At 36.2% G+C, this 66,338-nt stretch overlaps 4 protein-coding genes and 1 pseudogene across 9 annotated transcripts in view; 2 read left to right on the top strand and 3 right to left on the bottom strand.

Annotated features, from left to right (window-relative positions):
- Positions 1-432, bottom strand: part of LOC139954678 (zonadhesin-like) — a 7,489-nt gene extending 7,057 nt beyond the window's left edge. For 2 of the 3 annotated variants that reach the window (XM_071954596.1, XM_071954598.1), the window contains exon 1: positions 312-432. In XM_071954596.1, the coding sequence (XP_071810697.1) occupies positions 312-381 (70 nt within the window). In that variant the 5' untranslated portion in view covers positions 382-432. The remainder of the gene's footprint in view (positions 1-311) is intronic. The other variant, XM_071954597.1, reaches the window with a different exon arrangement.
- Positions 433-13,629: 13,197 nt separating this feature from the next.
- LOC139954643 (solute carrier organic anion transporter family member 4C1-like) lies at positions 13,630-32,603 on the top strand. Its single transcript, XM_071954533.1, has 8 exons — positions 13,630-13,812; positions 20,944-21,165; positions 23,676-24,369; positions 26,853-27,116; positions 28,933-29,134; positions 29,661-29,790; positions 31,210-31,370; positions 32,113-32,603. The coding sequence occupies exons 2-8, from the start codon at positions 20,980-20,982 to the stop codon at positions 32,399-32,401; spliced, it is 1,926 nt and encodes a 641-aa protein (XP_071810634.1). The 5' UTR covers positions 13,630-13,812; positions 20,944-20,979; the 3' UTR covers positions 32,402-32,603.
- Positions 32,604-36,107: 3,504 nt separating this feature from the next.
- LOC139984365 (uncharacterized) lies at positions 36,108-50,707 on the bottom strand. Of its 2 annotated transcripts, XM_071998253.1 has the most exons (17): positions 50,300-50,707; positions 48,911-49,216; positions 47,600-47,632; positions 46,772-46,801; positions 46,236-46,331; positions 45,524-45,548; positions 44,950-45,017; positions 44,807-44,849; positions 44,250-44,314; positions 43,501-43,668; positions 43,003-43,113; positions 42,203-42,360; positions 41,597-41,716; positions 41,027-41,141; positions 40,380-40,473; positions 39,305-39,386; positions 36,108-38,912 (listed from the first exon to the last, which is right to left on the bottom strand). In XM_071998253.1, exons 1-17 carry the CDS (start codon positions 50,598-50,600, stop codon positions 38,829-38,831), a joined length of 1,899 nt encoding a protein of 632 aa, XP_071854354.1. In that variant the 5' UTR covers positions 50,601-50,707; the 3' UTR covers positions 36,108-38,828. The 2 variants fall into 2 exon arrangements, with proteins under 2 accessions (XP_071854354.1, XP_071854355.1); XM_071998254.1 differs by lacking the exon at positions 46,772-46,801.
- Positions 43,939-44,015, bottom strand: LOC139957853 (U2 spliceosomal RNA; annotated as a pseudogene).
- Positions 50,708-62,355: 11,648 nt separating the features above from the next.
- The window catches only part of LOC139984364 (solute carrier organic anion transporter family member 4A1-like), a 22,909-nt gene continuing 18,926 nt past the window's right edge, over positions 62,356-66,338 (top strand). The window contains exon 1 of one of the 3 annotated variants that reach the window (XR_011799061.1): positions 62,356-63,308. The gene's annotated coding sequence lies outside the window, so the exon portion shown is untranslated. The remainder of the gene's footprint in view (positions 63,309-66,338) is intronic. The other 2 variants (XR_011799060.1, XM_071998252.1) reach the window with 2 other exon arrangements.

Genomic DNA, 66,338 nt, shown 5'->3' with positions numbered 1-66,338 from the left:
ATTGTTCGAATTATTCGTGCAGAATCCTCTCTCGACATTTGTGAAATTTGGTGAAAATTACCTTGCTCACGTTGCTCTTATTTCACAAGATTGCTTAAAATGGGCCATTAGAAAATCTTGTCTAAGATGGATGCGACATAGAAGAAGTAGTAGTCTACATAGAACAGAAACACAATTTCAAGGGGACAGGATGTAGTATACGTATGACCAAACCCCTCGACCCAGACAAACTGACCACTCCACTGGAGACTTTAAAGGACTAGAAATATTGTTATTTTGTTAATGGTAAATCGAACAAAAAAGATACTTACTTCCGGCTTCCGTCGTATCGATGATGATTAGGACCAACCGGAAAAGCTGAAACAATTTCTTTCTCTTCATGGTGTTTTTAGTTGACCGTTCTACTTGTCATTGATGTTCTCCGTTAGGCTTTGATTGACTGAGTTGGATCATTTGATGTCTTTATATATATACTACGTAATAGAGTCTCAACATATATGTATATGCATTAGTTTAAAGCTGATTGGACGAAATGAATAAGTATCAATATCAGAGCACGAATCGTACAGCGACATTGCGACGACGTCATTTATTTGACGGAATACCACCTTTGTCACATAGGTTTATATTTAGGTATCTCGTTATATGATAGAAGTGCGTAGAGTTGCAGTACATTATCATATGTAAGCAATAAAATGACTCTCAATAGAGTGACTGGTTCATGCAGATATATTAAAATAATAATAAAACAGATTGAAGCAAATCTTTAAAGAGAACTGACTTGGAAGTTTAATGAAAGTTTTTTTTTAATGTGCAGCCAAGTTTTGCTTACACTTTCAAATTCATTCTTTTTACACAAATATCACTATACCAAAATAATGTAGATAAAAAGTGGTCCTTATAGTGGTTATAAAAAGAAACATTTGGAAGAAATTCAATTCAATGTTGGAAAGGTCAATATGTCAAAAGTTGATACTTGTTCCTAAAATAGTGCAATGAGTATTTCACCAAACACCTTAACAGTAGATATATATCTCTATCTTAAGATTTCTCTATATTTTCTGTATTCAGAAGTTTCATTTGATTAAGCCAAAGCTTGTGCTATTTCCATTTTTTATGCCTACGTCTTTCTTGACGGTGGGGTATATTGTGGGTTTCCTGCTAGGAGCAACTTTCAGTTAATTGGTTAAATTATGACGATATGATTACCCTTTCATGTAGGAATTGTAGTAAACAAAAATTACCTTCTTTAACGTCCAAGTTACAATTTTGTTTTTATCAAAATATCTCTAAATAAATTAAGTAAATTTTTAAACCAACCAAACCGTATTCATGAATATAACCTACATTTTGTCAACGTAGGTAATTGCCAAATTTTTTAGAGATCTCGTTTTGCTCAGATTGCTGCATTAAGTTAGTCATATTTGGTATACCTCAATGGGGATATCTAAACTTGACGCTTTTACACAACAGTGTAATATTTTTTATCGCAATGTATAACCTATACTGTCACACACAATTTGCTGTACCTTGTAACTAGTCTTATTATATAAAATACATATTTCGAGTTGCGAGTTCTGGAACTATACCACTGTTGATTAGGAATATATTTAGTGTCTGGAAAGAATCATCGTTTAATTATCTTTAACCCAATGGAGTTTAATTAATGTACATCTCATAGCACATGTATAAGTTTTCTTTAATTAAAGGGAATATAAAATACGTACCATTTTACACGAATTCATATCGTAAAGTAAATGTTGAAAACTTAATGTTGCGTGGAATGTATCGAACACAGCTAGTCCTGTTTTGGTGACATATTTTTACCTTACTCTAGAGATCAATCATGATGCTCACTGAATCTCACCAAATCATTTGTGAATCCTAACGACGGATCTCGAAAGAGATGCTTTGAACAAACTCTGTTACAAAAATGGAAATAAACGACTAAGGCAAATGAATATAAATACATTTGAATTGCAATGAGTTGGAAAAACCAGAACAGTGAAAAATTTTCCAACCTGCACGGAGATTCGAACCCGGGCCTCCTACTTTATTTACAATTTACAATTTACTTTTATAATGAAGAATATGTACAAAAGTAATATATATATATATATATATATATAATTGAAAAAATTGAAGTATAATTGAAAACGTAATGAGTTGGAAAATCCAGAACAGGGAAAAACCTCCAGATTCGAACCCGGGCCTCCCGTTTTATATGTTGACACCCCAACCACTAAGCTATTGACGCTGATGGTATGAGAACAAAGCACTCAGGATTATCTGCTCAGAATACAGTGACTTTCTCTACAAAGTGCCAAGTTCATATTTTTAGTTGGATGATCACTTCAACAAGTAAGCGGATGGGACTCAGAAAGAAACTTTTGGGAATGGGGCATAATTGCAAAGGTACATAGCTGACGGAACTGCGTGCGCGAAGCTACCCATTTGAACTCTTTGGCCCCCAGACCCCCCCCCCCCATCCCTCCCGGCCTCCACTGAACAATTCTGGTTTCGCCACTGATTGCGATCAATAAAATTAATAAAGTGCGTTTTTTCTTAGCACAATGTACCATGTATCCATTGGCAACTGCAGCAAAGAGATATTTAAGAACCATTCTTTTAGTATTATATTGGCTATATGCCTTAGTCGCTCGATAGTAATACCTGTTCACGATAACTAAAATCGAACGGAAAATATTGTCTTTCATAAAGCTTCTTTTGTATTTTAAATATACCATTTAGTTTCTTCATTAATGGCGGTGAGAACTAACAAATCGTTTTAATCAAAGTTGGATTGTATGCATAATTTGAAAATGAACTCTTCTTTGATGAGAACAAAAACTTATAGAAGAGCATCATGCATGATTTTAATAAACCAGCTACACTGTGCACGCAAAGAAGGGAGATGTTCTTTTAAATTGATGGTGAAAAAGGCCGGAAAGGTTAACTGTTATAAAACAAATGCATGCGTGGTCATATAATTTGATGTTATAGTTGTCTCTTTCCCACAGGCACTAGTCAAGGAGGTGTTACCCCATGAAGAGTCTCATGGGCTCCCTACCAATTACCAGAACTACCAACATAGTCCTGTTTCAAACATTTTATTTGTAATGATGGTACAGGTACAGTACCGTAGCGATATCTGTTCAATTTGGGTGAAAAAAACATAATAGTACCGTTTTCATGGTTACTAATATTTTGAGAATGAGGCATATTGCAAAGGCATCTAGTAGGACCGAAGTTTCGTGCGCGAAGCTCCCCCACTTGAAATCTTTGGCCCCCAGACCCCCCCCCCCACACCCCACCCCGCCTCAACTGAAAATATTTGGTTCGCCACTGATTGCGATCATTAAAATTAATAAAGTTCGTTTTTTCTTAGCACAATGTACCATGTATCCATTGGCAACTGCAGCAAAGAGATATTTAAGAACCATTCTTTTACTAGTATATTAAGTATAGGCCTAAAGTCGCTCGATAGTAATACCTGTTCACGATAACTAAAATCGAAGGGAAAATATCGTCATTATTAAAACTTCTGTTGTGTTTTATATATACCATTTAGTTTCTTTATTAATGGATGTAAGAACTAACTAATCGTTTTAATCAAAGTTGGATTGTATGCATTATTAGAAAAAGAACTGTTCTTTGATGAGAACAAAAACTTAATGAAGAGCATCATGCATGATTTCAATAAATCAACTGCAAGGTGCACGCGAAGAAGAGAGATGTACTTTTACTTTGAGGTTAAAAAAGGTCGGAAAGGTTAACTGTTATAAACAAATGCATGCGTGGTCATATAATTTGATGTTATAGTTGTTTCTGTCCTATATGCACTAGTCAAGGAGGTGTTACTCCATATAGTCACCCTGGGGCTTCCTACCATTGTCATGTTTCAAACAATTTATTTGTAATGATGGTACAGGTACAGTACCGTAGCGATATCGATTGCACTGATCTTACAAACCAGAATCAAGCCATAGTATCTGCTGGATTGTATGCTTTATAATTCATCATTTTCTTGCTTGTCGAATAGTGACACTGTTTACCATTAGTTCACTGAAGTTCAACAATGTAGTTCTGTATCAGATATAACTTTACAAGGTACAGCACACAACTATTTGTGGTCATGTCAGAATTCTTGACCACGGACTCGCTAGCATATACGTTATATGACGTATGATGTAGCAGACGTTACAAACTGTTATGTCATTTATCAGTCAAGTACTGGGTGCTACCTGAAGAAAATCGTATCACGAATACGAAACTTCCAAAGGCTTGATTTCGGATCACCTAAACACGGCCACATGTATTTCACTGTATATACAACAATTTTTGTTAAGTTACAGAGGAAGGGTTTAGTCTGTAAAGAGAAGAGAAAGAACTTAGAATAAGATCTCTGAGTATAGTCCAAATTTTCAAAACGGAAACTATGGATTTACTCTGAAAACATGTCTTCGAATGGAGGATGAAGAAATTAATATTGAATGTAAAGGAACATTTTGGATTTTCTTTAGCTTTTAATTTCCTTTGATCGTATGCGAAACTTACTAGATAACATTGAACTCTAACGACAAAGATTTCATAACATGTAGATTGATACAGATGTATTAACTATGTGTATAGAACATTCCATTTGATATTACTTGGTTGAGTTGATACAAGGCTACAACCTTACCCAAACTTCAGCTACATAGCGAGTACTGGCCGGGTCTGAAACAGGTAGAAGCTAACATTCGAAAAATTACATTCAATACAATGTCATAATATAGACTGCTGAGCTACACAATTCTTTTTTCGTGTTTTTGTTCTGTTTCGTAATCAATCTATTCAGAGCAGCTTGAAAATAGGTAATATACAATGGGTGTGATGAGCACCTCCCGGACAGAAAATATAATTGTCAATTGGTGACCGAGTGCGAAATCCTGATTTCAACTAGAACCGGAATATTTCAGCAACTTTTAGTTGATTTATTAATTTGTGTTTATTTTTGACAGTCTGCCAAAAATAGATGTTGTGACACAGCTCGCATGTACACAAATATGAAATATATTAAAATATGTTATGCTAAGAATCCAGCTTTCCTGGAAATAAGATTTTATTTATTAAGACAAATTGTATTTGTGTTAGGCGTGAATTTGTATCAAATGAATCTAATTTTAACGTTAAAACCAGAAAGCATTTTGCCTAACATAACGACTTATCACTGCAATGTTTAAATGTGTTCTGTCTCTTTCCTCTGACGCCCTCTATTGTACTTTTCAGTGATGTGTTTATAGATTCATTCTCTTAATTTATCATGAAGATATTTCCTTATGAACACGTACTAGTTGATGCATGAATGTTTACATTTAATATCAGTGCTCGCTTATTTTTGACAATAATTGAGTACAATCTAAGTTATGCCCAATATGTATGTTTATAACATTATACCATCGTTATATCGATCTGCAGAAGTTAATCCGATATTGTTACTTGGAAGCTGCAGTATGATTTTATTACACAATTTTAACATCGCACGTGTGAACTGACTCAGACTGATCAGTCCTTACAAAAGACCACACAGAAATATTGTTTCCGACGACTTAAACACAATTATTGTTAGGAACCCGGTGGACTTTTGCGCTGGACAAACAGTTTTCTTGTGGCTAAATGGATGAAGCTTCATATACAGTTTCATTTAAATCATAATTATAGTAAATCATAGACAATGGGATAACTGAACTGTACTGTTGAACGAATAGTCCAGACCAAACTGAAAACTTCAGACAAAACAATTAACAGAACGAAAGATTTAACGCAATTGTCAAGATGACATCGCTATAGCATTTTCGATTTTTTAAGTTTATCCAAATTCGAAATTTGATTCGGCAAATAAAAAATTCTACTGGGAAAGTTAATCATCCAATTTTTATTGCAATTCATACGCTTTTGTAGACAACGTCTGAGCGATACATTTATTTACTGAAAAGAGTATGAGAACAGAGCACACAGGGTTATCAGCTAAACATATATAGTGACTTTCTCTACAAAATACCAAGTTCAGATTTAAGATGGACTATCCCTTAAACAAGTAAGCGGATGGAACTCAGGAATAAACTGTTCAATTTGGGTGAAAAAAACACAACAGTGCCGTTTTCATGGTTACAAATATTTTGAGAATGAGGCATATTGCAATGGTACCTAGCAGGACCGAAGTTTCGTGCGCGAAGCTCCCCCACCTGAAATCTTTGGCGCCCACACCCCCCCCCACACACCCCACCCGCCTCAACTGAAAATGTTTGGTTCGCCACTGATTGCGATCAATAAAATTAATAAAGTGCGTTTTTTCTTAACACAATGTACCATGTATTCATTGGCAACTGCAGCAAAGAGATATTTAAGAACCATTCTTTTAGTAGTATATTAAGTATAGGCCTAAGTCGCTCGATAGTAATACCTGTTCACGATAACTAAAATCGAAGGGAAAATATCGTCATTAATAAAGCTTCTTTTGTGTTCAATATACCATTTAGTTTCTTCATTAATGGCGATGAGAACTAATAAATCGTTTTAATCAAAGTTGGATTTTATTCATAATTAGAAAAGAACTGTTCTTTGATGAGAACAAAAACTTAAAGAAGAGCATCATGCATGATTTCAATAAACCAACTACAAGGTGCACGCGAAGAAGAGAGATGTTCTTTTACTTTGAGGTTAAAAAAAGGTCGGAAAGGTTAACTGTTATAAACAAATGCATGCGTGGTCATATAATTTGATGTTATAGTTGTTTCTGTCCTACATGCACTAGTCAAGGAGGTGTTACTCCATGTAGTCATCCTGGGGCTTCCTACCATTGTCATGTTTCAAACAATTTATTTGTAATGATGGTACAGGTACAGTACCGTAGCGATATCGATTGCACTGATCTTACAAACCAGAATCAAGCCATAGTATCTGCTGGATTGTATGCTTTATAATTCATCATTTTATTGCTTGTCGAATAGTGACACTGTTTACCATTAGTTCACCTCAAGTACAATGATGTAGTTCTGTATCAGATATAACGTCACAAGTTACAGCACACAAATATTGTGTCTCCATGACGGAATTCTTGGCTACGTGCTTGATAGCAGATGTTGTATGACTAGAACCGGCTTATTTACAGTAACTTGTAATTTAAATTCGTATCTTAATTTATTTATTTGTTTTGGCATGTTTGAAGTTGTCGTGACACAGCTCGCATGTACACAAATATGCAATACATTCAAATATGAATAAGAATCTAGCTTTCCCAGAAATAACATTTATTTGTTAAGACAAATTATATTTGTGTCGTGCGTGAATTTGTATCAAAGGAATGCAATTTTAACGTTAAAACAAGAAAGTATTTTCTTAAGTTAAACAATTTATCACAGCAATGATTATATGTATTCTGTCTCTTTTCTCTGAAGCCCTCTTTTGTACCTTTTTTTGCGTTGTATTATAGGTTTATGCTCTTTATTTATCATGAAAATTGTTCTTATTAATCTCAGTAAATGCATGAATTTTACATTTGATATCAGTCCGCGCTTATTTTGACAATAATTGAGCACATATGTAAAATATGCGAATTGAATATGTTTATAACTTTATAGAAACGTTATATAGATTGTCAGAAGCTAAATTCGATATTGTTACTTGGAAGCTGCAATATGATATATTACATAATTTCAGCATCATACGTGTGAACTCACTCAGACTAATCAGTCGTTAGAAAAGGCCACACAGAAATATTGTTTCCGACGACTTGAACCGATTAAATTAATAAACCCGATGGACTTAGGTCCTGGACAAACAGTTTTCTTGTGGCTAAATGGATGAAGCTTCATATACAGTTTAATTTAAATCATAATTATAGTAAATCATTGACAATGAGATAACTAAACTGTACTTTTGAACGAATAGTTTGTATTTATGTATGTATGTATGTACGTATGTATGTATATATGTATGTATTTGAGATCCTCCTGCAAGCAGGGACTCGTGAAGAAGCCATCATTGGCTTATCAACGCCGCAAGCTGACCGAAGTCAGTCTCTTAGATTCATATTTAACGTCCATGATTATGAATTGTCAATTGTCAACAACTATGTAACTGGACGATATACATTAATCTTGGAGCGACTCGAACCCGGAACCTTATGATTAAAAGGCACCGGCGTTAACCACTGAGCTAACACTGAGCTTGCACTCCATAACTGAGCTAACACTCCAGATGAGACCAAACTGAAAACTTCAGACAAAACAGTTAAAAGGAAGAAAATTGAACGCAATTTTAAAGTCCCATCGCTATAGTAAGTTTGATTTTTTTAATTTGATCCAAATTCGAAATTTGATTCGGCGAATCAGAAATTTAACTGGAAAAATTAATCATCCAATTATAAAGAAATTCATAGGCTTTTGTAATCAAAGTCTGAGCGATACATTTATTTATTGTAAAGAGTATGAGAACAGAGCACACGGGGTTATCAGCTAAGAATATAGTAACTTTCCCAACAATATACCGAGTATCAAATGTTTAGCTAGACTATACCTTCAACAACTAAGCGGATGGAACTCAGGAATGAACTGTTCAATTTGGGTGAAAAAAACATTCATAACAGTACCGTTTTCATGGTTACTAGTATTTTGGGAATGAGGCATATTGCAATGGTACCTAGCAGGACCGAAGTTTCGTGTGCGAAGCTCCCTCATTTGAACTCTTTGGCCCCCAGACTCCCCCCCCCCCCCATCCCCCACCCCGCCTCAACTGAAAAATTCTGGTTTCGCCACTGATTGCGATCAATAAAATTAATAAAGCGCGATTTCTCGTAGTTCAATGTATCACATATTCATTAGCAACTGCAACAAAGAGGTTACGAACCATGCTGTTAGTATTATATTAACTATAGGCCTTAGTCGCTCGGTATTAATACCTGTTCACGATAACTAAAATCGAAGGGAAAATATCGTCTTTAGTAAAGCTTCTTTTGTGTTCAATATACCATTTAGTTTCTTCATTAATGGCGATGAGAACTACTTAATCGTTTTAATCAAAGTTGGATTTTATTCATAATTTGAAAAGAACTGTTCTTTGATGAGAACAAAAACATATAGAAGAGCATCATGCATGATTTCAATAAACCAGCTACAAGGTGCACGCGAAGAAGGCAGAAGTTCTTTTACATTGAGGGTAAAAAAGGACGTAAAGGTTATTTTTGGTTATATTTTTCGGGCAACTCGTTACAGCCCTCCTAAATCAATTGGGCTCCTACGCATATGAGTATAGTTATCTGCTTGAAGGCTACATAGACTACTGACTACAAAAGCTATGTTAATGTAACAAGGGGGAAAACTTTTTTTTTTTCAACAAATTATATTCGACGACATAGTGAATTACCAAAAAATAAAGTGCTTTTTCCCATCGCGCTTAATATTATTTTCTTTAGGGGGGGGGGGGGCTGTTCATCTCTCATCATGAAAAACAAATCAATTGTTCACTTCATTCTAACTGAGCATTTGGAATGAAGTGAACAATTAAACATTTTGCAGAAAAATGTTGAGTTGACGAGATACGATAAGTTGTCAATTCAACATTTTGCAGAAAATTTTTCAATTGCTCAGATGGAATGAAGTGAACATTTGAACAATTTGCAGCAAAATGTCCAATTGACGAGATATGATAAGTTGTCAATTAAACATTTTTCAGAAAATTGTTCAATTGCTCAGTTATAGCAACTGAGCAATCCAACATTTTTCTGATTTTTGATAAGGTTTTATCTTGTTATCTAAACAATTTACTGAAAAATGTCAACTTATGGGGCAAAGGTTTTCTTATGTTGATGGCACTAGTAAGCTTCCGTAGATTAGCATTGAGTGTTTTAATTGTATGCCATAGAGAAAATGTATATCCTGAACTTACTTGAAGCTAGCGAACAGGGTCAACCCACCAATACATAAATTATCCAAATTGAAGATGGCGAACGTTGTACAGTAGACGTATTGGGTTTTTTTTTTTAGAGTATTCAAAATCATACGAAGTTTTGTATGGTGGAGTATAAGGATCGCGAGATACAATTTCTCAATATGACAAGGAAAACGTGGTAAATATGACTGATTTCTATGAAAGTTTTAGGTCACTCACAAATTACAAGAATATATGAAAATTAAAGTGCGACAGTCGGAATTTCCGACTGTCGCACTCAAATTTCCAACTATCGTCAGTTTTACCAAGATTGGGGGGGGGGGTGAGACACCCCCTAGCGACGTCCCTGCCCCCAGCCCGTCTGAACTGACAATTTTTGGTTCGCCACTGATTGCGATCATTAAAATTAATAAAGTGCGTTTTTTCTTAGCACAATGTACCATGTATCCATTGGCAACTGCAGCAAAGAGATATTAAAGAACCATTCTTTTAGTAGTCTATTAAGTATAGGCCTAAGTCGCTCGATAGTAATACCTGTTCACGATAACTAAAATCGAAGGGAAAATATCGTCATTAATAAAGTTTCTGTTGTGTTTTAAATATTCCATTTAGTTTCTTTATTAATGGCTGTAAGAACTAACTAATTGTTTTAATCAAAGTTGGATTGAATGCATTATTAGAAAAAGAACTGTTCTTTGATGAGAACAAAAACTTAAAGAAGAGCATCATGCATGATTTCAATAAACCAGCTACAAGGTGCACGCGAAGAAGAGAGATGTACTTTTACTTTGAGGTTAAAAAAGGTCGGAAAGGTTAACTGTTATAAACAAATGCATGGTAGGTCATATAATTTGATGTTATAGTTGTTCCTGTCCTACATGCACTAGTCAAGGAGGTGTTACTCCATGTAGTCATCCTGGGGCTTCCTACCATTGTCATGTTTCAAACAATTTATTTGTAATGATGGTACAGGTACAGTACCGTAGCGATATCGATTGCACTGATCTTAAAAACCAGAATCAAGCCATAGTATCTGCTGGATTGTATGCTTTATAATTCATCATTTTCTTGCTTGTCGAATAGTGACACTGTTTACCATTAGTTCACCACAAGTACAATGATGTAGTTCTGTATCAGATATAACGTCACAAGTTACAGCACACAAATATTGTGTCTCCATGACGGAATTCTTGGCTACGGGCTTGATAGCAGATGTTGTATGATTAGAACCGGCTTATTTACAGTAACTTGTGATTTAAATTCGTATCTTAATTTATTTATTTGTTTTGGCATGTTTGAAGTTGTCGTGACACAGCTCGCATGTACACAAATATGCAATACATTCAAATATGAATAAGAATCTAGCTTTCCCAGAAATAACATTTATTTGTTAAGACAAATTATATTTGTGTCGTGCGTGAATTTGTATCAAAGGAATGCAATTTTAACGTTAAAACAAGAAAGTATTTTCTTAAGTTAAGCAATTGATCACTGCAATGATTATATGTATTCTGTCTCTTTTCTCTGAAGCCCTCTTTTGTACCTTTTTTTGCGTTGTATTATAGGTTTATGCTCTTTATTTATCATGAAAATTGTTCTTATTAATCTCAGTAAATGCATGAATTTTACATTTGATATCAGTCCGCGCTTATTTTGACAATAATTGAGCACATATGTAAAATATGCGAATTGAGTATGTTTATAAATTTATAGAAACGTTATGTCGATTGTCAGAAGCTAAATTCGATATTGTTACTTGGAAGCTGCAGTATGATATATTACATAATTTCAACATCATAAGTGTGAACTCACTCAGACTAATCAGTCGTTAGAAAAGGCCACACAGAAATATTGTTTCCGACGACTTGAACCGATTAATGTAATAAACCCGATGGACTTTGGTCCTGGACAAACAGTTTTCTTGTGGCTGAATCGATAAAGCTTCATATACAGTTTAATTTAAATCATAATTATAGTAAATCATTGACAATGAGATAACTAAAATGAACTGTTGAACGAATAGTTTGTATGTATGTATGTGCGTATGTATGTGCGTATGCGTGATTCTTACTTAAGAGGTTAAAGTTATATCCGAGCTGCGTGCTCTTAGACATTGCTGAAGTAATTAATTGACGATATTGATTGCGGCACCGATGACTTAGTGTATACCTATCCTATATGAACACGTTTGTTCAGGCTCCTGTAGAAACATTTCAGAAAACTTATCCAAAAGGATAGAGGTTGATATACCAATAACAAAACATAACTATACGTCACGGGGCATTGTCAACATTACCAGACCAGTGTTTTTCCCCTTCGTATACAAAATACAACTTAACCATCTACCATTGGATTTGTTGGAGCGACATTTTGTTTGGAGCGATGTGTTTTGTTCTTTCTAATTCCAAATGCATTTACATCGGTGACCCTGGAAGCATGGGCGGCGATCATGGGGGGGGGGGGGGGGGGGACGGGGGGGGGGGACATGTCCCCCCCCCCCCCAATATTTTAGGTGGGGGGGATATAGTATCTAATATCCCCCCAATATTTGGTGGCATAGTTTTTTTATAAGCAAATGTTTTGTATTTTTTTATGATATCGCTAGTAATTTCAAAATAGAAAATGCTTAGATGCAACTGACAAGGCCTGGGAAGTGCCATTTCCATCGATCTGGGAGGCATTTTCGGCGAAAATTTTCCTTTGCGCTTCGCGCCAACTTATGGTGGCGCTACGCTTAGAATGTCTGGGTACAAGCTTTGCCCCTCCCTTGGCAAATTCCTCGCAAGGCGCCTGTCTAACCGTGTCATAATTTGTTACTATATATGACCGAAAGTAGTTTTTCCTTTTTTTCGAAATGAATAGCTAGACGGACCGCATCCGTAATGAAATAAGTACGTACAATATATGATCCACATCGATATGGGTTCACTGGGTTTCCATTTGGCCTGTTTCCTACATGACTTCTAACCGCAGGTGCGTAGCCAAGGGAGGGGGGGGGGCGAAGGGTGGAGACCGCCCCTCCCCTTCAAGCATATTTTTTTTATGTATTTTCTATGATATCGAAGTTTTATAGCAGCCGTTATAAGAGGTTTTAATATTTGTACACCAATAATTTAACTGTGTCTGAATTTTCGAAAATTCCTTGACCAACATTCTTCATCATACTTCCCTCTACTCGTTCAATTTTGACCGGTCTGTTAGGGGTTGAGGTTTTTTTCTATATTGGTTGTTCATAGATGAACTTTTGTGCAACATTATGGGTATGTTTTGAAGTGAATTTATTATTCAAATTCTGAACAAATAATGGGCTTAAAACCTTGAAAAGTGGGGCTGACGGGTATCGTGGGGCGTTACGTAGAATAACCTACAAAAGCAATGATCCACAGGAGATGCAATGAGGTCGAACATGATGTGTGAATGGTGACAATCTTGAAAAAAGGTTATGAATGAAGAAAAAAAAAACTATTAGGAAAAAGTTGGTTCTCAGGCAAAAGTGTACATCTGGTTGGTCATTTTCAAGCCCGAAAAGTGCCATTTCCGGTGATCTGGGGGGCTATCAAAACCAGAAATTTTCTTGTACGCTGCGCGCCAACCAATGGTGGCGCTCCGCTTTGATAGTAATTCGCCTGCACCCAAGCAAATGTCCCCCCCAATATTTGAAACAGATCGCCGCCCCTGCCTGGAAGTTTGTCGAACAAACTCTAATAGTGTAAGAACCTTTAGGCCACTCTATGCTCCAATGAATGACATAGAAGAGTGGTCAACAGTTAGAAGACATCATTACAAAGTGGATGTGCTTACGAAGGTTGTTTGAATAAATCAAGGATTGCTATTCTTGTATCTCAAAGGACCTTGCACTTAGGCTATAGGAACCTATACACAGTAAGTCTACACGACTCGTTCGTATATATTCAGCACATTGTTCGACTGAACTGTATAAGAAGTATAAACAACAAGGAGCCGAAATATTAGGTTATATTTTTGAATAAATTTATATATCTAACTTGTTATTATCCATTTTGACAAGCTTGTAAGTTCATTCACTCAGTCACTGTTAAAAGGTCCTATTGTTAATCAAAGAAAGTTTTTCTATTTTAGGAAGTCACGTATATGTGCGCGTGTGTGTGTATGTATATGAACAAATGTAGTGGTAACGTAGGGCTCTAGCGCCTTTACCAATCTATGAATGAGATGTAACACTATTAAGCAATACACATAGCTTCCCTTGCATATTTACCAAATAGATCAGATACCATAGCCGTAAAAGTCAAATGTTGGAAGTATTGACACGAGGAATAACCAATACAATGACATAACCATACATTGTGTAAAACATGAACGGGACCTGGTTCTCTCATTCAAGCTTCTTTCACGTCTAGTGGAGTGGGTGGAGGGGCGGGGGGTTGGGGTGGGGGGGGGGGGTGGTCGGCACATTGGTATACGGTACTATAGTGTATGCCTTCGATATAAATGGAATGCAACAATCTGTTCGGGGGTGGGGGAGGGGTGAGAGGGTAGGGGATTGAGAGGATAGGAGGTGGGGAATTTGGTGGTCACAAAAATTCCCATGTACCTCAGAAATGTAACTGAATATATAGCAACAATACGTATAGAATACGTACTCGGCATTAAGAGCGTATATAGGTTATATATCCGACCAACGTTGAGTCAAGATTTGACCCAAGTTGAACTAATTTAATTGCTAAGAAATAATAGGTTGGTCAAGATTGCCTGCGTTTTAGAGCAAAACTTTACCCAACATTTGATTAGATACATAGCATATATAGGTACTCAGTACGTGTTGGGTAAACTATTTGGCCAACTGTTTTAGAGGTGTACAGATCTACATAATTTCTAAAACTGTAAAGAAAAAAACATTTTGGTTTTCACGCAATCAAACCATATATTACCGGTATAATGTCATCCACCTATCGCTTACATGTATCACCCGTATAACTGCACTCTTTTCTACCTAGCTCACATAACATTGGTATAAGGCTCAATATGGCAATGCTTCCGTTTCAATGTTAATTTTCAAGATTCTTAAAGACATTAAAACAAATGACCAGCTTTGTCATCATCAGTCGTAAAGCAGTCATTTTTCGTCTGTACAAATATGCTGTAACTCTTGCCTTAAAATGCAATTTGTTCTGTGGACATATCCAGTGTATTTCAATGAGGACTGGTAGGGGTGTAGCCTGCACTAGGGCTGGAGCCATCTAGATCAAGGTTGGCCTTACTTTGGAGGGGTGTTTCCTCCCTACCCCCAAACCCCTATTTTGTTCAAATTAGAATTTAGACGTAAAATACTGTTATAATACTACCAATCTCTTTAGTCCCTAATGTAACCCAAATTTCCACTTCCTTGGGGAGATGCCTTCGATTTCAAGTGATCGATTTTGAAGAAGAAAAAAATGTAACAGTCTTCACATATCGTATGTTTCTCAGAAAAACCACCAGTGGCTATATAGCCAGTTAAGTGTCAAAAAATGAAGTTTGCCAATAGTTGTGTGGGAGAAGGGAGGGAGGGGGTGGGGGGGGGGTCAGGCGTGTGGGTTGCCTCGCCCTTGGACTGTTTGATCACACACACAAAATGCACGAGATTACCTTCTTTTCATTGTTTGCGCTAAATCAAGTCTATAGTGTAATATATAGCTCACTATTATGCAATCAAACAAGTTTAAAATAGGGAAGGTTTAGGTCAATGACATATTAATATCATGGCATATTATTTATTTATTCGCATTTTTATCCAGGGTTGCTTATTCAGCAAAGGCTGGAAGGCTGGTTTCCAATAAGGCCCTGCTTTTTACATTAAACGTTATACATAAAATTAAAGTAAAACATAGCAATACAAAAACAACTAAATGTACAGATACAAAACCATTCAAGCTGTAAAGTGGAGACAACTACAAAATAGATAAAAATGGAAATAAAAGAATTATCAAAAATATAAGAATAATCTAAAATATAAGAATTATAAAAATATAGAAATTATTTAAAAAAAATAAGAATTAGCAAAAGGTGTCAAATATTAAAAAGATTATGGAAATTATTATATTATGGAAAGTCAACGATTCAGTGATCAATTTGGTTAATGACAGTTATATTTTTTTGAAGTTTACCTCTTAGCCTCTGCCCTGGAAAAAGTTTTCAGTATACAAAAAAAAAGAAAAAAAAAGAGAAGATGCATATGGATAGTGTGCTTTCGTGTAGTATCAATATTGCAAACGGTATTTAAATTTATGCAAAATTTTCTCAAATGTCTGTTTCATAAATTGATGAAAGTTTGTTAAAGATACTGCTGCATAGGAATATACGCAACAATTTTATTTTTAATTGAAAACGGTTTTTTTTGTGAAATTTAACATTTCATAGTTTCATTGTTTTTCCCCGGCCCACACAAAAGCTCGTACCTTTGATAGCATCTCAAGCGATGAACTTTGGACGGCTCGTTTGAATTCGTTCGAGCCGATAACAATTTGAAATTAAGTAATATAGTTTTCTATGTGATACGGTATGTGTTTAGTAGTCTCCTCGTAGGAATTGAACAATATTCATGTTTAAAGAGGAAACATACACAGGATGCTCGTTGACTCTGTATAATGCAAGTTTTTGCTGTTGAAAAACACATAGGTTTGAACTTTTGACCCGATAGTGTTCAAGCTTCGACAAATACGTATTACAGACGTTGTGCTATACGTGCCTAAAGTAGCTTTGCCATACAGATGTTCATAACCATGTGTTCACCGATTTAAGTCAACACCATGTTATTGTTATCGTATATCACAACATGCTGAGATGGATGTCGCCTCATTTATAACGTACTACAACAAATAATGGTGTAACAATATATTATAATGAAACAGATGCCAACACATTCCGATACAATGTTGGGATTGATATTGACATCGTCAAATTGTTATCCTACTGCACAACATGCTGAGATATAAGTCAACATAGTGACTGATAATGTACAACTATAAAATAATCAGTAGTTCAGTAATCAGTAGTATAAAAGATCAGTAGTTCGGTTGGTTGGTTTTTCGTGCCCAGGTTATTTCCTGGTTGACTTTTATTAAACAGTATACCCCTGTATAAAAAATCAGAAGGTTTTTTAATTTTTTTTATAGCCAATAACGATATCAGTCACGTGAAGATTTTTACAGAAGTTTAACATTATATATCATAGGAGAGCAACGATATGAGATATTCACTACAGCTAACTCAGCTAACTACAGCTAATTCTAGTTATTTTGGATTTTCAAGATGGAATGCTCTTTAAAATGATTGTTTTTTGGACATATAGTACGAGGGCAAATGTTAATTCCAACGCGGAAGTGATAGTTCCACAACTATTCCGGTTTAGATATTTGTGCGTTCGTTCGATTTTAAAATAGAATGTCTCTTCCATAGATGACTTCTTGGCATTCCTATAATCTTAGAACAATGCATTGTAGTAATCAATGCAATCTGTTTAATGAATTAACTCCAATAGCCTATATGCAAACATGTTGTTTTAATGTAACAAACTAGAACCCCTTTCATGACGACTTCTGGATTCGAACTCGCTTGGTCTCGAGTCCGGCCAGCCCTAGTCTGCTAGGCGATTCCATCAATATTTTAATATTTCAAGTTGAGATAAATTGTTCAGTTCTTTATCAATCAAGTTAAATATTACTTCCTGCTAAAAGATATACGATATAGGTTCATAATCATAACCTAGAATAACTGGATGAATAATGCATATTTGCCGTTACTGTATAGCATGGTAAAAGTGGCCTTATTGATTATTCAATTGAGTAATACTTTGACATGTGTATAATGTAATTTTCAATGTCATTTTAAATTTCTTAGTCAAAATTTGATATTGTTTGCGTCAATTTTTTTTGTAAACGAAAAGTCAAAATATTCTGCATTCAAAATCAACGGGACCGACATAACTCGATCCTTTTTTTTAACCGTTTTAAAACCGACAAAGTATATTTGAAAAAGAAGTGAAAACGAATTTTGAGCAAGTTGTCTTGTCATGCATGGGAGCTTTGATAACCAAACAAAAAACTGCTCATCCATCGCAGTAGGTTTCTTTTACTGTAACACTTTTACTGTAGTTTTTTTTTTGTGTCTTCATTTCGAGAAAGTCTTTGTAGCCTTTGTTAACCCTTATCCCTTTGTTAACCCTTTAGTAACCCTTTGTTAACCCTTATCGGCAACGATTATACTCTGAAAGGAGTAACAAATCCATCAACAGTATAGCATAACGCTGTAGTGTTTCGCTTGATCGGGTATTCATTTGAAAGTGTTTGTATATAGGCTTTGCGTTCCTTTTTCTTGCCTCTTCTTTTCCCTTCGTGAGGAGAATCTGACAATATCTTTTGAAGCCCTGGTTTAGGACAGTGACGAACAGAGAATTTTCAAAGGTATCAGGATGGGCTACAAATTCTAAATCCCCCCCCCCCCCTCCCCGACTGAACCTTTTATTGAAGTGGGTATCCTGGGGCCCGAAGAAGTGGTCTGATGCTTGACCGACCGAATGAAAAACGAAATGTATTTATATATCTCCACCCCAGACCCCACTTAACGCTCTTACTCCCGATTGGCGAGTGAAATGGGTTGGGTGACAGGCCCCTCATCATTAACTCCTTTCCTCTCACCACCCCTCCCCGTCCCCTGCCCCCACCCCTTCCCACGTCACTATTCCCGAGGGTTAAGTTTTACCTCTGTTTCATTATTTAGTTAGTAAAACGGTGTCCGTCTTCCAAAACTAGATGTATATTTTGAGGATTTGAAAACGGTTCTAGTCACCCTAGTAATTAGTTTGTTTACATATGAACGATTGTATAAATCAGACTTGTAAACTATACATTTTTCAAAATCCCGATACATTATTATTTGACAAGTATGGGTGACAGGAGGACACGTGTGGGTCAGTTTTGGTAAGTGAGAGGTAAGGATATGCTCCCTAAAAGAAAGCCGGTGTAAAAACGTCGGAATCGCACAATATATTCCAGGGGGGGGGGGGTGATATAATTCAAACTCCAATTGATTTAACATATGCTTTACAGTAATGCATGGTAAAAATGGTAAAAAGAAAACAAGTTATTATAATATATAGTTTACACATCATGATGGGCAATAGAAGAAAAAAAAACAAGAATATTTATCAAAACTATAGTGACCAATTGAAAAAGAGAAAGGCTAAACAAACAATAATAAGGAAGAAAACGATAAAACAAATAAAAATACAACCATGTAGGACAAGGAGAAAATATGGAAGTTTATTTCAAGTTTCTTTGTACCATCATCATTAATTTATATTTTATAATATGATTATTATTAAATTAATATACTTATATATAATAAATGATATGCAATAATCAGAATATATAAACATATGATGGATAGAGGAGTCAGAATAAGAAAGGTTAAGTCACTGCGGAAGGGGTAACCTCGCTAGAACACATTACGGGGAATACTGATTTATTAACTGTCGTTTTAAGGTTTTTGTAGAAAATAACATGATTTAATTAGACTTGGGATGTCTTACAAAATTTAAAAAAAAAAGTATTTAGAAGTAGTATTCCATGTTTGGGTGTTATGTCGGGTCATCGAAATAAATTAAAATTACTTGTATTTATATCATAATTTATATTGTTACGCACTCTATGTACAAATGGATATAACAGGCGGAAGCATACCCTTACAATACTTGCAAATCATGCTACAAACACAGCACGTATATGAATATACCACTAACTTGTAACAAATTATATTTCATGTAAAGTAAATTTGTGGGAAAGTGCCGGTGGTTGCCAGTAAATAGTTAAATTTAACAACTTTTGCATAACTGAAAAGGGCCTCATACTTTTATTAGCAATATCAAAGACTTCAATAACATTTGATATTTTAGAATATGCTGTAAAAGAGTAGTAAACTTGAATTGCCGTTTTAATTAGGAAGGATATCATTAATGCGATAAAAATGAATACCAGTGTTTTTAACCAGAGAGTAATTACAAAGGTTACACACATGATGCTGCCAGGATAGGCGATCATCAATAATTAAACCTAAATATTTGATATATATATATACATAGGAATAACGGAAGAACTTTAATACAACTATGCTGCATGTATAGAGAAAGGCTGGATCTCGAGTGAGATACACTAATTAAATTAGGTAAGTGATTGGAAGTAAAACAGCGAATGTTTGTTTTTTGCAGAGCTTTCGAGCAAAACTAGCTCTTCTTCAGTGCATGATCACCGAAAGTGACAAGGAGTAGCAGGAATAGAAACTATTTTATAGAGAAGATGTCGGCATGGTTGTAAAGCCTAAGCGACTTACTGATTTCTGCTGAATTGAGCAGAAGTTTTTATATAATATATGTATGTATATATATATATATATATACATATATATATATATATTTATATAATATATATGATATATATATATATATATATATATATATATATTTATATATATATATATATATATTTATATATATATATATATATATATATATATATATATATATATATATATATATATATATATATATATATTTATATATACTTATATAGTTATCAATGCAGGCATATGTTTACATTCGTGCATGGTAGCTGTGGCCTATGCTTGGGTATATGTTTACCAACTTCTTGGTGCACATAAGTCGGATATATTACCAAACAAATTTCACTTCAAATGTAGCCAACATGATGGTATTTATCAGAATTTAACTTAGAATTGTTTGTATGTTCTAGCTATATGGAGCATTTTCAGTGCAAATCTGAGCCTCACTCAACAGTGTATATAACGCTTTTTTCCGCATACGGTGTAGGCACTATAGGCAGGGTATATGTTAAACCCAACTACTATATATATATATATATATATAAATTATGTCGAGATTGTTATATATATAACGACATCACACATGTCAGCTTTTAATTCGTTATTTTTTATTAAAAACGTATCAACTTCGGATTATTACAATTCTTTTTTTGTTGGTAGGTTAAGGCCTGAAGCTTCTTGTTTCTCGATATAAGTATGAGTAAAACAGACATCAGCTTTACGCTGGTCCCGCCGCCCGGAGATAGCGACATCGACGCCACCACGTCCGAAGAAATCAAGAAGCGATCTTTGAAGACATCATGTAGCGAGGGTGGTTGCTTCAAAGCATTGCACAAACCTCGCTGGGTTTTACTCGCTGTCTCGTTAGCGAGTTTTGCTCAGGTTAGTCCTTTAAATTTAAATTAATTAATGTTGTTGCGTTTTTCATTTGATTGTTTGTCTGTTTATTGTTTTGTTTTCTACACACAAAAAACCTATAGATGATGTAAAAGGGGAGGCTATATTTTAATGAAATTAATATCATAATATGAATAAATCTAAGAAAAACAATTAATATATATATATATATATATATATATATATATATACATATATATATATACATATACATATATATATATATATATATAAATATATATATATATATATATAAAGTAAGATATAAAAAAATCTTAGCAGAACTGCGTGGTAGCTCAGTTCACAAAAGGAAATCAGATTTTTCTGTTACTTTCAAGTAACCTAAGTGGCTTGTCCGCGTTGGATCAGGAATACGAATGTAGTGAAAACTTTTGTTTTGATGTTAATATGATTTTCTGGTGACAAACAATGGTGACACTTATATGGAAGAGAATAATATTTCATATTTTCACGTAGTTAAAACACAATATATATTGTTATTTGAAAATGATAGTATGTTATAAGTTTAATTTTAAATTTCTAAACCTAAAAACATTGGATCACGGTAAAAGGTCTGTGACGTCATCTAGGCAAATGCTCCCCAAAAGCTTTACTAAGGCTATTATATAATCCTTTTGTTAATTTATCCTTGAAACCTGATACATTTGGAATTTCTGTACTTAAAATTTCATCAAAATGTATCTTTTTTTGTAGAATTTTTTTCCCTCTGTGCATACATGATTGACAATATGAGGGAAAACAAAGACATTTTCAGCCTAATTAGTGCCCTAATTACATCATCAATTCTCCTCTTGCCTTAGGCCTATAGGCTACATTTACAAAATATCACAAAACTTGAAAAGGATTAGAAATGGAACATTTTCCGGATACAAAATATTATAAGGAATGTTGTTTTTTCGTCTGAAGATGTAAAATTTGTTTTGCAATTTTGCTAAGAAAAAATAATCTTCATCCACCGTAAAATCCTTCAAACTCTAAATAGGACTCAAAGCAAGTTAAATTTAACACACAATTCCTTATCTCGATCGTCTGTTTCACTAAGATTAGTTACAATATAGGTTTAGAAGACACAAACAGAAATTATACTGCAGTGCCAAGCTTTTAGTTATTTTAAGCAAAACTTTAAACATATTCGACAAACGAGGTTGTGATGTGTGAATTTGTAAGCGCCACACATGAAATAAAAATGGAACCCCATCATTAGCATGCTAAATTGGCGACATTGTTATATAAATTTGAAAACACCTGCGTTATGACGTAATTTAACAGTGGCTTGTGAAAAACTGTTGCTGTTTGTGCTAAACTTAAAATGATGGTTTTCACAATTGTCGCAATGAAGCCGTGAACTCACGTCTTTTTTTCTTGGTTAAATAATAAATTCCTCTTACGCAAAGTTTTCGCCTTTCATCGGTATGGAGTTTTGTGTTTACTTTTATATTCATAAGTCGGTAATACCACAGGCCAGTGGATACCGCAAATGGTTAATCTGTGACTTCTTAATTGAAGGAGATTTACACCTTGATGAGATGTAATTATCTATAGTCTACGGTAAGTTAAGTATATATACCAACTGTGTGTATTTGCGACTATTGTGAAAACTCTCACTTTTAATTTTAGCACAAACAGCGACAGTTTTACGCAATAAAATACATTCATTCATATGAAACATTTCTAACAACTTACATAATTTATTAGACACATTATGTGCATACGTAGGCACCTCAAACAAGAATGTAACCCACAAACTTTTGGATAACATCTTCACAATGAATATGCAAATTGACAGTGTCCCTATGTGTGGTAAATGATACAAAACGGTAATAAGGATGTAACAGTGCATTCACACAAACGTTACATAATGCATGTTAAGTCATTATTACCCACAGTTAAATACAGTTTATGCATAATAAACGTTATACAATTAAAAGTGCGTTCAACTGTTATTCTACAACAAATAGCGAATGTTGGTTTACGGTATTACGGTACTTTTACGTTCTTGACGTGCTGTTATATTTACAGAACATGCAGTGAACGTATACTATAACGATGAATACACATGCTAGATAACGCTAGATAACGTCAGTTTAGCCTTACAAAACCGTGATAATTTGTACAAACGGCGTGCCAAAGTAATATTACGTCAACATTTCACCTTTAATTTACGGCTTATTTTAACAGTGTTTAGACGTTTTTGAAAGCATAGTCTCCTATAGAGGATGTAACTTGTCGAATTACCCCCTCACATTGAGGAGGGCTCAGATAGACTATCATATGACTAACGGAGGAACATGACTGACCATAGGGCAATATTGTTGAGATGAAAGGTATAGATAGGACTATGAGCGTCAGTGCTTCCAATCCTTTCGGTGTTCTATATTGTGATATTTTCTTTCTTCTTTTCGCAAAAATTTGATCTCGATTATACGGGATATATTATAATAAAGCTTCTTCTTTCTGTTCACATATCGATATAGGGTGTTATAACTGACGGAATAGTTAATACCAGTGTGACATCTATTGAACGCCGTTTTAAACTGAGCAGTACACAGTCTGGTGTGATAGTCAGTACCTACTTCTTCACCGGCATCTTCGTGAATCTCTTTGTAGCGTACATCGGTGGGCGTGGTCACAAGGCGAGATGGCTAGCCGGTGGAATGCTTATATACGCTTTCGGTGCCTTAATATATTCTTTGCCGCATTTCATATCCGGAATCTATCAATATAGCCTTAGCGACGAATATTCATCACTATGTAAATCAGGTGATGGCGTCATAGATGGTGACGTCATGGATCCTTCCGAGGACACACCGACGCAGAACGACTCTCAATACCTGTATTTCTTCATAGCTGCGCAAATCGCTCTCGGTCTCGGATCAGCACCCTTGTACACCCTTGGTATCGCCTACCTGGACGAAAACGTTAGCGTTCACAAATCTGGACTTTATCTAGGTATCTTCTATGCATTTGCAACACTTGGCCCAGCCGTGGGTTACATCACTGGTGGCGTACTTTTACAATTCTACACGGACTTTTTAGCGGTCAAAACGGTAATCCTGAAACCAGGGGATCCTGGATGGGTTGGTGCCTGGTGGCTCGGGATGGTGTTAGCTGCCCCTGTTGCATTAGCAGTGGCCTGTTTCTTGTCAATCTTTCCTAAGGAATTACCCGGTAAGTTGTTATATTATTTATTATTTATGACGATTTATGCAGATTAAGGTAGATGTTGCCTTTGTTATAATTGGCCGGAAGGGGATTTATTTACAAGATGCATAAAAGATGTCTTAAAATTCTAAGTAACATAGCTCTTGTATTACAATACTGAAACAAACTTCAACGTGCACGTGAACCGAATTGACATCGAATATTAGTTAATCCCCTTGCGTATAGATTTAATCTTTCAAAGCAATACATGATTTTTCCGAATACAGAATGCAGTCCACCATTTGTGTCCCCCTTTAATGTCCTTACTTTATCCATTTATCTGACGGCTACCCTGATACGATAATGGTTTAGTGCTGCCAGATTCTATCGTTGTCTGATTGATTGGTTTGCTGTTCGTGGCAGGCTCAAACTGTTTTAACTTTAAACCAATGTTTCTCTTTCTGTTCTGTTTCATCCTCCACGGACATTAAATGTTACCTGTTTTGCATATTGACTGCACCCTTCTCTTTCCCGTCTCCGGGGGACGGGGGGGGTTGTCGGTTTGGTAGGGGAGATTCGGTTAGAATATGTGAAGGGGGAGAGGGGCGGTTAAGTAGGGGAGGGAGACTCGGTTAGGTAGGTGAAGGGTGGGGGGTCGGTTAGATAGGGGAAGGGGAAAGTCGGTTAGGTAGGGGAGGGGAGAGTTAGTCAGGTAGGGGGAAGGGGGAGTCGGTTGAGTAGGGGAGGTGGAGAGTCGGTTCGGTAGGGGCAGGGGACAGTCGGTTGGGTAAAGGAAGGGGAGAGTCGGTTCGGTAGGGGGAGGGGAGACTTGGTTGGGTAGTGTGACTTAATAAGATATTGAATCAAGTCGTGATGAATAAGAGTTTGACATAATTTAAGAAACAGTTCATTGAAGGTTATATTTTATCAATTTGTTCACCTAAAATAAGAATGAAGACATCTTTGTTCCTGCAAAACGCGAAATAAGAGAGAAAATATATGCAAAAGGAAGCGTGTCCCGCTGTATTGTCCGAGCTGCTGGCCGCCTGCTATTCACTGGCGCAATCCCATTACTGTTCCACACGGGGACTTTTGCCTGCTGCGTTCCCGCCCTGGGCCGATCCGCCCCTCCTTAGACAACCTGGAACGCCATACCTCCGTACGGAATTCCATGTTGATGCGGAACTTAACGTGGACGCCTGATCGCCATAGCATCGACGACCTTCAGTGGTCTCGAACTCAAACAATCCAGCACTTCCGACCTCCAAGTAGCTGGATTACAAGCGCACGCCACAACGCTCAGTCGGAATATAAGCCATAGAAATAAAGTAATAACAACCACATACATTCAATTCTACATGAATATTCATCACGTAACTTAAATTTGAACCAATGAAGAAAAGGAAAGAGTTAATTTTTGAGCGGGTACGTTTTAACAAACGTCAGGATAGACACACAAGCACTGGTAGCAGAATGTCTGGAATCTTGCAGGTACAGACGAAAAACCACTGAAGGGGAAAGTCCATTGGATAGAGGCAGGAACGAGTCGATTGGATAGGGGTAGGAAAGAGTCGATTGGATATGGGAAGGGGGAAATCGGATGGGAAGGGGAAGAGGAGAGTCGATTCGATATGGGAAGGGGAGAATCGGTTTGGAAGGGGAAAAGGAGAGTCGGTTGGGTGCCAGAAACTTCGTTGATTCAATGAACTGTTATTGCTGTTATTTCACCGATGATTATTTCTGATGTTTGTGGAATAGGACTAATTGCTGTCAGATTCCTTCTTCCTTTAAGCCAATACGTCTCCATATTTCCCATTCCCTTTGAATTAAAGAAGAAAGAGAATATACAATTATTTGATTTACATCATTATATAGTTTATCAACAAATGTCACACTTAATAATTCTCAACGAAATCGTCTTAAGCGTCATAACAGTGATCGACGAATCATGTAGATTCGCGGGGTCGTGATAACGTTTTCTTACCAAATTGAACTTCCTAACAACAGCAATAAAATATTGACGACCCCGCTTCCCCCCCCCCCCAAATAAAAGAAAATATACCCCTTAAATTGAATTTAGAATAAATAGACGAAAAAGACCAGTGTCGCATAATTAAAGAAAAAGATCAACTATGATTTACTTTCCTCCGTGATTTGACATCTTTGGTATCGGTTTGTTTGTGATGTAACTGTGATTACTTGGGTACTGGTTCATTTGAGGTATGTGTCGTGTGGTTATGTGTGTAACATATACTGTGGGTATATTGTGAATACTGCAATGAGGACATGCTGGTTTTAGTGAAACTTTTCATCATAGATTGTGGGTAGTACAAGACTTAGGTTCTGTGTGTAAAGTATGTGCCCTTATATATATATATATATATATATATATATATATATATATATATATATATATATATATATATATATGTATATATATATATTTAAGTCAATCACAGCCAAACGACAAACAACTTCTTTAATTATTGTATTACGTTGATTATTTTCAGGTACTGCCGAAATACGGGAAAGGAAAGTATCCGTAGCACACAAAAATGGAGGCGATGATATTTTATCGACAAGAGCAGATTTTGGTAAAAAACCGATGGATTTCTTTATTGCCTTAAAATTGCTGCTCCGTAATCCGACGATGATGTTCCTTAATGTGGTGTCCATTTTCGAGGCTATGATCATAATTGGGTTTGCCGCCTATTTACCAAAACTCGTCGAAACTCTATTTGGACAGACGTCTTCGTTTGCAGCTACGGTGGTTGGTAAGTGCCATGATGCTGTCGTTCCTTTTAAAACCGTAATACTGGCAGCATACCTCCATTCCATAATTAGCTAATTTTTGTACAGGGGGTGAGAGCCATCAGGTGGGTTGAAGTTTGAAAAGTACCCCAAGTTTTACGAGAAAAAAATCAAAGTGCTCCATTTTATAAGCTAAAAGTGCAAGTTTTTGTAAATTAAAAGGACCATTAATCTTTATATTTTTGTAACATAACAGTGCATGGTTGTCATTTAAAATGATGTGAAGTTTTGCTGAGAAATTGAATAACAGCAGTTTTAATTACGAATGTGCTCTTTTGGTTAAAAGATTCAAACAAAGAGCAAATAAAAAAATGCTCTTTTGTTGAAAAAACATTCAAATTCTGACATTTGTGCAACAGAATGAAGAGAGTTTCTATTTTGTCGAGACATTTTGTCCAATTGCCCTACGAAGTTCAACCTACTCTCCATACCCCTCCCTGAGATGGAACCCTTTTGGGCCGCCGTCTCTGATGTCGGGTATGAGCGGGGTGGGGAGGACGTGTTTTCATGATATGTTTTCTGCAGTTTGAGTAGATCATTGCACAAATGTGGCGCCGTGGTATGTTATGAATGTTACAGATGCTTTGCACAGATTTTTCCGTCGACGTTGCGAAATACAACCTGTATCAGTACATGACTTAATCTTTAGTGAAAATATTTAAAAAAAGTATTATGTCAAAATTATGGGCCAAATGCCCTTCTAGGACGGGACTATATGTAATATGAAAGTGCCGAATGATTTAGGTAGGGCAATTAATTCTCCGTTATGGATGGAAGGGCCAGAGGTGGGTCCAGGATTTTGTACTTGAGTGGTGTAGCTTGGGTCTTTGAAGGCAAGCTGCATGTAAGGGGGCTCAAATGGTACCATTTTTTATGAGGTTGAAGAGGAGATGTATAAGCCCCCCCCCTCCCCTACCCCATACACACATGTTACGTTTGGGTGCTCCGGCTCAATTACTTCAGGGCTCAATCATGAAATAGGTAGGACAGCAGATAAATAGAAACTCGAGACATAGATATAATTGTAGAATATAAAATTTATTTCTTCTGAAGTAATATTGTTGCTGGAGTGCAAATCCAGAATAGTGTATCTGAACTATATACACATTCTGAATTTTGTATCCGCGCACAAGGGCGTCCTGGGCGCGTTGGGGTTGTCGAAATCTTCCTCGACTGAACGCAAGTGATTCCCCGACTGAACGCTTTCCCCCAAAGGAGGTGTGCCAACCCCCCCCCCACCCCAAACACACAATTGGTCAGTTTTACGTTGTTGAGTTACGTATACGATTTGTGCGTGGAGTGGGCATGCCAGTAGTAGTTGCTGAACTTATTATATTTGTAGTAACAGAGGAATATCTGTTAAAATAGTTCCAGCCAATTTTAGTCTTAGTTTTGTATCTATTCATATATTCAAAGCAATTCAAGATTAACATTTTCCCGTCCGCAAATCTTAGAGCATGTAGTATACTTCGTGTGAATATACATACACTAAACATATACAGCGTGCACCAAACTAATCGAAAAGAACAACTACGAGTTATATACATCAAACCAATACAATATAGTTCACTTCCCCCCCCCCCCAAAAAAAAAAATTAGGTTTATTTCACAAGTTATTTGTAATTTCTTGTGATTCTAAAGACATCGTGTAGTCCATATACTCATATGGTAAAATTCATAAGCAGTAATTTAATAAAAAAAAGTAAAAAAAAACAAAAAACCGCTAGAATCACCAATCACGCATGCGTATTTTGGCTTTGTTTTATTTATCTTTCATAGGAGCGACCATTATCTTAGGGGGTTGCAGTGGTAACATCTTCGGCGGATGGCTTGTCAAGAAATTCCGATGGGATATACGATCCAACCTATTATATTGTATCGCGGTATCGATATTTTCAATGTTGGTACTTTTGTCACTATTGCTACGATGCCCCAATGAGAATCTTGTCGATATATCGACACCGTCAATGATGAATGATAGGTCAGTAGACATTGCGATTTACTTAACAAAATTATATTCAGGGTCAACGGTTTCTAATTACCTACTTGAAAAATGAAAATAAATAGTTTGATGTTCTTATCTGCGATGGGATGAGAACAATAAGAATAGTGGGTAGGGTGACATGAGAAGAAAATGTCATCTGGAAAAGAACTTGGGCACGAAAACCAAACTACCGAACGACTGATCCGCTCTCAACCCCAGTCCCCTTGCATCGAGACTGTGACTGTGTGATCATCGTCGGGTGTGCGTCACCATTCCCCTCGAAAGGGAACAGATACTACACATGATCTTAGCCAAAAGGCAGGAAAGCACCTTTAACATCTTTGCTACACTAAACTTGATGTCATATATGTGGTCAATAAAATGTGCAGTTTTCTTATTTTATGTCGCGTTGAATATGTTGATATAGTTATCACGATAATTTCAAATTAAACGGAAGTTTTCAGGTATTATTTTCTTTAATAGCCCCATCACAACAAGCAAAATGTTTTTTTTTCTTCCTCAGTTTCTCTTCTGGATGTTTTAGTAGCTGTGGCTGCGACACACAAAAGCATTATCCTGTATGTTATCTGGACGGCCAGTTGGAATATTTCAGCCCTTGTCATGCAGGTTGCACCGTAGATTTGAAGAATGATGTGAGATATTACTCGAATATTAACACTTTTTCTTTTAAAATTTTATAGTGGATATTTTTTAAATTAGAGTGTTTATTAAATATAACTAACTATGCATTTTTAATTGGGGTACATTGGCGGCGTATTGTTATAGCCAAGATTTCTTCCTTAAATCGGAGTTCCCGCATGCGTAATTAATTTCGTCATGTCATAAATACCGCTTCATACTCGACGAAAAAGAAAACGTTAAAAATGTTGACAGTTGAACGCATAAAACAAAAAAGGCCAATCAGCCCCAAGAAACACTTAATTTTATGAATATGCATTTATTTCCTTAAGACTTTTGACACAAAAATTAACAGGTCTTCCCACGATTATATATATTCCAAGTCCTCGGATGTCATTTGAAAAAGGATCACCACGTCCTCAGAAGATATGTTTTCGAGAAAAAACGGGATCTTCAGTCTGGAAGTAAAGCACACTTGGGTGTATTTGAGTGCGTTTGTTTTGTATTCTGACTGAGGACTTGAACAAAAGACTTCCGGGTCCTCGGATGTGATTTCTAAGAATCACCACGTCCTCTCAAGAATTCTATCGTTATGGGGTATTGTTAAGGTTATGTGGATTTTAACAATTGAAAAACGGGATCCTCAGTCTAAATGTAAAGCACACTTGCGTGTATTTGAGTGCGTTTGTTTTGTAGTCACTAAGGATTTGAACAAAAGAAAACAGGTCCAAGAATTCTGTTGTTAAGGGGTAATTTTAAGGTAAGGGTAAGTGGATTTGAACAATGAAAAAAAGGTGGTCCTCGGTCTGAATGTAAAAAACAGCTGCGCGTGCGTGTGTTTGTTTGTTTGTGTTAGGGCTCTCTTTTTGCCTTTGTTCTCCAACTAAACTTACCAAACCATATATATACTTATGATTATTTAAGTAAATATTGCAAACAATGGCAAGAATTTTTAAATATCCTCATTAACAGTAATTTAATAATATATTCCACTTTTCCACATTTCGTCGCCCCGACATTTCTTTAGTAATATCCACATGCTCACATTAAAAACTTTTTTCAATATTGCTTCCATCTTACTTAACTTTACGACGTGAGTACCGAAATAGTGACGTTTGATTTTCTCCTCTACCGTTTATCCTACAGTTTTTAATGTTATACATGACGCGATTGTTCATATTATATCCATCAACAATGTTTTTCATTTTTTTTTCAAATTGACTTCATACCGTTTTGAAACTTTCCTTCACGCGTATACATTAAATCATCGCCCCCACCCCATCCCACCCCGACTCCTATGCTGTCATTCTCGCCTCAATCATGGTTTTCCATCGACCTTACTCGTATAACCACTATACCGTTCTCTGTGGATTATGAAATTGACAGATTATTAGTAACTGCGTTCTTAACTTTGGCTCTTCTCCATATTTCAGACGTATGGCGGATGTCTGTGTGTTCCAGATACTACTGTTGTACTGAAGGGCTCGTGTGAAGCCAAGACCTGTCCTCAGCTTTATATGTTTATTGTCGGTCTGTTTCTCATTATAATGAGTGGATTCCTCCCAACGATCCCCGGATTACATGCCTCCCTCAGGTTGGTTTGCCCCTAACCGGGCTGTATATATTCCTTTTTTTTCTTTTAAAAGGAATATTTAAATGAAGTCTTTAGGCGCAAAATTAGTTATTGTTGTATGCCATTAAAAAGTCTTGCATCAGTCTATGTGGTATTCCTTATAGCACATTTAATTATTGAGAAATCACCCTTTAAACAGCTGAGATTTATCAGTTAAAGTGACTGGACTATGTAGACTAATACATTTAGTACATTTTGGGATGTTGCCGGCCCACATCATAAAATAAACAGACTTGAGAGAAACTCATTCTGAGGCATATCTAAGCTATAAATTGGATTTAAATTTAGATCAATACGCAAGGCTGTGCTAATACTTTTAAATTTGGGAAGGGCGAGAAGTGGGGGAGGCAAAAATTCCTGGAAATTTTTCTGCATCTTTAGGTCAAAACTGCATCTTCATAGCATTTTGTATAGCAAAGATATTATTTTTTTTTCTTCAAATTTTGAGATCTTTTATGCAAGTAATGCATCTTGCAACAGCAGAGTAAATGTTGTGATAATGGCATTATAATTGAAAACGTCTTTGTTTGTCTAAGTATGAGTTAAATCAGTTGTCCGCAGAAAAAAAAACATATATAGAGAGAGAGAGAGGAGGAGGGGGATGAGGAGCCGTAAACAATAGGGTATCAACTCTCACCCGAACTATGACGTTATAAGACCTATAAACTTTAATATCTTTAAAATGTGTTTTCTTCTTTTACAGGTGTGTACCAGAAAGTCAACGTTCCTTCTCGCTGGGTCTAACAAATGTAATCGCCAAGATATTTGGTTCTTTCCCTGCGCCTATCATTTTTGGCGCCATCTTTGACAGTACCTGCGTCGTTTGGCAGACGGACGAGGAGGGAACTAGAAATGGATCTTGTTGGATTTACGATGCTGACAAACTGTCATGGCGGATGCTAATACTCAGTGAATTTTTAATGATTGGAACTATGGTTGCCCTTATGTGTTCTCTCTACCTTTATAAGCCAGTAGAACCAGACCGGAAGTGACGAAAGAACAAACCGGAAGTGACGTTAAGAATCAGAACACTCCACAAATACAACACAGATTGATATAAGTGTGTACTATATATCGATGTCAATAAAATATGATTTATGGACGTGACCACCCTGTTTACAAAATTGTTACATGAAAACAAATTTGGTATCAAATTAAAGCTTAAGTGTGAAGTTATCAGATATAATATTTGTTGTGTAATTTTTTTTTTTTATGTTTACAAAACATTTTCAAAACTAATTTGCATAAATTACTATCACTAAACTCGACAAGAAATCACTCCAAATATGAAGCTGTTTTAACAAACTGTCATCAAACAATTTTTAAGCTCTCTGAAATATATGTTTAGTTAAATACTTGCATTTGACGAACATGTGGAGAAACTAACAATAAGACCACCTATAATAAACGCTGACTCTAAAATGCACGCTGTTACCCAAACAAGATATATTCTAAATATTTTGAGAAATATACAAATAGGAATGAACTAATACTGGTTATGCAGATCATACTCCCACAGACCTGTAACATGAACACCCCAACAAGGAAAATTTTATAGTTAAGTATACCAAATATATATTCATTTATACACTTCTTATTTCATAAAGTATGTCTACTACTTTTGTCATTCCTGAGTCACATTGATCAACAATGTGACATATTTTAAACTACACCCGATCTACCTAGTCAGGTACAGTAGAAACTATTCATACTGTTAATTAATTTGCCAGTAGAAATTGTAGTGTATTTCGAATATGTCATATGTATTATAGGCACGTACAGTATCTACTGGAATGGATTGACGCAGTGCCGACGCCATGGGTTTGAATGTCAACATCGAACAATTGGACTACATAGGCTAGGCTAACTAGCGATCGCATGACTGACACCCTGCGCATGTGAAATGTACAGAGACACAGAGGCCAGTTCTTTGGCCGAATGGATACAGGCGGTGACAGCATTTGAAGCAATGATGATTAGTATTCTGGTGGTTCTTGGTTCGATACCCAGCCTGGTCATGCATAAGGTGGGATTTTCATTCAAGAGTAATCAACGGTTTTCCCATCTGAAATGACTTTGACAAATTTGAGTTAAACTCTTGAATTGGAAGCCACCCGACGTGTAAATTATAATCCATAAGCCCTTGCGGGCTTCTCCCACAATGGTGGTCGCTTAAGCGTCTTAACAATAACTGATGATGATTATAATTATTATTATAACATGTGACAGAGAACTTTGCTTTCCCGTTTTTATTCACTCGATACTGACAGAGGAGCTAGCATCATGTGTAGCATTGTGTTCCCTTTCCAGGGGAATCGTGATACACATCTGACGACGATCACACAGTCACAATCTCGATGTAAGGTGTCTGGGGTTGACAGCGGATCAGTCAGTTCGTTGTTTGGGTATTCGTGTCCAGGTTCTCTCCTAGTTGATTTTTTCTTCAAAAATATCTTTTCAAGTTTAGTACCATAGTTAAATGTACATAGATGATATGTGTATTCCCAACAAATGCACTATATCAGTTAGCATAGGCCTTCAAAACTTCCAGAACCTAAGTGAGGCCTGAGCTATACTGTAGCCTGGTATGATGTGCACGAATGACTGACGGCTAGGCCTGTGGCATGGTGTCTGCTGTGTGTACAATATAGCCTAGTTCTGTAGAAGTGTGGAAATTGGAAGATCTAAGTATATCTAAGCCTTTTGCCCCCCCCCCCCCCACACACACACTTTTGAAATGCAATCGTCGCCGGTAGCCTACACATTCAAAATATTGAATCAATTTCTTCTGGGCAAAGCTAAGGCAGGATGTAACACAATTTTGTAACACCTGTCATATTTGCCTTGTGGTAGGCAAGCCTAACTGCAAGATCCCACCTGCTCAATTGAAGCCTATCCCTGTTTGGAAGATTCCTTTATCAGGATAGTGATTGATTGTGTATAGGCCCATTGCCAAGAACAAGTACATCTACTATGTGTGCCTACACACGATTTTCTGAGGTTATTCCACTCAGATATAGTACAGCTCCTGTGATAGTTAAAGCATCGATAAGTGATAATGCCGAGTCCCTTTAAAGGGAATACATACTTAACCATGACCAGGTTCAAGGTTGGTCAGTGATCTACCCTCTACTGTTTGACTTGAGTAAATACATGATACATTACGTCAGAGAAATTCGCGCATACGGTTATGGCAAGCCATATGTGCAATAATTCCATAAACCGAGTTGATCGCCGTTGCACTCTGTTTTTCGATCGATAATCTGAGTTTATCGATAAACTGAGTTTATCGCTCGATAAACCTAGTTTATCGAATTGGATATGGCACGCCACATGTGCAATAATTGGATAAACCGAGTTTATCGCCGTCAACTCTGCTTTCGCTCGATAAACTGAGATTATCGCGAAATACACGGTTATCCAGTCGATAAACTCAGTTTATCGATCGAAAAACAGAGTTTAACGGCGATCAACTCGGTTTATGGAATTATTGCACATGTGGCTTGCCGCTTGCCAAATACGGTTGTATACTATAACTCACTTTCACTACAGTACCATAGCAAAGGTCACAGCCAGGACACGGCATGACATTTAGTTGCACTTTCGCAGGCTCCCTGTAAAGCAGAACAACGCCCTCTTATTCAACATTCGTTTCTGATAATGTATCTATATTTTCAGTTGCGTAGTGTTGTTTTCAATCGTAGGGTGATCCCTGTGATGTTCGTCACCCTGTTGTAATCGACATAGCTACAAGAAATTATTACTTTTACAATAATTACAGAGATAATTTGGAACCATTGTTGCGAATTATTAAGTTGAGTGATTCAGCTTCAACGTTACATTATTTTTGAATTTATATCGCCATGATTTTTGACATTCTTAAGAGAAACAGTATTCCCGCTATAAGTCCTATAGCTATCTGTGTATACGTTCTTACCCTCTGTAAGCGATGAAGAAGCGAAACCTTTTCGAATAATGGAAGACTAGTTGAAGTTTTGCTTGAAATTTAAAAAGAATGTTTACATTTTCAAGTTTGTTATATATATGGTATCAGTTAACAGTAAGTTCAACTACTCATCGTTAATTTTACAGCCAAGTCGCAGTATGACCTATTTGGTGGAATTTACTCACGAAAGCGCAAAACAGATTCTCTCTCTCCCTGCACCTTCTTTGATATTGAGGTGAGTATTTGAAGCATAATTTATGCAGGTTTATTGATTATGCTGCAATTTGAGCTAATTCTCATCTGCATCTAAGAAAATAATATCCTCATAATAATTATTGTAGCCTATCCAGTAGTATTTTCTTTCAATCAGTCACAGCTATTAATAATCAAAGTTTCGAGAAGCAAAAATGCCTCATAATGTTTATGTAGCATGTTATTAGTGTTATCAACCAAAAGTAAAGCTATACGCATTCGAATGCTATGCACTTAGATATCTCGTTTGTTATAAGGTATTATGTCATATGTAGCAACCTTTAAGTAAACATTATTTCTGTAGGATTATCATGTTTTAGGTGATGCTTTCAGAATTAATTCATAAAACTCAATCTGAACATTTGAATTCGTAAGCATTGACTGAACACTAAATATTTCTCTACTTATTGTTCATCAAAACGCCATTAAGTTGTATAACTTTCGTCTCAGAGAGTAACAAATGATTATCATATATCCATATTTTGCCTATATACGTTTGGTTTTAGTGGATTCTTTTAGACACCAATTCTTTATTCCTTTCCGTAGATACATCTGTCAACTATAATAAACAAGATATGCTTGTTTCTCAAGACTCGTGCATTACACAACATTCGCCAAGACGACATACATGTCAAATGCAAGAACCTACTTGCGCTTTCAATCTTAAATTGAGGCACCCTGTAAAATTCAATGTTATCAGATAATACTCTTTTAATTGGAATTGTTGTTAATGTTACACATTATCGTGCAAGGTATTGCAAGTGTAATTTTCGTCATGAAAATATCTTTTGTATTCGTTTATTTCTCTCTCGTTAGCAGAACAAACTACAAATGGCGGGGGAGGGGCCAGGGGGGGGGGGTTGGGAAGCACAATACTTGGTTAACTGTCAAAAGAATCACATGTGAACCGGTTAATAGGGAAGTGGCGTAGAACGGAGCTGTACAGAAATGAAAATGGCCCCAAAAGGAGAGTCAACATTTATTTATTGGGCGCCTCTAGACTTACAGACATGGCACTCAGTTTTTCCATGTTGAAGACAAGGTTCTTTTTCATTTCTCATTTCAGTGAGTATCGGGAGAGACATTTAGTGAGCCAGCTCCAGCGCTTGTGTTCTTTTTATTTTTCGGTACTTGGTCACCTGGCCGCGGCGGCCGCAGCGTATGCATTGACCTACTTACACCGCTGTCCAGGGACACAGCACACCCCTCCCTTGTGGCGGATGCCCATGCTCGAGGAAAGTCAACCCGATTTTTTTACTTATTTTTATATGAGCAGAAACGTAAAATACTTAATATTTACCAATATTTTTGTCTTTTTAATTGAATAAAAGCCAAACTGATATTGTCCATTTAACTTTGTAAACTTAACAGTAGGCTCAAAATTGCTCAACATTCAAAATAGAGATTGGAAAAAAAAAGTTGTTCATCACCTAGTTAGATTTAAGTTCATCGCCTTCTAAGCTTTTGACGGTATTTCATATAAAAGGTTCGCTGTCCCTTTTTGATACCCACAGTTTTGGCATGCGAATAAAATAGACTAGTTAGAAGCAACTCGTTTCTCTTTTCAAGATCATATTTCCTATCCATTTACTTATTAATTTATATGTTGTATACATGCATATGGCTAAGGCAACATCTTTGTTTTATGTAATGTCCCATACGTATAATTCACGCTACATCACAGTAATAATTGTAACCTGCTTGTAAGCTCAATAGCATCTTAGCAGCATAGCAGCTGTACGTGCCGAACGCAACCAGGCTTATGCACTACACAGTGCATTGGTATTAAAATGTTAACTTCGTTCGCCGAAGTAGTCTGTTGTTAACGCTGTCGTATGCACGGTGCCATTACAATGCATCATAAGTGTTTAGTGCTTTCATTTTCGTTTCGCTCTATATTGACAGAGAAATTCATTCAACTCGAGATGTTTAAGGTTACTACTGATTAGAGTTTCATTTCCTTGTTTTGTCCAAGCCTGTGTGTGTAACTATACCTAACAGTAGGCTATATGATGGAATATACACACTTGCTGTAATAATGACTGTACTATACTATAGCTTACCTAACAGTAGTAGGCCTATGTGATGTATATACAAACTTGTTGTAATAATGACCGTACTAAATCCTACATTTATGATTCGAGCAATGAATAAACAGAACTAAAACTCGGAAATTTGATCTGCTTCAAACCCATACAACTTGTTCAATAGTAGTACTAATATGGTTGTATGCAAAAAAGATTTCTTAATGACAATTTAAAAACTGCCATGGGGTTAACAGGTTTCAGTCCATTATAACACAGTTTATTTAATCAATATTTAGTCATTTTTAATATACAAACATGAAATAAGCCTTGTGACATTGACTAGACCACATCATAGTAAAAGTTAAAATGTATTGCCCGCGATAATCAGTTTAATTAATTCATGGATATTTTAGGTTAACCATCTCTTTAATATAGCTATCTAATCTACAAACCAAACATAAACATAAACATAAACACCCAAAATGATATCGATTCGCACTGTTCAAGCCAAACGAACATACGCATTCCTCTGCTGTGACTTTCGCCTCCAGTTGCAAAGACATTTCTCTATACAGTCAAAGATTGTGTTAACATCAGGCTATCAATTGCAAGGAATTTGGTGCAATGATCATCAATTTTTTCCTTTCTCTTTTTAAGGAGAAATTGAAGTTTGTTTTTTAACTGCATGTAGTGACTAACATTTTAATATATATATATTTTTTTATATTTAGGTTTACAGTCTTGTTCGGGGCCAAGGCCCTCTCACACTACTTTACAACTTAACCCTGGTCATTGGTAACTTGTCACACCTACACACCAAAGTGTGCACAATTCAATCAGTCTCTCCTGGGGCACCACAGTGCAACACAACCACGTGTCCCCCGGGGAACTTCCCATAGGGTGCAGCCACAAACCGGCGCACGCAACTATATTTACAAGTTACCTCGCAAGTCCCCATTGATACACCTGGGTGAAGAGAGGCAATGGAGATAAAGCGCCTTGCCTAAGGACACAACGCAATGATCTGGCCAGGACTCGCACCTGTAATGTTAGATCCCTAGTCCACTGCCTTAACCACTTGACCACAACGCCCTCACATGCATACAGAGTTTTGTCGGTATTTGTCTAAATCGTTCCGCTATCATCTGGAATTGTCCTTCTATCTTCGTCCTGCCTCTAATTAATTAATTAATGTTAATTAGTAGTTCCACTCATTGGTATGTATAATTCGGAAAGTGGTATCTCGTAGAAACTGTTTTCTACTAAAGTTTCGAAGATCTGCGAACACAAAAAGATATGACATGTATTGGTGGCCATTGGTTATAACAAAAGCTTTTTTTCTCTTAGTTCTGAAAATCTTTAAGTAATTAAGAATATTGATCGGCTCGTGGTAAGTGTCATTTTCGACCCCCCCCCCTTCCCCCGCCCCACGATACAAAGTATTAGCATGCAGAGTTTACTGTTCGAGAAAATAATTCACACGTTTATTAAAACTGGTTGTCGTAAACATTGGCTTGGATGGTATAAAAATTGCAAGTTATATATTTTCTTTAGGACGTAATATTTTCTTTAGGACGTTAAAAAAATGAAACTGTATTTTGTGTGTGTATTCCACAAGTCTTTATATACCTCTGAAATAAATACATAACTTTGTTAACAGTTTTACTTACCGCTTTGAATGATTCTCTGAGATGATGAATTGTAGGTCTGAGAGAACATGTTTGACTCCAACAATCAAATAGTATCAAGTTTCTGCCGTAAGAAAATACACAATGATAAATACCTTGGTTCATCTTTGTACGTACTATTTACTATGCATATACTTTTACTATGTTTATACCTTGTACGTACTATTTACTATGCATATACCTTTTATTATATAAATAACTTTTGGTTCACCTTTGTGCATAATATTTACTATGCATATACCTTTACTATGTGTATACCTTGTTTCACCTTTGTTCATAGTTTTTACTATGATATATATCTTGGTTCACCTTTGTACGTACTATTTACTATGCATATACCTTGATTCACCTTTGTTCATATTTGTTACTATGATAAATACCTTAGTTTACCTTTGTACGTACTATTTACTATGCAGATACCTTTACTATGTATATAACTTTTGGTTTACCTTTGTACGTACTATTTACTATGGCATATACCTTTACTACGCTATCGTTATCTACCTTAGGAATAAAACGGTTTGCAAAGCGATCAAAGCTTATCGTATAGAAGTCATTTTAATATATCTTTCAGACTGTATTACTAAACAAAGGTAAACAATGTTAATGGTTATGATTTCACCCCGCTATTACAGTACAAGACACTGCCAATAGTTATGTTCTAAAAAACATATATTTAGTCCTATTAAATTTTAATATAAATATGCCATTTCATGCATTACAGTTGAAACAAGCTTTTGGTTGAACCGAATGATAATTATCGTTTCACTATACTGTATACGTTGGTGGTCATTTACGTATGTCGCGTTATAGTGCTCATGTAAAAAATGTTCACGTACGACCACGTAAGTACGAACATGGTTGCATGATTTTTTTGTCTGTTCTTTGTATTTGACAATACCAGTCAATTGTTGAAAGGGAGAATGATATATTTATTCTTATATCGTATTTCCATGTGAATTATTGCAATAATTTAACATGATTGATATTAAATTCGATAAAATAAATGATTAACGATTGGTATGATATTAAGTTAATTTTGTAGGTCAAATAATACCTTAGCTGTAAATAATTCTGAGGCCAAGTTAACATCGGTGCTTTAACATCTTGACAGGGTTTAATATCTTCATCAACTGGAAAAGGAGATTCTCCTTAAAAAAAAACCGAAGATAAAATATGACAAATGCTATTTCTTCGGAGAATCGTCACTTATATTTAGCTGGTTATTTTGTATTTTAAGACAAAATATTATATCTAATCATTTGCAAAAGGGAAACAAATTTACGACAATAAATTCGTAAATTTTAATAAGCATGGAATTAACATGATACACCATTGATTCCCTTACAGCTTCTTTCGGAAGCTACATTATTTTGCGTTTTAAGATATTAGGAACATAAACTTTATTCTCTAGATCGAAGGAAAGGTTGTAGGTCGCTTTTAACAGACGATGCTTTTACTGATAGTCTTAAAATCAGCTATGAAACTTTGGAAATAAAAATAAATAAATGAAAATAAAAAATCCTAATATTGCCATCGTTCGTTCGTCATGTCACATAAATCATATCTTGTTCGGAGAACTGTAACTTTTTTTCAAAATGTTTCTTCCTTACATACACAAATGCTAGCAATGTTATATTATGATAACGATCAAAGCTTAGGATACGTCTCGATAAACATAATATATTTGTATATTTTATTTACCACTTGATAATATCTCCCATATTACTACAGCTGTGGTCCATACATCACTCTCAGCAGTGTATTCATTACGGAAATAAGATTCTGGAGGAAACTGATTTAAGGTGAATGTTTTCACCTGGCAAAAATAAGAAAGTTTAAAAGTTGTTACAATGATTCAATCTTTCTGGCTTCATTGGGTTCATAGTATAGTTACAACTGAAAAGGATAGTATTAAATTTTAATTCCTTTGTTTCATTTTGTTTTCATATGTTTAAAACAATTGGAAACCACCTTGAATAATTAACAGCTGCAACCAAGATGGAAATTGTTTCATATTTTCTTTCTACTTTGAAGGGCACCTTTTTTTTGGTCATTAATGAAATATGTTGCCCACAACTTTTAGTTTGCACGGAAATATTGATTAACTCTGATAAAGACTTAAACGTGATTTTCTTCATGTATATGTTACTTCGTTCAATACATGAGGTGGAATTAAACAAGAAAAAAAATATATTTTGAAAATTATTTTAATTATTAACGATTACTATGACTTCATTTAGACGTTCAAAATTGGTTTAAGAAGGTCATCACCTGTGTTTTCTTTAGAGCAACTATCTTCGGTGCATCTTCAGCAAGGCAGAAATCATATAATTTACAGATTCCTTCCTTTGTGTATAAAATCTTCTTAGTTGATAACCCCGGATGTAAAAACTGTTAAACGTTAATTGGACCAGATATGTATTGAAAAATTAAATTATATCGAATCTTTCGAATATAAGATAAAATACGAATAATTAAATAAAACAATGAACTAACATATTTATAGGGGCATATGAAATAGAGATTTGTACAATTGCCATGAGGCTGTGAACAAACCGGTCTTTATAAAAACGTCATCATACACTCTGGCCGCAAAGAACTGCTTAAATATGGCCGTCACAAATAATTTCATATTTGCCAAAAGACTATGCGATGCGGCTCATACATTAAACCTTATACATTGTTTTCCCTTCAAATATTCGTGTGGCATCTTTGTTGTTGATTGTTTTATGTTGACATAATCGACAACCCAACTGTCACACTAACGCAAGCGTCGAAGTAATTCTTAAATAATTTGAATCATAATACAACTTTGTTAGTAAAAATTCCATTTATAAGCAGCTTTAATATTGATACATGACCATACAGCCGACTCACCCCAAACGACTGCAAACATTCTAGTCCTTCCAAAATGGAAGCGATATGTTTCATGACATCCGAAACTGAAAATGGACTGCTTTGTGAACTCGGGTCAAATGTAAGACGGCTGTCCAATGTCTCACAGACAGTGTGTTCAGTGATGAGGTAAAGGGTGGCTGAAGGAATTAACATACTACTAATGTGATGTATGATTGATGATATTACATAGCGCAGGTTCGATTGTTATGGTTACATAGTTCCCATTGCCTATATAGGTATAACCCAGAGAAGAGTAATTTCTGGCTCATTACACTGACGGATCAATCTTGCATTTAATGTTATGTTGATATAGTTCTTACACGCCGTTAATACACTTGGTGGAACTAACAGGTATAGGCCTAGAGATTTGTCATTGGAAATGCTTCGTAATAACATGCTACATGACACACATAGTAGGAGATCCTTGGATACAGGGTTCTGCGTTTGGCCGATAATTTTATCGGTGGTAGCGATTACTAATCAAATACGATTTGCAATTATTGATGAAACTGAGAAACCTAGATCATGAATATTTCAATAATTGTAGAAATTAATTATGCAATACCTCGTGAATTCAACATTTCTCAAGCCACGAAATTTTACTTTAATCATTTATTAAATGAAAACGCTTTAATGGCAAGTTGAGTTAAAAAGTGTTGTATTAGGCCTACACCAGTCCATTGCTGTATGATATCGCCAATATTAACGTGGTAGGCTTGTACTAGTATGGAGGTGTAACGTATATATAGGCATCCACGCGATGGAATAGAATAACTCACTTTTGTCGACTCCTATTCCATCAATTTTCGTAAGATGATCGGTCTTAGGCAGGTCAAGTGTGCGTTTAACAAATGCATCCCAGTGGATAATTTTCTTCTTCGTAACTCCCTCTTAATGCAGAAAAAAAAACAGGGTTAGAAACTAAACAACGTTGGGCACATTGCAGTACATTACTTATATCACATGATGTTAGCAATTAGAAAGGAACATTTATATGTTAGTTAAAAGATTTATAATTAAACAAAAAAATGATGGCAGACGTCGGATTAATATTATTAAGTGCTGTGAACCTCATAATGTGTATAATCTTCGAGGAGGTCAACGGGCCAATTTGGCTTATGACTATTGAATATTATTAAGATTATGAGGCTTTAAAACCTTTCAATTCGCTGTTTTCGTTCCTAGCAAATAATACTTCAATACATGCGGAAGTTTTGTTTACCCTTGAAACACGCAGCTGACCATAAAGGTATACACCAATAAGGCTGCGACTTTACCTGCGATCGTCGTTAGGACAGCGCATTTTTTGACGTCACTGGAAATTTTGATAGTACCCATCCATCTATTGTATATTGTTCCTTCCTTTATACTTAATAAGATGCAGAACTCATTAGCACTAAATATCCTATCCTTCGCCCCTCCTACCTTGGCAGCAGAGTAATAATCTGTAAAGTAAAATATATAGCAGCGTGCAGCGTTAGAAGAAAAACACGTTAACGTGTCTTAGGTAAATAAGCCAGTGAAAATATATCAATTGCGATATACTTTTTGATATAATATATTTGGTCATAGAGTGTATACATATTAACAGTAAGAATCAGACATGAGATAATCTTACTCTTTAAGAAAGAGTCGCCCAGGAAAGAACCTGGGCACGAAAACCAAACTACCGAACGACTGTCCCCTTGCATCGAGACTGTGACTGTGTGATCATCGTCGGGTGTGTATCACCATTCCCCTCGAAAGGGAACAGATACTACACATGATCTTAGCCAAAAGGCCGAGAAGACATGAGATAATCATACCATTGTTCGAGGACATAGTACATAATTATATCTAAATGTTACATGTCTGTCAGGGTATATAACATTGTGTTTTATGTAACATGTTATTTGTATTATCATGTTGTCAGATACATGTAACATTAAAAATACAAAGCTCCGATACTGATGTTGGTCTTCATTCTTCATTTAGAATTTAAAATTATGCACTTTGCATCAATTAGCATCAATTAAAATCAACTTACTGCTTTCACTGCCGCTAGAATGAATGGAATTGCTTTCCTCGCTCGGAATACTTGGAAGATCTGATCTAAATTAAAATACAGAAATATGGTGATATTATTGATCTCATAACATAACTTACCTGTGTTGAAGAAGAAGGTTAAACAATGTTAACTAGAAATTTATCACCAGCTGTCTGAACTACTCGAAAGTGAATTAAACAAACGCATTTATATTACAAATTTATACAGAATACACCGCTTACGTTATACACGATTATGGTTATACCTCGGTAATTAAAACAACATCATTAACGTAACATGTGGTATTGTGATAACAAATATTAACAGAAAATGTTAGGTCTGCAGTAAAATGTATTAATCAGCCCCTTGAACGAACCTCAATTAACTTATTCAGATCATTAATGCAGCTTTCTAAATTTTGCCCCCCCCCCCAAAAAAAAAATAAATAAATAAAAAATTAAATAAAAATAAAAATAAAAATAAAAATAAAAACAAAAATAATCATTTATATTCCTAGATTATCAATTGCGTTTGATTTTATGCTTTAACATCCTTACTTCTGTTTGTGCTGGAGAGTCCCTTGTGGCGGCTTCTGTAAAACTAATATAAAGACAGAAATGTAGTAGTCAAGGAGATATCATCAACATATCAACAATTTCTATATATCTAATACAGATTAAATATTTCTTTTTGAACTTACGTGATTGGTCAGCCGGCAAGGTGTTGAGTTGTAGTTGAGTTGTACCAGCGGGCGTTGTATCTGCATCTCTATATGAATAACAGGTATGTTTTGTGTTTTTTATTGGCTGTGGAATATTCAGTTTCCCTTAAAACGTATATTATGTTAGGTTTTATCCTCCAAATCAAAAACCTTCTCTTAGAATTATTTGCAGGTTTGAACAGTAGAAATAATCTGATAACTAAATAAATATTAATTACAAATTCAAATCAACAGTGTATTCATTCGACCTTATGTTTAGAACCATTGGTCAATTTACAGATCCATAGAAAGGATGAACATGTATTTGTTATAAAATAAACCATAACTCAATCACGTGACCACCCTTGACCAATGTAATATAAATTGTCCACATCAAACTGATCCATATAGCCAACCAATAACGGCCATAATTCCAAGTTTGGTTCTTTTTTGCTGAGAATGACTATCAATTTTAAAGTTAAATACAAACTTAAGCTTCTCTCAATGTAGTAAAGTCGGCAGTTTAGAAGCATGTAAACAATAATAAGAAACAAAAACAACACACAAGTCTTACGTTGACAAATTAGCCGACATCGAAGCTATTTGTAAGGAAGGAGAAAAATGTAGAATAATTAAAAACGTCAACACGGAAATTGTTCTTTATTTATTGGATATTGAATGGATCTATAAATGAGCATTGAAAAATGTCATGTTACACATGCATAAATTATCTATCATTATCTACTATGGATATTTCGTTAAACTACTTCAAATTAGTGCTTTTCATTGGTTTATAAAGTACAAACACAATCATGTTTTTTTTTTCTTCTGCTAATTGAATTGAATTTATTGTCCACAATCGGAAATTCGGCTTACACAGGTCGTAAACGAAAAAAAAAGCAATAGTATATATAGTATCAATAGACTGCGAAACACATACAGTAATACAAATATAATAACAGCAAGTCCTACAAATAAGAAACTTATCTTCTCACTTGTGAATTAAATATATGGATAGAATTAGGCACAAATGAATATCTGTAGCGGGCCCTAAATGTACGTGGTGGGCATAAACGCAGTCCAGAGCGGTTGTAAATATAGTGCTCAAACAAGGGGTGTGTTGGGTCTTGCATGATTTGTTTCACTTTATTGTTGACCCTCTCATGATACAAGCACTCTAACGAAGGTAAGTGAGCACCGTTTACCCGCAGAGCAACTAATGAGCAACTAATGACAGTTGTACCTTACGCATGCTTACCAGGTTGAGATTAAACAACTTAACTTACCTCGGATCTTGATGGTAATCTTATAGGTACAGAAAACCACGAAACATGTTAACAAAGCAGCGAAACTAGGAATGGCCCATTGAAGATAGTCAAATTCTGGAAAGAAATTATAAAGAATTACCTAAATATCTTAACAGATGTATGGAAACATGGTTCTATATCATATATCACTTATCACATCCTACAATACAATCACGGACATGTTAATTTATGTTACATTATTTTCACATAGTAGTGCATCCCCTTGTACCAACAAAAGGAATAGATTAACAAAACGAAACGTTGAATAACGTGAGAGGTTCGCTTAACTCCTATATTTTCTATATTTGCCAAGTATAACTCTTAAGGTAACAAAAGTATGATAATTAAAGTAAGAAAAGCGAAGAAAAAGGTATTAGAAATAGAGGGTGTAGTTAGCGATATTCCAAATCTTATAATAAGCAATAAAATTCCCTTCTATCTCATTATTTGCTAATGATACACCATTCTTAATTAATTGTATTCATTAGTATTACATAAATATTTGAATGAAAAACCTGAAGATGATGGTGCTGTTGTTCGCCTATCTGAAAGAGTATATATGGTAATATTTCATGAAATGCAAAATGGAAACCGTTTTTATTTTTTTTTTTAAAGATTAAAATCGATGATACTTTGTAGCTGGTTAATTTCAAAGAATTAATTGCAAGAATTAGACAAGACAGAACTTTGAAATAATACATTTTCAATGAATTCAAAGGGTGATTTTATTAAACATAATTTTGTGGTGTACAGTCTATATATTACAATCAGATGATGACTGATTGGTCATTCCATAGCGACAACAAAACAATGAAAGAAAACAACAAACAAACAAACAAATATTAATATGCAAATTAGTCAAAATAATACAAAAGCAAAAAATCATATATTTTATCATAGATCATCATTGATAGACTTTTTGGGAGCTTTTTAGCGTTTTGTAGTGTTTTTTGTTTTCTTGTAACAAGAACCCGTATCGTACGTAAAATTCCAGCCGATTCACACAGAGATTACAGTAACTTTTGTAAATCTTAAAGTTTTGTACCACAGTAAATACTGGATCGTGCTGACAAATATGATAAATCGGTAGCATGTGCTATTAAGTTTACATTAAGAACTGAGGATATTTTTAATCCCAACAAATCCCGAACAACTGGATTTGTTGAATTACACATATCCTCAGTTGTTACTGTAATCCTAATAGCACATGCTACCGAATTATAGCACGGTCCAGTTTTTACTGTGGTACAAAACTTTAAGATTTACAGTAGTAACTGTATTCTCTATGTGTATCGGGTAAAAATTCATAAGTTATGGAATAAATCACTCATGATAATACAAACCGGCAGCCGTTGTTGTTTGTGTGGTCGACTCGTCTGAAAGACAGCAGAGAATGAAATGAATGTATACTTTAATAAACGTTTTGAGTTATTTCCATCACTCAAAGGAAAACCATATTGAGGTATATGTGCTCTTGAAAATGTGATCATAAGGTGGACTTTCCATATTGAGAGATGACTTGAGGGACATACCTAACATCGATATGTTTACATACAATTAGAAAACACTGATATTATTATCATGTTTTACTTATATACCACTTTTTTATGATATCTTAATTTTATATTGTATATTATATAATATCTTTATTATATATATATATATAAATTCCCTTTAAACACTTCGATTAAAGTGACTGAACTATGCAGTCTAATACACAGACCAATATTACAATTCCTCAGATGCAATACAAGACTCAGTGGGTAATCAGAAGACTTTGATGGCCTCCAATGGAATGTTTACACCATTATATTACAAATTATTAAATTGTTATTATTATTAAGTATTACAAATTGCGCAAGGACAAATTAATGTGCTGAATGGTATCAAATGATGCTCTGGTTGAGTTATTGGACTTTTATTACAACAATGTATTAACTGTAACATTATAGCGCATTTAATGAGGAGCCGACGTCATCCTCCATTTAGCCCTAACGAGGAATTTCCATAGATTTAAAGTCGTATATCTTGAAGACATGATAGATATGAAAATATTACTAGCAGTCATTATTAGGTATTACTTTCTTGGTCTTTGAACTATAACATAGTTATGAAAAGATCAAATCTATAATTCTGCATAAGAATTAATTCTGCAAAGATCAAATCTATAATTCTGCATAAAGACATGCTCTGAAAAGCTAAAGCTAAAAATAGACACTGTAGAAACACAGAAATCATGTGGGAAACGCGGAAAAGCAAAATTTGTAGCATTACTTCATATTCGACATTTAAATTTAAACTTAGTTTTGAAACTCCGTACGCGTAGTTTTTTCTATTACAATGTGCTGTACTCTTCCTAACTTTCCCAACTGCCTTAATTTAAATACATTAAAAAGAAACGATTTCGTCACCTATAGCGTCTTTATTCTGACATTGGTTGTATTATGTTCATGTATAATCGAAAAACCCTCGCATATTGAATTTCCTCCTTGAAAGGGCACACCATTTTAATATGAATCCCTGAGATCATTCGCCTCGAAGTACAGACTGTCTATTTAAGACTTTCAGTTGGTAACAACGTTAAAGAATGACATATTGTGTCTACATAATGTGGTGGATTTTTTTTTTTTTGGGGGGGGGGGATGTGCGCTTACCGGACACAGTAACTGTCACCGTGACAAATGTCGTGAGATCAGATTCACTCTCTCGTCCTTGTGTACTCGTACATGTAATAGTCTCTTCTTCCAGCCGTTTTATCAGAAGAAACGAGATTCTTGACGTGGACGTACTTGTGCTCGGTGGGGGCAATTCAGTCACAACTTCATTGCGGTCGTTGAATGATAACAATGTTGTAGGTCTTGCTCCAACAGCATGACAAGTTACATTCAAATTCTCTCCAGAATTCACATATTTCTTCTCGACTCTTTCTCCATTCAAAGTTATGTAAAGCTCTGGAAAGACTTTCATCAACCAAAAGATTAAACACAATTAACTCTTTCATCTAGTAAGTATTGATTAGCTTGATCAGACACACCTTAAACATGGTTTATTGTTATATTTTCACTCGTTTAAAGTAGAAATGAATAGGATAATTGATATTTAGTTTGAATATTGTGGACTTGAACGAAAAAAAAAATAATAATTCAGACAGTAACAGACTGGGAATAGCGATACTTCTCCAGTTATGTTTCGGATTATAACCTTAAACAGCGAATTGTTAATTATTATTATATTATATTAAGAATGATGATCAAGCGAACTAATGTGTTCACGCTATGAAAACATTAACATACTAAATAATGTGCTAAAACATATATAGACTAAGTTCAGTGTTTTACATTGAACAGTGTTTTGCTTGGCATCATCTGCGACATTCCAAAACATTCATCCGTCATGTTCGTGAAAAAGTTTCAAAGGTTTGGTATATACCATCATGTGCTACTTATATTTTCGCGTAGAACATAAATATATTGCCATCATTATGAATATTAACATATTCCGGTCTCCGGCAAAGCTTTAGTGTAATTGATTATCGCAGAACGATCTGGACACTACAATATACTTATTCCTCGAGTCAATATCAAGTTTGTCTGATCGTGTCACACGTCAACATATACATTTTTCCTGGTCTTACCAAAATGTATGTACGTATATTTGGCACTTGATAGCTGATACTGTAATCTTACCATAAGTGTGTTCTGATACTTTATTTGTGATGCTATGATTTTTACAGCCAATTCACACAGTGTTTACAGTAACTACTGTACTACTGATAAATATGATAAATGGTAGCATGTGCTATAAGGATTACAGTAAGAACTGAGGATACGTGTAATCCCAACAAATGCATCAAACTGGATTTGTTGGGATTACATATATCCTCAGTTCTTACTGTAATCCTAATAGCACATGCTACATATTTGTAGCACAATCCAGTGTTCACTTGGTACACAACTTTAAGATTTACAGTAGTAACTGTGTTTTCTGTGTGTTTCAGGTGATTTGTATCAAGGGTGTTGTGATACTTGATGATATTAACTTACCATATGTATAGAGTGACACTCCCACGTTATACTCTGATGACGTCACGCTATTACCATAACAGATAATAGTTTCATTCTCACTTGTTGGTGTATGTTCCAGCAGTGATGTTGAGTTATACGTTGATCTATCACCTTCTGTTACATTAGTTTGTGTATAGATTCTATCATGATCATTTATAACCCAGGAAAGGTTCACCTTCGGCCTCGCGTCCCAAGCAAAGCACGTTATAACCATTAGTTCATTCTGGGGAACCCAGAATGAAGATTGATTAAGTGAAACTCCGTTGACCTTTAGCGACATCGTTGGAGGTACTGCGTAAATAAAAACAATAAAAAAAAAGGAAAATAAAGTTACCAACAAATAATTTCCATATCTGTGAAGGACTTGACAAAGATGACACCTTGTTTTAAGTTTTTGCAACTTGCATCGGTGTTGGTAGAATAGTACATCAATTTTCTCACTCCCCCACCCCCACCCCCACCCCCCCCCATATCCTCTTCTAATTTTAACCCAAGTTAAGTATTTGAGTTACGTTCAATGTGTATAGCTTAAGTCCTCTGTGAGACATTTCGATGGTAGATTTTCATTTGAATAATCTGTTGTTTAAATAACAATTTTGATAAATTGTCTGCATGACATAGTGGAAAGTATATTCTATTGAGCACAACCTATATGAGTTAAATTATATCTCTTTACGAATAATGTCGAATCAGTCCATATAGCATTAGTTTTAAAAGACTTTACTTTCATGGGCATTGCATTTTGCAATTAATCTGATGTATTAATGTGAACTCTTTGAATGATGCACCTGGATGGTCTCCCTCTGCAACCCTCTTATCAAGATGTTTTTAATTTACTGGAAGCCGGATCAAAACAAATAAAGCTAAATTTGTTATCAATCGACCGATACGCAGACTACATCCTTTAGGTCGACAATAACCAAGGGCGGCGGAAGCACTTTTAATCTGGGGGGGGGGGGGGCACTGACGTCGAAGGGCACTTTGCAGAAATTCGATTGGACTGACGCAGCCTGATATTTAGAACCCATTGTAACTCTTATTGTATTATCTTATTTGCGTATACGCATCACTCCATCAACGCCGCCCCCCCCCCCCCTTCAAGGAAAAAATGCATACTAGCACTGCAAATAGGGAAACAAGGAACAAGTTTACTTTCGAGACAAAATGAGGTGAAATCATTAGAGTTTATTTCTTGTTAAGAGCTTAACAAATTGTTTACATTCGAAATAGCTCTGAGTTTGACCCACAGAAATTCATTAATAGTTCTAAATTAGGATTAGATCTCTTACTGAAATATCGCTGACCTAATAAGGTGATCAAGAGTACAGTTTTTATGTAGAAAAAGGGCACATTTTTAACCTGAGGAAAAGTGAGGGCACATGCCCCATGTGCCCCTCCCCCGGTTCCGCCGCCCTTGACAATAACCGACGGCATGTCGGATATCACCCGAAGGTATATGTTAGATTATGTCCAGGAATGTCGAATTGTCCATACGTTATGTCGAATACTGAACACTCTATGTCGAATTAAGCATTCGACATGTCGAATTCAGCTTTCGTCATGTCGAATTCAGATTTCGTCATATCGAAATCGGAGGTCGAATTTACCACAGTCTGTTGAAAATCGCCGACCGACGTGAACTACCCTTACCCCCTACCAATGCATATATGAATGGACCAATACACCCAGAGCTTCATTAAAAATGAACCGATAGATAAATCCATTGTCCGAGCCTAACATTGTTGTATTGATATCTGTGTGGTTATTGAGGGCCATGCTGAAAGAGTTAAACGTTCGTAAACCGCAGGTACGACCCTAATAACACTGTTGAAGGTTACACGCTATAATAACACCGAATACATTATATCTTGATAGTGTAGTCATTTAACCAGCTAACCACTAATATCTTGAAGAGGGAGGTATTCATGTAATTATTTTAATGTGAATATATTTGATTGTTTGCTGTGTTGGTTGTAGTACATCATTGCTGTCTCCTGTATGGTTTCCATGGAAACTAGGCATGTCAGAAGCAAAGCGGTATGAACTCAATGAGACAATTAAATATTAAAACATAGTTTTCCATCCACAAAATTAAGGCATATATTGTTCCATTATACTGAAAAAGTAAGCTCAGTATCCACTCTCGTTTGTCTCGGATACGTAGAATTCATGATTTATTGTTTTATAAATTAACTTTCTATCAGAGTCGGAGAGAAACATTGGTTACAGCAAAAAACCCAGGATGTACAAATCTGACTATATTGCCTATGTGTAGATCGAACAATGTGCAGGGAAGGCCAGTATTTTGACGGAGTTTATGAGACAGCATTCCCGTACGCGTAATTTTTGTTCCTAGGACGAATAAGGGCATCGGCCAATCAAATCCCTGGATTCCAAACATGTGACGCTTTTTCAAAAACATGTTCTGATTCATTTTTCCTAGTTTTGACCCCAGATTATGACCGACAATCCTTCATTTTCACAGGAACTGGATCCCTAACCCACTTTCTAAACCCTAACTCTGATTTCAAAAGAATTTGTAAATTCATGAAAAACCTGAAACCCTTATTCGTCCTAAGAATAAAAATTAAGCTTCCCGTACGCTGCAAGATTGTGAGCCTTTTTTTGTGTGTGTTTTTTGTCGGGGTCCAGACTGAAATCTTTCGCTGGTTGGCTTTAATTAACTCGCGAGTCTCCTACTGTTAACCTCTGTACTAGATTCAAATGTGATATGAGCTTACAATGAGTCTTATCACGTGTTGTAACACTAACTGCAATGTAAAAAGGGCCTTGCTTTATGGCGAGATAAAGTTTTAGTTCTTTAAGAGAGGGCGCTATTGCAAAATTGTAAACAATAATAGTACTTCCATGGCCATCAAATACGATATGCTCGATATATATTTCCAAACGTATCGGGCAATAATTGGGGGCCCACTATTCGGCAATGCAAATGCGAAACACAAATTTGACATGACTGAAGTAAAAAAGGAGGTGGATGTGTGTAGATAAGTCGTTGCTAAGTCGTACCCTCAAACAGTCAAATTGTTTAACAGAAAAATTTTAGTGATTTGTTTACCAGGGGCATATCAATCATTTTCAAATGTAGGGGGGGGGGGTGTGAATCGTTGAAGCGGAATCCACCAGAAAAAAAACATAAGGCGTGAAATTTTGTATGCAGAGGCAGTTTTAGTCTTTTAATGAGGTTCTAACTTAGGTATAGGCTGTTCCGCAAGGTTGTGCCGATAACTGCATTTGATATATCTGAGTGTAAAATTGAAAAGAGGGCGCACACAATTAACTTCAATACAGTACGGATTCACTAATCGTAGCAGTGGCTTTAGTCAATAGTAAATTACGCGGGTTAGATTATCTTGGCTTATACCTTCAAGAAACTCGTTAAGTATAACAGCCTATAGGACTACATGATTACAGACTATATCGAACGTGTTCGGAGTTTTTTTTTTTCTGTTCATTGGTATAGACTTGCACCAGGGAGTTGTTATGGAAACAACTCCCTGCTTACACCAAACCCACACGTGACTGTATGTCGTTCACTAACCTTTGTTTGTGCACATTACATATACATACGAAAATGAACTGAGTGTGCGAGCGATACTTAACGAATCTAGCTTTAAATAGGGGAATGACATTGTAATATCATTGAGCCAGTTCTGTATTAACTTTAACCTTTAAGTGACGGCACCTTAAACGTTTCCATAGCAACATGAAAAAAAAACCGATATAGCACCATCGAGTGTAGTATACGGCTACGCATCTAACTCCATTGCAGCATCAAACGAAATCCTATCAAACTCAATCGTATAATCAAAGATAATTCTTGAATTAAAGACAATCACAGCTGCATTTTGTTTGATTCTTTTCACTTATTAATCTATAAATGATTACTGACCTCCTGACACAAGAATTATTATTTAGGAAAAAAGCCGTAGATTCACGATTATATCCATTCAATAATTCACGCTTTTCGTTGTCCAATTATAATTCCCTGTAAGAATAAAGATCACTTCATGCGTTGTGATTGTGCGAATGTGTTTCAGAATTTTAAATCATGCAGTCGCTTGAAGATTCTCTAAAATGATCCTATTCCGCCATTGGCTTTGATTTGTCTGTCGTATTGCAATCCACTATATATGTCTATAACTACGAACTATGGCAGCATTTTCAGGATTTTCCGCCCTTCAAAGACAATACTATGAGAATAGGCTACACATTTCGTTCTATTAAAAAAAAACACTGGAGAATAACTTGTGTCAAACAAATTACCTTTTAGAGGAGATAAGGTCGTTGCCAAAAACTTAAACAAAACTAAGGAAATATTTGCTACAAATTCGTTCTGTTCGGCCTCAAACTTTTATAGGCTATGGGTATTCGAAAGAACATTTCACCCATGGGCTGTCCAAAGTACTCTGAATATTAACAGAAACTGGAACAAAAGAGGAACAAATATCTTCCTTGTGTTTCAGTAAAGGCCAACAATGTCGAAATTTACCAGAAATAGTGACAGGGGTGTGCGTGATATAGTGACCGGGGTGTGCGTGATATAGTGACCGGGGTGTGCGTGATATAGTGACCGGGGTGTGCGTGATGTAGTGACCGGGGTGTGCGTGATATAGTGACCGGGGTGTGCGTGATATAGTGACCGGGGTGTGCGTGATATAGTGACCGGGGTGTGCGTGATATAGTGACCGGGGTGTGCGTGATATAGTGACCGGGGTGTGCGTGATATAGTGACCGGGGTGTGCGTGATATAGTGACCGGGGTGTGCGTGATATAGTGACCGGGGTGTGCGTGATATAGTGACCGGGGTGTGCGTGATATAGTGACCGGGGTGTGCGTGTTTTGTTCAGAAAATTAAATAGTGGTATATACATACAAACGACACCGTTAGCATTGTTTTTCCACGGTCTATGTTGGCATATGAAAAATATTTGTCATCTGTAAAATTCTTATCATAATTCTCTTGTTGATTCCCTATATATTTAGAATGTTTGACTGTTGATGTTTTCTGTATGTAGAATTTTAAGAAAAAGCACTTTTCATTGAAGTCGATACCTATGTAGGGGAGTCTGCATGGCGCTCCTCCAGGGGGGGGGGGGATAGAAATTAAATTGGTGCTACTTGCGGCCGTGATATTCAGACTATAAATTTTGACCGGCCATAATATAAGTAGTTGTAAACGGAAGGTTGTGCTTATACATAATAAGAAACTACAAACCTTCAAATCTTTATGGGAGGGCCAGATGTGAATAAAGGAGTTTATGTTGGAGGGGATTGCCATGGTGTCATTGAAGCCGTCTCGTATGTAAAGGAAGAGGAGGAGGAGGGGGGGGGGGGTTCTCTCGTAGAAAAAAAAACTAGAAGTCAGTTTGTGCATTTTGAGGAACATTATTAGGTCTTTATAAATAGCCCAAATGGAAGATTTTGGCTCATAAATACTAAATGTTTCGGTGAGGTTTAGAAAGGTTGAGTGGATTGTACACCCGTTGTAGTGGTCCCATACTTCCCCGGTTGAATGCGCAACATCCCCCGACTGAACCATTTTACACGCCCGGACGATCGGAGATGAAGGTATGACCACCCGTCCCCCTCCCAACTCCCTTCTTGCTCATAACAATTTACGCAGGCGTACTTGGGTACCTGGTAAGACACTTATATCTTTTAAAAACTTTTAATAAAACCAAGAAAATATGTAGGGCCTACTACAGATTGTTCTGCCGTTCGGTCTCAAAACAAGTTATTGTATTTGGGTATTTGAAACTTCACGCAAGGGCTGTCCAAAGAACCCTGAACATTAACAGAACCTGGAACATAAGAGGAACAAATATCTTGCTTGTGTTTCAGTATAGGCCTACGATGTCGAAATTTACCAGAAATAGTGACCGGAGTGTGCGTGTTGGTGACCGGGCGTTTGTGTTCGCAGGTGTGAGTGTGGGCGTTGGCGCACGCGCCTATGTTTTGTTTTGAATATACTTTAGACCTAATTAGTTGTAGTGCTTAGTTTATGAATGGTATATAGTATAGCCTATATGCAGTGTGTATCAGGCGCGGCGGAACGTAAAAATTATTGGGGGGGGGGGGCTAATGTGTGGAGACTATCTAAGCGGAGCGCCACCATCAGTTGGCGCGGAGCGTACAAGAAAATTTTGGTTTTTTTTCAAACCCCCAGATGGCCGGAAACGGCACTTCCCGAGTGTTTTATGCTGCGAATACCTAGCCCTTAAATATGGGTCTCAAGCCTGCAATTTCTCAGATTGCACGTAAAAGTCTGTAAAAACATTGTAATTTGTATATTCGATGGTGTTTTAAGAGAGTAGCTATTACTCGTAGTGTACTCGCAAAGACGTTTTTGAGTGTAGTAAGGGCAGTGGCAGAGCTAGGGGTATTGGACAGGGGGGGGCAAGAATGGTCTGTAGGGCGCTTTCGACACTATCTAAGCGGAGCGCCACCACAGGTTGGCGCGGAGCGTACAGAAAATTTCTGAGTAAAGATACTCCCTAGATTGCAGGAAATGACCCTTTCCGGGCCTTGCTAATTTGCAGATAAACGGAGAATAAATAGGTGTCGTCGCCATTTTGTCGGAAAATTACACCAACAGAATATGACAAATGTCAATAGGTATATGAGAGCGCAATAAAATAGTCAATAATCGCGAATAAGTAAAAAGTAGTGAAACGCTGAAAAGGGCGCCAGCAGTCCATTTGAGTCCGTCCGGGGGGGGGGGGCATCCGCCCCCTGACTGTATATATGAACGCTCCGCCACTAAGTAAGGGGATGTTGGAGAACTGGCTCAAATAAGGCAAGTCATTGGCCTAAGACGAAGTTGTGTTACGCTTACCGGTACTCACACTCACTGCTTCCACTTTTCACGGGGCGTGAAGACGCGGTTGGGGTGACAATGTAGTCTATAGCCAGGGGACGGGCCGAGGGTCCCCCAGCAATTACTAAAATTATTACACCTATATAGTATACGTGTGCATCGGACAGATCGACAAGTATGCATTGAAAAATGGGCAGATGTACGTTTCGGAGCCTTGGTAAAGATTGGGGGGGCTTATCATGCATTTGCCCCCGCAACTTTTTCATTGGGGGGCTGAGCCCCCCCAAGCCCCCCTGGTTCCGCCGCCACTGTTGTGTATAGAACAAGCAACACCAGTTTTACAACTTAATTATCACCTGAGGATGGACTGCTTGTTAATTAAGTGTTTTTTATGCAATTTATAGTCAGTATAGTTAAAGTAAGCAAGGTTTTTCTTTTCTCAGACAACAGAACCACAGTATATGAAGGGTCCTCATCAAACCGGTAATATTGAAAATCATGAAACACAGTGTAGCAAAGCATGAAAGCCAAAGGATGTCCTACACCAGCCAGTTGGTATACCCTCTCTCAAACTTGTTGTATAAACCAAGTGACACTCTTCACAACAATGGAACACACACTGTAAGGAAATGAAAGCATGATATATGAAGTTCTTCATTTTAGCAGCCAATCCTCCCCCACGTGACAGTATTTCTCAAGAGAATCGTTTTGTACACAGATTAATATGTCGAGCAATGTCATCATGCATGATACAGCCCATAACAATGAATGATGTATCTTGTGGACCGGGGAAACCATAGGTTAGGGTTAACCCTAGGGTTAACCCTAACCCGAGAAAAACTGCATCACATGTAGTATCATACAATACCGTACTGATTGAGGCAATGCAACTTGCCACATTATAACTTGTCTTGAGAGATGAAAAAAAAACCAAGACAAACCTGAGGTCTTAATGATATAGATGAAAGATATTGTGTATTACTTATGACAAAATACCTTTCAGGTCCATTGTCCTAATTGGGCGAGACTTTTCTCTGAATAACAAATCAAAGAATTATGCATCTGACAAATACAATTCTGAGAACAAATGACGTCGTTGTGAATTCGGGGAGTCCCCTCTGAATAGGTTAAGGAAATAACGGGTTTTTAATAAGCCTGGATATATATGGATTATTGAGAATGCAGCAATTTAAATGTAGAAATCCCTTCCTTGTTTCACCGTTGTGGTGTATTATATCAAATTAGTGATCTGTTATTAAAATTAAACTGTCTTTTGTGCCAAAAAATTAAAAAGTGGTACACATACATACAAGCTTAACCGATGAAAGCATTGTTTCTTAAACGGTCTATATCGGCATATGAAAAATAATTTTCCTATTTTAAAGTCATCTGTAAAATTCTTATGATACTTCTCTTGTTGATTCCATATATATTTAGAATGTTGGCATAACTGTCGATGTTCCCATGTTTATGTAGAATTATACAAAAATGCACTTTTCTGTAGAAATATTTCTATACTCAGAAATAAAATAAAGAAATCAAGAACAAATAAAGGAAAAAAAACACATTTTCAGCTCAATTACCATGTTTGTTGCAAGATGCATTCACAATATCACAAAATATGAAGGGAAGAAATGTATGCTATGAGAAAGTGATTTCTCTAGCAGTGTGGGATATATTTTTTTCCGTACATGCTATGTATTATACCATGAAGTTCTCTTCTAACTCCATGGTTTGACATATAGCTGCCATCGACCGGTCCCTTAAATATATGTAAGTCAATACACTCCTAGAAAACAGTGGCCTCAGTATAGGCCTACTTCTGCCGCTATCTTCTTCAGAACAGGTCCTTGAACTTGTTAAAGTCGGTTTTCTACAGGTCCTTGAACTTGTTAAAGTCGGTTTTCTACAGGTCTTTGAACTTGTTAAAGTCGGTTTTCTGACCGGAAATTTGTCTGTTTGTTTCTGCTTTTCCTTGTTTTGCGGTTCTTCTTCAGCAAATTTGTTTAGCGTTAATTGGAAAGTAACCAATTTTCTTAACATAATGAGGAAACCAAACGCTATAGTAATGCTGCCATGTGCCTTTCACGTGACTATACGTATATAAGCATATACAGGATCTCAAAGGTTAGTGTGGTGGGAATTAAAAAATTTCCCCGAATAATTTAGGAAAAACTGTTATGGAAGGACCAGAGGAGAATTAAGAATGTCAAGTTATAAAGGAGATGTGCCAGTCATTGAAGTCGACTCTTATGTAGGGGGTCATGGGGCTACTCCGGGGGAAACAAAATAGAAATCAAATGGTGCATTTTGCGGCCTTGATATTCAGACTATAAATTTAGGTGACTTTATAAGTAGTTGTTAACGGAAGGTTTGCATATACATAATGATAACTACAAACCTACAAATCTTTATGGGAGGAGGGCCATATGTGAATGAAGGAGTTTATGTTGGAGGGGGTTGCCATGGTGTCATTGAAGCCGTCTCGTATGTAAAGGAGGAAGGTGGGGGGGGGGGGGGCTCCTCTCGCAGATAGAAGTCAGTTTGTGCATTCTGAGGTATATTTAGACTATAAATTAGGTCTATATAAATAGCCCAAATTGGAAGGTGTTGGTTAATACATACTAAATGTTTGAGGTTTAGAAAAGCGGGTGGGGATTGTACGCCCGTAGTATAGTGGTCCCATACTTCCCCGGTTGAACGCACCCCCCCCCCCCCCCCGACTGAACCATTTTACCCGCCCGGAGGATCGGAGATGGAGGCATGACCACCCCCTCCCCCGCCCTTCTTCGCTTACCACTTTACGTAGGCGTACTTGGGTACCTGGTGGTACACCTGTACCTTTTAAGCGCCACTAGCCACTTTAAAAAGACTGTCAAGAATATGAGAATTTCATACATTCATTCATTTCCAGCAAGTAACAACTTTAACAGAATTATAGTACAACCAAAGGGTGTCTTGCTTGTAGAACTTCCTCCTTGATAGAACAAAGACTAGTTAGTGTTACATAAAGCATGCATGAGCAATTTGTACATGCACTAAATTAAACTGACGATTCAATGAGAAACATAAGCAGGCTTGTTCTTTGATAAAATACATAACAAATTCACAGAAAAAAAGTTCACCATTGTGAACATATAAGAAACGGTTACCAGGCTTGATTTACCGATTTTGAGAAAATGTTGCCAACACTAAAAAATTTGCAAAAGACGGGTTGTGTGCCAATTTCTGTGAAAATATTTAACAAGTTACAATTGCCAAAATTGTGAAAATGAAAGTTTGGTTAAAATTCTTTCCCAACCAGTAGCCATCCATCACATATCTCATCCTTAACCCTTGTAGCACCCTTCCAAGATTGCCTGCTATAGACAACCATGCCAGGAGGAAGGTTAAAGGGTGTGAAGACTCGCGCAAAAAGAAACGTTTAATTTGACCTAGTTTCGAATGAGGTGTAACAGAAGTGTTAAACACCACCATCGATCCCAGAAAATACACACACAGCTTGCTACCATCGGTAATTAGACACTAGTGTACAGTCAGTACATACAGCTGCGGTCAATATACCCACAGCAAAGTGTGCAAACGATACTGCGATGGACATCTCAGGTCCAGCTAAAGATAACAAGGTACGGTATCACGTTTCATTACTGTCTGCATTTTGTAGCGACACGAATAAAACGTCACTTGCAAGCAACAGAAAGTTAACTTTTTCAGATGGCAGCACGCGGTTTGGGGCGAGTCTTCTATGCCTTTAATCCATCTCTGCAAAGCTTATGTAGTTATAAGACAATCAAGGTCTATCTCTAGGATATTAATCAATGAAAAGCAATTAATAGAGGGAGTCCTAATCAAGAAAACAATACCTATTGTTGAGAACATAACAGTGTTATCATCAAATGAATTTCAAGTTTGACCAAGTAGAAATACAATTTTTTCCCCCATATTTCTTACATATTTTGTGCATAAAATGATTTCTTTGTTTTTTATTGCATCTATAATTTGATGCTTAAAAGAAATAACTGTGAAAGGAAGGTGACAATTATGGAACGCGAAAAGGGCAAACATATTTCGTTGCTATAAGTTTAAGGTAAGTTTAGACAACGACGTAAGTATAGACAACGGAATTTTAGACATCAACATGAGTTTGAGCAACAGCGTGGTAAAACAGCAGCAACAACTTTAGTTTAGACAACAACAAACTTAGTTTAGACAACGAAATATGGTTGCCCTTTTCGCGTTCCATTGACAATGTGTTAATTTCATATATATGATACGGATGAACTTTTTCTTCTTTAAAATAACGGCGAAAGATGAGACTTGTATACCCCATACTTCAGCAAAATATGTAAAAGATGGTAGGTTAAATTGCACAGTATAAAATAGTGCATCACTTTTGAAAACCTGGCTCGCACGTGTTATGATGTAAAATTGCGATACTTTTAGAAAGTTTGTTTGATAATATCTTCATGTGATTTTTTTTTCCAGTTCCGTTTATGATCAATAACTACACCCAGAAACTGCGTCCCATAAACTCTGACTATATTAACGTCATTTATTGTACGGCTTCCAGGTCAGCATTCAAACGGCGATTGGAGCCAGTTTGTGACAATTTCCAAATGCTATATACCCCTCGAAACTGTTTACCAATATCATACTCTCAAAGCACTGGTATTGACAGTACAAACAGTTCCTGACCTTGATCTGGTAGAAACATGATATTCATACTGCTCGTACTAACAATACCAGTGCTCTGAAGCGGGACATAACACTACAGTATAGAAAAACATTGCCCCAATTGGGTTGAATGTAGGGTGCAACTTTGTTTTGATAACTTGCATACCATTTATCGATTGATACCTGATAATAGCTTGTGTTCCATATCCATACGTCCTCGGACCAGGGAGTTGTTCAATAACAACTCCCTGCTTGGACTCTGCCATTGTACGACACAGTTAGCACAGATACATCGACCCACAGCTGGAAACTATATTGCCTATAGCCAAGTTAAAGAAATAACCGTATATCTCTGTGGTTACAAAACGCACACTATTATTGTCGCTAACGTTTATTAGGTCATATTATTTTTATGATCATATTGCTTAGAAATCATTTATGAATACCCCGAGGGTGATGATGAATTCTATATACGGAAAGATGTTATTATCAATTGTGTAACCTCCCCAAAAGGATTGTAACTTCACGTAGCCATCGTATCAATTTGACGCTCCTGTAATTCTACCTGATTCGACGAGGTCAAATCCAAACTACCGTGGTTATGTTGACAATTGATAACGTCAGTGTACGAAGAGTAAATACAAACTACAGGCTTTAGATTATATCGCGACACCACTTAACGGGATAGCACGGTAAACACTCACTAATAACATGACTATAGGTTATCTTAATTTTTCGCACAGTAAGGTGTTGTATGTATCCATATGCTCATACAGTACATCAAAACACACTTGACTGTACATGTCTTTAATAACTAGCTATATACCCTATAGCCTATTGTATGGCCTTGATTTTGGACGTTAACTGCATGGCTTCGGTCGAATCAGACAAACGTGAAGTTATCCTTCCACGTTTCCTTTACAATCCGCGGAAATTATTTGGTAACAAATAGTCAATCTACAGGGATGTTCGTAATATGTTTCTTATATTTGGAATTGTTTGGAAGCACGAGGTTATTTTTTTTTTAATATATTTTTTTTTAGGATCAGTTCCACTCATTTCCTTCCTGTGAAAATCTTCCAGTCGATAACTTTAGAAGGTGATTTTCATCGACCCTGTTGTCCTCGACCGGACTAGAAAGCATATTTAAAGGTGATCAATTCTAATAAGCCCCAGAAAGTAAAATTACAGTGACTAAAGTGTCGACATCCAAGCAGAGTTTTGTTCTTCTCTGGATCCGAAAATGCGTTTGTTATGCAACTCACGACATGTTAAATAGACTATAGTTACCTGACAGGTGTGTATACAAAGCCTATACAAAGTTTGTCGTTTGACGTTCGTCGTTCTTCGTGAGTGCTAACGGTGACGTTAATACACACAGAGCATTCCGATTGAGAGACAATTCTGGAATAAGAATTTGAAGAATCTACTACTCAGTCGTATAAAATCTTAGGAAGGATAAAGCGGCAACCCATCGTAAGTTGAAAATCAGTTATTTTTCGTTTCTTTTGGTATTATTACGAGCACAGACTTAATAAGAATATCTAAGGCAAACTAAGATAAAGGCATAGACTTTAAAATTAAGTAAAAACTTGGTGCAAATTGGGGCATATACCAGATATGCATGTCACACTCGTCATACGAAGCTAGTTTGGTCGCATGCCTATTACGTCAAGTTAGGATTGTCAAAGTGATGAGAGGGTGGAAAATTCAAGGCTATTTCTTATTAGCACAACATTTTGTTTTAACTCTAATTATATACCTAATCTAACATGAAAGTCTGATTCAACGACCACGTGGGTATTTATAATTTTACCCTCCTTCCCACCCCAAACCCCCCCATATATATATATATATATATATATATATATATATATATATATATATATCCGTGAAATCACGTGATGTTCACCATCAGTAGACCCATCTCCGCGTGCCAACACTGATGCAAGTAAGGGCATGGGCTGGAGAAAATGTGTTCATTTGAAATGGGGGAAGGTATCAAACTAGGTAGCAGACTTGTAGTACGAGTACAACAGCATGAGTACTAGTAAAATAGCATTTATAGGAGTACAATAGCATTAAAACGAGTGCAACATCATGAGTACTAGTAAAATAGCATTTATAGGAGTACAATAGCATTAAAACGAGTACAACAGCATGAGTAAGATTACAACACATTGAGTACCATTACAACATCATGAGTACTAGTAAAATAGCATTTGTTGGAGTACAATAGCATGATACGAGTACAACATCATGAGTACTAGTAAAATAGCATGTGTATAGGAACACAATAGCATTAATACGAGTACAACATCATGAGTACTAGTAAAATAGCATGTGTAGGAGTACAATAGCATTAATACGAGTACAACATCATGATTACTAGTAAAATAGCATGTGTATAGGAATACAATAGCATTAATACGAGTACAACATCATGAGTACTAGTAAAATAGCATTTATAGGAGTACAATAGCATAAATACGAGTACAACATCATGAGTACTAGTAATATAGCATGTGTAGGAGTACAATAGCATTAATAAGAGTACAACATCTTGAGTACTAGTAAAATAGCATGTGTAGGGGTACAATAACATTAATACGAGCACAACATTTTTGAGTACTAGTAAAATAGCGTGTGTAGGTGTAGCATTAATACGAGTACAACATCATGATTACTAGTAAAAAAGCGTGTGTAGGAGTACAATAGCATTAATACGAGTACAACATCATGAGTACTAGTAAAATAGCATTTGTAGGAGTACAATAGCATTAATAGGAGTACAACATCATGAGTACTAGTAAAATAGCATTTGTAGGAGTACAATAGCATTAATAGGAGTACAACATCATGAGTACTAGTAAAATAGCATTTGTCGGGGTACAATAGCATTAACACGAGTACATCATCATGAGTACTAAAAAAATAGCATGTGTAGGAGTACAATAGCATTAATACGAGTACAACATCATGAGTACTAGTAAAATAGCGTGTGTAGGAGTACAATAGCATTAATAAGAGTACAACATCATGAGTACTAGTAAAATAGCATGTGTAGGAGTACAATAGCATTACTACGAGTACAACATCATGAGTACTAGTACAATAGCGTGTGTAGGAGTACAAAAGCATTAATACGAGTACAACATCTTGAGTACAAGTAAAATAGCAGGAGTACAATAGCATTAATACGAGTACAACATCATGAGTACTAGTAAAATAGCATGTGTAGGAGTACAATAGCATTAATACGAGTACAACATCATGAGTAAGATTACAGCGCATTGAGTACGAGTACAACTACTAGTTTGTTAGTTAGCTGTGTCAGTCAGAATTTTAGTGATGTTGCTTACATACGACCGTTTCCAACTTTAATAAAGAATTTGAAGCCAGGTCAAATTTGTGCCTAAATAGTGCAAATCTCATCTCAGTTGTGATTCGACTGGTGTGAACACAAACACCCCGGCTATCCAATATCTGTGTGTGTTTGTGTGGGCGGGCGGCTGTGCGTATATGTGACATTGTGCTTGTTCGTTCATGTGACAACTCTCAAATATACGTCCTGTGGGATTGACTCGGACTATAGTACACATGAACGCTAATCTTAAAGGGGTCAAAATATCCAACAATTAACTTAAGCTTACATGACAGATTACTTTCTGGTGAACAGCCCCACCCCCCCACCCACCCCACCCCCAAGCAGCTTAGAAAATTCTTGCTCCCTTGGGAGATATAATCTAGTTTAAATACCATGTCCGGGAGCAGCATGTTACTTTGGAAATATGTGATATCAAAGTGCCACAGGGATCGGAAATATATTTTCTGTTTTTGTTTTTCTTCTCAAATTTTTCAAAGGATACTGTTAATAACGTTGACCCTGAAACCAATGACATCGTTAAATAATAATGTGACTGCATTTTGTTTAGCATTTTGCGAAACCCAAGTTAATTTCAGAAAATAGTCATTGTAACCAATAAAAAAAAAAAAAAATCATCAATAATTGTAGTGCATGTGCATGGTTCGATGGTATCACATGATAAATGTATGAATCAAGGCTTTCATCGTCGTCTGTGAACATACCCTACCTCTGTAATATTTCCCGAATGGATTAACATCTTTCTTAGCTGTTTGGGAAAGTGTGCATGGCAGTTATAAACAGAACAGTTGTAAATGACAAGTCATTTTTTTTCATTTTCATGAAAACGTGATCATGTAACAATCGGTTTTATGCTACAGATCCAAGTTTGTTAGCGAAGCAAAAGAACGTTGGGAGAAGAGGGTGGGAGTGTGTGTATGTTTGTGTGTGGGGTGGAGGGGATGGTGGGGGAGGGGGTGTAGGTGCAGATGGGCGCCTGAAGGATAGAGGCCAGGGTTAGTTGCCTTCTTGACGCATTTTTTTAGCTGTACTGGTATCTAGGATCGCGGTTCTATAGCATCGCAGTTTCTTATGAAATAATGATATGTTATTTAAGAAAATAGTTCTAATAAGTACTAATT

This window comes from Apostichopus japonicus, chromosome 17 (assembly GCF_037975245.1).
Source record: "Apostichopus japonicus isolate 1M-3 chromosome 17, ASM3797524v1, whole genome shotgun sequence".
Taxonomy (NCBI): Eukaryota; Metazoa; Echinodermata; class Holothuroidea; order Aspidochirotida; family Stichopodidae; genus Apostichopus; species Apostichopus japonicus.
This window is presented reverse-complemented; position numbering and strand designations above follow the sequence as displayed.

What these genes read in the sequence shown, in the direction of transcription:
- LOC139954643 (XM_071954533.1), top strand. Translation starts at nt 20,980, where the DNA reads ATGAGTAAAACAGACATCAGCTTTACGCTGGTCCCGCCGCCCGGAGAT. An exon ending in CCGTAGATTTGAAGAATGAT is followed by an intron (nt 29,791 to 31,209) that starts GTGAGATATTAC and finishes TCCATATTTCAG; the next exon opens with ACGTATGGCGGATGTCTGTG. An exon ending in GGATTACATGCCTCCCTCAG is followed by an intron (nt 31,371 to 32,112) that starts GTTGGTTTGCCC and finishes CTTCTTTTACAG; the next exon opens with GTGTGTACCAGAAAGTCAAC.
- LOC139984365 (XM_071998253.1), bottom strand. Translation starts at nt 50,600, where the DNA reads ATGTCGCTAAAGGTCAACGGAGTTTCACTTAATCAATCTTCATTCTGG. An exon ending in GGTGACAGTTACTGTGTCCG is followed by an intron (nt 47,633 to 48,910) that starts GTAAGCGCACAT and finishes GCTGTCTTTCAG; the next exon opens with ACGAGTCGACCACACAAACA. An exon ending in TGTCCTAACGACGATCGCAG is followed by an intron (nt 43,114 to 43,500) that starts GTAAAGTCGCAG and finishes TTCTGCATTAAG; the next exon opens with AGGGAGTTACGAAGAAGAAA.